Genomic DNA, 60,948 nt, shown 5'->3' with positions numbered 1-60,948 from the left:
TCTTGCAACACCACTGGCTTACTGGCTTACTGCCTTGGCCTGCAAATTCACAGGATCTCTCCCCGATAGAGCATGTTTGGGACGAGATGGATCGACGTCTACGCCGTCTTCCTCATCCGCCAGATAACGTCCTTGACCTTGCAACAGAACTTGAGAGAATCTGGCGTGACATCCCACAAGCCTTCCTTGCACGTTTGATAGGCTCTATGCGTCGTCGATGCACTGCTGTTCTCAATGCCGATGGAGGACATACCGTTATTGAGCTTGTGTCATGGTCGTTTGACCCGTCCCGCTTGTGGACTCGTGACGTCATTGTGATTGACTTTTCAACTGAAATTCTCCCGACTTGTTATTGTCTCATGATCCCTCCATTAAAGTTTATATGTACCTTTGACATTGTTATCGTACTTATCAACTGGGATAATATTTTGACAATGCACAGTTTCTTTATGTGGCTAGTATATAATGATACATACTTTACCAGTTGTCCGCTGGTTTCAATTCGGAAGCGACGTCACTTGAACCTCAGCATCTGTCACGTAACAAATGAGTTCTCCTGTTAACCTTGAATTTACTCAACAGGTGACTTTCCTATTTTCCATTTCCCTGTGTATTTGACTGATCATGGTTATATGTGAATCATATACTGGATATGATGCAAGTTCATGTTGATGATCAACAGGAAGTGGAACATTTTGAGAAGTGTGCGTGGTTCAGTACCGGAAAATACTGAATACACACGAGCGCGCTAAAGTGTACATAACCGGATGAAGAGAAAGACTTGAGGCAGTCGAGGTGATGTGTTCGTCAAATTACTGTGAAAGTAATGTAATATTGCTGTGGTGTTCGACTGCCGTTGAGACGTGATTTGTCCAGTGTTTTAATTTCGTACATGAAATGTTGGCCAGAAGGCAGAGAGCTAGTTGGGAATACAGTGTGATTTTACGCCGCTTATTCCAATTTCTAAGATGCCTTGCGGTTAGAACAATCGGAAAAAAATTGCATTATCAGACAATAAAGGTATAGTTTTTTGATGTCGTAACAATTGAATGACGTTTTCCCGTCACTGCGCCATTCTAGTGTGCCCCCTCGTAATCGAACTATTTTACATTACGTCACAATGTAAGCGACGTCACGATGCTTGTCAGTTGTCATCGCCTCGTTCGGCCTCCTACAGTAAACTACTCCGTTGCATTCCGTTTCTTGGTTTGCAGTTGCTTCACGCAGCTAACATCAAAGGTGGAAACATTACGTTTATGTTTTACGACGGGTAAAATGTGTCAATTCGATTCACAAGTTTTCAGCGACACGGTAACGTTCGCAATGTTTACATTCCCACAATGCAATCGTGGAATGTCGCCTGACTACTCACCTTTATTTGGATGTACTGATCTAAACTTACATTGGTAGTAGAAATGCGACGTTCATATTGCCCCATATGGTTTACGTTAATAACAGATGTAATTACAATAATTCAGAGACGATATTTAATCGGAACGTAAACCGTCATCAAACTGTTATCATTTGTTTTTTTCTGGTAACGTTCGTCTTAACGTAGGGGGGCAGACATATCAATAGAACAGCGCGCCAGTTAGCCCTGTGCGAGGATTCTTAATTTAGGTCACCGACACCGTCGTTTGTTTTCTGCCTTAAATTAATCGTAATTTTCCTTAGAAAGTATTAAATTTGGGAACTTAGAAAAGAACTACAGTTCGCTCTACCACCATGTAAAGTGTAATAAAGCACACTTTCGCCCTGAACAATTATACCGTTAAAGCACTCGGACGCAAGCGTCCTCGTAGTTTAACTATAATAGTTCAGGGCGAAAGTGTGTTTTATTACACTATACATGGTGGTAGAGCGAACTGTATTTCTTAATTCACAGCAGGGTCTCCAGAAAAATTCTTCACACATTGTATTCAAGATGGAAATCGAACCCCGGCATTCGACGTGATGACCGAATACTTTAACCACTAATCTAAACAGCCACCCATGGACGATAGGCATTGGCATGAGCCCCGACTGTGAAAATACTCCCACATTAATTATGACAGGGGTTCATGCTTGACTGAAGGGGAAAATCCAAAGCAACGTGTTTGTTAACGTTTACATCTTTTAAAACCACGAGTTTAAACATCCCTCCTAGTGGTAAAAGTGGTAAAAGCGTTCGCTCGTCACGCCGAAGGAAGGGGTTCAATTCCTCACATGGGTACTTTGTGAGAATTCCATTTCTGGTGTCCTCCGCTGTGATATTGCGGGTATTGAACAAAAACGGCGTAAAACTATACTCATTCATATCAAGCCGCTTTAGGCGAGTCCATGGTGCCCTTTATCCAAGTGTTTAGTTTTCATAAACCCATTGTTGTGATTCTATTCCGTTCTGTTGTGTTGTTTATATTTACATAATCTGATCGTGAATATAAACGTTCTACCCTTAACTTTGACATAAACTGTACAGTGACTGCCAGGTAAAATGTATGGACCTTTGTTGGTGGCTTAAACTATAAATGGTTTTTCGATGTTAAATCGAAAGGTGTATTTGATACGAATGTATCATTTTCATTATCTCGAAGCAAAAGACATTTCTAGTATTCTATTGTTGGACTCGAACCTCCCTCAATGCACGCATGCATACATACACTGACAAATTAAGGGGCGGTGGGGTAGCCTAGTGGTTAAAGCGTTTGGCTTGTTACGCCGAAGACCCAGGTTCAATTCCCACATGGGTACAATGTGTGAAGCCCATTTCTGGTGTCCCCCGTCGTGATATTGCTCGAATATTGCTAAAAGCGGAGTTAAACGATACTCACTCACTCACTGACGAATTAAGATCAAGACAGCGCGGCCTGACAACATTAGATATAAATATTTCCCTGTTTTGTATTAAATGGACATTAAAATATTCTCTGCAATTAACGGGAAATGCATTGCAGTGTATACTAACTTTCCGAAATTTTGAATAAGAAAAGAGTTACGTCATTTCATTGTCAAAGACCTAGTTTCAGTATCATAAAACAAAACCTACATTCGAATTACAACGAGGAAGGTTATAGGATGCAATTATATATACAATATAGGAATATGTGACGAATGTGATCATGCGTTATATCTATATGTCACCTGAGTTGGTGCGGTTTTCTTCATCATAACCTTGACATAATTACACATATTCATATAATTTGTTAGTAAACATTTTCATCGTCTAAAATAAACACAACAAACTCTTACATCCCAAACAAATATTCATAGAACGAAAAGAAGGAGCATAATTTGTTTCCGTTATATAGTACACCAAAAAGCTATAAAGTCTCATTTACGTGTAATCTTACCATTAAAACAGTTAGTATTTACAGGCCATCAAACAGTGTTGCTAAGGAACAGCTCATTGGTGTACATGTATTTATTTACACATCACAAAAAATTTTACGATTCAGTGCAGTTATTGTATTTACTAAACATATCCCGTCGGGACAGTCTTTTTACAAAAAATATATATAAAAAATGAGTAAAAATCAACATGCACACGAATATTCCTTTAATTTATAGCTTCTTCAAGGGGTATCGCAATAATCCGGGAATATAAAACGCTGAATCTGACTGGTCTATGCATTGCGTACTACTCTTAATGTTGGGTTAACATGGTGGTTCCACATTGGCCGGTGTAAATCGGACAACCTTGGAGACATCATGAATTTATAGCGATTTTATTGTCGCCTTGTCGTTGGAATAGAATTATTGGATTCGGGAAGACAGGCTCGCAGGCTTGTTTATACAGGCCAACGTATCCAGGTTTCGTAGACAAATGACTACTATATATTACCTTGTTGTGTGACCCGTTGTATAGCAGGAATAGCGTTGCATTAAAAACAAACAAACAACAACATGACGGCGGTCTACCGAGATCAGTTTAGCCTGGGTTGAGTGAAGTAAACATAGCGTTAGATTTAACACAGAGGTTTATAAATAACTAAGTTTAAACTAGACATATTGGCTGCTATAACTCGGCATCCGTGAGGCACCATTGTGACCATACAATCTCCATTACATTAATATAAGATATTATTTTGGTACCATAATTCCACTAAACCCAGCTTCCTGTGCGGCTACTACAGAACACGTCTTTGAAGTATTAGCAATAACACTCGTTAAGTGTAAGCAGAGGTATTATGGCTATTGCTGAGGTCAGAAGGACTTATGGCCAGACTTTCATGACGACTGACCACTATGAAAATAGCTCTACTTGTCTCTTCTTGACAGCCGTGTAAACTGATTTCGGGCTCGATATTGGGTGGCAATGAGAGCCTGTTGAATGATTTGGTTGGATATTTACAAGATGAAACGTTATCATGGTAATTAAATGTTTTTAATTCATACTTTATTATACAGTTGACCCTGCCCAGAAGTGAAATGAATTTTGTTTTTTATTTAAGTAATTGTTTATGGGGCCTTTTATATCTTTGATTATTGATCATCTCACCAAACAAACCCATGAAGATCAGGTTAGAATTGATCTTCAGCAAGTTTGTCATAAGATGCGACAAATGGGTTAGGATTGATCTAAGGGGCGGTAGGGTAGCCTAGTGGTTAAGGTGGCCACTTGTCACGCTGAAGACCCAGTGTAACAGGTCAAAATATCTCCCTGGCTAAACCTTCCCCGGGTAAACTTTGGCCTAGGACAAATTTTCCCAGGTAAGAATATCCTAGGACAAAACTTCCCCCGGGAAAGTTTGGCCTAGAAATGGCCTGCTACACCGGGTTTAAGATTTCCCACATGGGTACATTGTGTGAAGCTCATTTCTGGTGTCCCCTGCCATGATATTGCTGGAATATTGCTATAAGCTGTGTAAAACGAAATTTACTCACTCACTCACTCTTCATAAATCTGCTTGTCATAAGAAAAATGAACAACCAGGTTGTGAGACCGACTGACTTGGTTGGTGCATGCCATTGTATTAATGCTTGTGATGTCAATCACAGGATTGTCTCATTCAGATTCAGTCAAGTATTCAGTGGCAGTCACCATATAGCTAGAATATTGCTGAATGCAGCATTGAACAACAAACAAATGATACTGACTAACCATTTCATAGATGTTGAATGAATGTCTATTTTTGGTGGAAATTGGTTTTAATTAAAATCAAAATGATGATGCTAATTTATTATTGTGTTTAACAGATGAGCTTAACCCAATTTTCAAATAAGTAAAACTAAAAACTTCGGAAAACGCTGATTGAAAGAATCTAACAAGTATTTTAAACAAGATAGTTATTTGCTGAAAGAATTACACATGACAGTACTTTTGGCTTAACTAAAGAACAGAGAAACAAAACATGTGCCCCTATAATCACCGGGAAATCTGATGTTATCTATGGAACTGCCTGCAGTCATTCATGACGAGTTTTATGCCTGCAGTATGACCATGTGCCGATAATCTATACAGTTGGGAAAATAGATTGGCCTGTGCTAAACCCTAAATCACTAAGTTGAAAAAATACTGTAAAATGCTCACTCACTCACTCACTCACTCACTCACTCACTTACTTTAATTTTTAATCCAGCTTTACTGTTTCTTTGAAGGAACTTACCTCTCAGGCATGGAGATATATTGCATGTGTGATAAGGTTTGGCTGTTAACAAATTATTTAATTTGTCTCTCCAATGAATTGTATCCTGAAAAGGTAAGAGGTAATTGAGAAATATGTTCTGTTGTATTTTTTATCCTTTAAATTAGTTGATCGAAGTAACAGACATTGGAACTGAAGAACAAAGTTAGAAATAATATTTGTCCTTTAAACCTCACAAATATCACTGTTTGAACATTGTAGAGAACTGGCAAGACGCAAAACTGTTAATCCATTAAAAATTCAGTCAGGCATGAAGTGACCTTTCAGCATTGCCTGTCCGATTGTCCTGAATTGACAGGTCATCAATTAATTACCTGTATGTAACAGATTTAATGAGACTGAAGATGTTTATGGTTCCCGATGATAGACAGAAGCAGTGTTGCGCTGTGGCTGTCAACGGTGGAGTGTCTTTATCTAAGTGATGTGATTGGAATACTGGGACTGAAATGGCTGACAGATGGGGAAATAGCATTGTCAGCGTATTGATGGTGCTTGTTGTACAACTGATTGCAGTAGTGGAAAGTTTGATCTGCTTTGAAACAACAAGAAATGATTATTATTTCATGCAACCTGCTCTTCTGTACTTTAGATGCCTCATTTAGAGAAGTAGGATATCAGGTAGAATAATAGATACTTTAGAAAGTGTTTTTATGTTTTTTTAAGAACTGTGGGTTGGTGTACCATGGGAAACAAGGCAGTATAAAGTTCACAAATAATTATTGTTGTGTGGAACATTTCATACTAGAAACAGTTCCAACAGACAATACTGTTTCTCAGTCAGTTACTGCTTAAAAACCTGCAGGACTAAAGTGGTGCTAATGGGGGTTTGATTCCTAAATTGCTGGATGATTATAGTACTTGGTCTGTTGGCACCAGATTTAGACTTGCATCTCTTGGTGCTTCCAGTATTAAATTGAGATGCAGTCAGTCAACTCACTCACTCATTCAAGCACTCACTCATTCAAGTACTCACTCAAGCACTCGCTCACTCACTCAAGCACTCACTCAGGAAAGTAGACTATGTTTTGATAAGTGTAAAGATAGCAGCTCTGATTTAGGAATACCAGATTAAGGTTGCAGGTACGGCTTGATAGCAAGGGTGAATGTCAGCTGTTTGTGGCTATTGGTTAGAATGGAATGGGACAATTCATGAATTTTCAGATCTTCAGAGGTATGTCTTTGATGTTAAAGACAAGTGACAGTAGGAGTGTTTCAAATGTGAAAATCACCCACATCATTGATTATAACGAGAGCCAGGAAAGGTATCAGAAAATGTGCTTCCTCCAGTTTCCACATATAGGATTGGGATCCTCTCCTTCAACAGAGAGGAAGAGCTGCTTAGCACTCTTTGAACTGAAAATGAGGAAAACCCCGAAAGACACTGTCCCCAAAGAGAGACACATGTATCAAAGACACTCCTAGCTTATCTGTAGCATATCAAGTGATCATTTGAAAATACTAAGTGTTTGTTTAATGAGGTTCTTATACAAGAAGGTTATTCTTATTTCCGTACATTTCGGCTGATGACTTAAAACTGATTTAATCTGAGGCCATATAGTTTTTGTAACTAAACGATTGGCCTATGCCATGCCTGTTACCACTAATGAGGGTATTTTTGACGGGCTATCTTACTTGTTGATTAACATACTGTGCGTCTTTGGTTTGTTTTCCTTTTGATGTTGATGATGAAATGTACGATATGTTTTTATGGTCGGTTCCAGACTCCTCGTTTTTGTAATAGGCGGCATGGATTCACATGTGAAAATTTGTGGTTCAACTTTATCGCTCTTTTCGTAAGAATAGTTGATTGATGATACTGATACTCAAATGATGAATTCTGTATCAGATCCGTGAAAGTGATACCTTTTCATAATGTATTCAAACAGCAGTGTGAATGCTCTGATGTTATTGTGTATTTTGAAACGTTTTCTGTTCTCTGTGAAAGTGTACCTTACTACTATAGAAGTCTGTTCAAATACTCGGGTATTTCATACTTTTTACATTTGGATAATGCAAGTGTTTCAATGTCTCATGGAGTGAGAGATATATTCCTACCAAAAATAACTATCTTAAGGTTCAAAAGAGAAATCACGGAAATTAATCTGAACAGTGAGTGAGTGAGTTGGGTTTTACACAGTGAGTTGCTTTTCGCAATATTCCATCATTATTAACAGGGACACCGGGGAAAGAAACCTTTCAAATTTTCCCAAGAGACCACACTACCAGTGAGTGGACAATAATTAGTGGTCCTGTCTGTACTTCACTGGTCCAAAATAACAATCAATAAATAATCAATACAAAATTCACTGGCCACCAGGACCATTGCAAACTTATCATTTAGTGGTCCTGATGAATTTTTACTAGCCAGAGACCACAGGACCAGCGTACATTTTGCACACTGGACACCAGAAAAGGGCTTCACACATAATACACGTGGGGACTCGAACCTGAGTCTTCGCTTTGACTGCAATATTCCAGCAACATCATGGCGGGGGACACCAGAAATGTGCTACACACATTGTACCCATGTGGGGAATCGAACCCGGGCCTTCAGCGTGACAGGCAAACACTTTAACCACTAGGCTACCCCACCATCCCCTTTAACTGTCAGGCTTAGTAACCTACTGCCTCTAGTCCAGACATAAAAATGATACAATTTAGTAACTAGTTTCTACAGTGTTAAACAAGTGGTTAAAGTGTTGGCTTGTCACACCGAAGGTCCACGTTCACCATTTCTGATGATCCCATGCAATCCCTACATCCCCAACTGAGATTCCCCAGTTATTCACTGGTTAGCTTGTGTTTTGATGACCGATACCAGAGCTGGAGGATCGTCTTTCGCAGAGATTCGTTGGTGTTATGTTGTCAGACAATAGCATACATAAGTGATCCCAATTCAGTGGTATGTTATTGTACTCTGTGGGCGAGACGGGTGGATACCATCTCACCATGACTCACTCGGATTTCACCCATGAATGATTTCCTGGGGGTCATCTCAAAACGTGTTTGGATAGTTTATATACACCTACGTTTTCTAATCATGTATTTTACAAATATTGCCTGAAACAACCCCCATGACTTAACTTTTACTCCGCTGAGATATATATGACAGTGTATAAATTTGTATGCTTATTTATCCTCAAGAAGTCATGAAATGTTTGAGCTGGTTTGAATGATGACAAAATCCATTAACCAGTTAACCATCTGCAGGGTATACTTAGCAATCTATTTGTGATTTGTGTAGTGTACAGTTTCTTTTCAGTGTGTGAGAAACTAGTTTGTATTGGTGACATAGGCTACTTACGATACTGTCGTCCCAAATAGTTTCAAGAAAAATGAAACATAGAATGACTATCATCTCATAATAGCCTCTTTGACTATTTTGAATAGTTGCCAGGAAAGTAGTACACTCCTCTTTTCAAAAAATATCTTGACTTCCTGCTCCCTAACAGGAGTGTGAACATCTTTGTTTTAAATATCAGTAACGTGTGACTCTATTAATAGGTTAAGTACAATCTACGTATAAGGAAATATAATAATGAGTTGGAAAAAATGTTCGTATTTTGAGCAATGGTTAATCAACTACGCGTCAGCCACACAACCTCTTAATAAGTGTTCAAGGAGGAAAAAATTGACCTGACACTGTCCTTGTTGTAACTTTATAATTAAAAAGGGATTTAGGAATTTCTAACCCCAAAATCCCGATTACAGAACCCCCTATGGTGATTCAGGGTGAGCAGAGACTTCAGACACCTCATGCTTATTATCAGAGAGAGATGAAGATCTCCATGTGTGACTTATTGATTGTGTGTCATGTCGTGGTTGGAATGGTTGCCCATGTGCTTGTTGTTTGTTTAATTCCGCATTCAGCAATATCTCAGATAAATAATGACAGTCTGTAAATAATGGTGTCTGGACCACACAATGCAGTGATTTATATTATGAGGATCATTTGGATCATTTAGACAGTATGGCATGCAGAGAAGTAAGTCACCAAGCCTGACCACCTGATTGACTTTCTTGCCTTAAGGTTGCGTATTCATATTTAGATTGCCACAAGATTGTGTCATTGTTTTTCCTAAGTTTGTCTGCATCCTCAATTATTTACAAAATGAAGTGATATAAATGAGAATATTGCAAACAGTTCAAACACTCATTCATGCACTGAAACAACATCACTTTCTTACAAATTTAAACCCTTTCCCAAAACTCAAACAACCCAATCCCTCAATCTCTCAGTCTCTCACCACAAACCCTATTCTCCAACGTCCCTGTCTTAAACCCTCAATCATTACCCCCCAGTGCCCCAAACAGTCACCTACATTCCCCAACCCACATCCCCTAACAAACCCCCCAAACAACATCCCCGGCTCACATGTCCATCCCTCCACCCCCAACCCCCAACCCCAACCCACCTTCTCAAACACTCCTCTTCCCACCCACATCAACCAACCCACATTCCAACTCACATCCCCAAACCCATGTCTTCCCACCCACGTTTACCAACCCACATTCAAACCCAGATCCGATTAACCCTTGCCACCCACAAACCATCCCCTGCAACCTACATCCTAACTCTTGTCCAACAACCCACATTATCCCAAACCCTTGCCTCACCACCAACACACACACACCCCTAATACATGTCCCCAACCCAAGTTCCCCCAAACCCTTGCCTCACCACCACCCCCAGGGACACCCCTAAACTTGTCCCACAACCCACGTTCCCCCAAACCCTTGCCTCACCACCAACACACACACCCCTAACACTGTCCCCAACCCAAGTTCCCCCAAACCCTTGCCTCACCACCACCCCCAGGGAAACCCCTAACACTTGTCCCCAACCCAAGTTCCCCCAAACCCTTGCCTCACCACCACCCCCAGGGAAACCCAGTGTGATACATAAAGTTGACACAGTACACAATAGGTGCCTGGATTTGAGATGGTAAAGATTAAATCCTCCTAATCACTTTATAATGCCCTATTACATACATTTTGAACATGTCAGTGAGTAAGTTATGACTGATATTCTCGTGATGCCACCTCGTGACGTGCCATTGATTACAATAACCATAATCTCCATGATGGCGCAGCCTCATTATTTAGGTCAGGGGGACTATTATCTTCATATGATTTTCTTCTCATTATAAGTCTAAATGTCAAGTTCTGTGTGTCAAACAAACCCCATCAACATCCAGGTTTGGATCTGTATTCAGCAACCATGACTGACTGACTGAGTTTGGTTTTACGCCGCTTTTAGCAATATTCCAGCAATATCACGGCGGGGGACACCAGAAATGGGCTTCACTCATTGTACCCATGTGGAGATTCGAACCCAGGTCTTCGGCGTGACGAGCCAACGCTTTAACCACTAGACTACCCCACCGCCCCTCAGCAACCATGATTGTCCTAATGAATTGGGTGTTCCAGTGGCTCACTGACTTGGTTGATGCTCATGATGTCAATCACTGGATTGTTGGGTCCAAGCTCTATGTATGGTCTGCTGTCTTAGCTGACTACCACTGAGTGCGGCATTAACAAACAAAAAATGGATGAGGCATGTTTTAAAAAGTCTAAGCCTCTATCCCCCGGAGACCACCCTGCAGTTTTACATGTTGGTGGATATTTACAATTATGTATAAACTTTTCATCAGTTTGACACCATGCTGGGATGAAATGTTTGGGAGATTGTAGGATATTTTCCTGGAATTGCTAGCTTTTTCAGTGCAATCGTTTGTGCTTGAATAAATTCTAGGTCAGTATTTATGAATTGTTTTGGTAAACATATGTGATGTTCTGTATCATTATCATATCAGTAGGGTTTTTTTCAAAGGTATGCAACAATACAGAAAAAAATTATCTGTAAATGCCAACCCTGACAGTTCACAAACCCTGTAAACACAGACCCTGAGAGTTAACAAGCCATGGTAATTCATGACGTGAGGGTCCACATTCCCTATTAATACAGACTCTTGAAATCAACAAACCCATTTATTAAAGTCTGTGGGAGCCCAGAAACCTTGATAATACACACCTTAAGAGTCCAGAAACCTTGTAAATACAGACCCTGCTGGCCCAGAAACCAAGTTATTAGACTCCTAGTAACAACAAGCATTGTCAATAGATTGAGAGTCCATAAACCAAAACAAAGATTCTGAAAGTCTTCAGACCCCAACAGTCCACAAACTTTGTTAATACAAGTCTCAATAGTCCACAAACCTTGTTAATACAAGACTCTTAAAATTCAGAAACGCTACTTTCTTGAAACATACTCTTCAATACTTTCCCCCTGATAGTTTTATTTAAGTTTCAGTAATGTCAGTGTAAGCCTAGTACAGGTCCATACCGAAGTTTCCAATGGCTGGTTCCCAGTCAGCCAAGTATGAGTCTGAGTACACGGTATCCGCTTCAGAACCATGTGTAGTCCCAGAGTTGCTCCTCTCTCCTGGAACCTGTTGATTCTGACTCAGTCCACTGACTATTTCAAGCATGGGGAACAGTGGGTCTGGTTTACCCATTACCGGTCTTGGTGGCCATGACTGCTAAACACTCTGGTTCTCCATGTACTATACTCCAAGCGATCGTCTCCCAGAGAGCTGTACCATCAGCAGCAGAGCTCGTATTGCCGCCACCTAAAGACTTGATAAGCATTGGGACCGCTGAAGTTAGTAAAAGATTTGGTGGGTGACACTTTAAGATTTAAGCTTTGGAACTGCCGAAGTTAATAACAGATTTGGAGGGTGATACAGATTTTTTTAAATGTTATTAAAATCAGGGGGCATAATTGTAATGTAATTGTGTACTTTGGTGTATTTCAACAAAGTAACTGTGTACTTAGGATACCACTCAACTTGGATAGAGACACTCTAGAGGCATACTTTTGTATGCAGATATCCTTATCAAATGGTGTGTAGTATGAACTCAACACAACTCTCATAATTCATTACAACACATGTCATGTTCACCTTCAGCAACTTTGCTGCTACATTTACAGTTGATCAAACTTCTCTCTCCTACTTTCGATGTTATTTTTTTATGATCCTGACCATCGAAAGGGAAACAACTGGCTCAGGGATAAAGTTTGATTGTATTATCATCAGATGAACATCTATGAATGGAAACGATGACCAAAATGCTGAAAGGCTGATCTTATCGGTCAAGAGACCTAAAAACATAAAATGCAAATTGTTACAAATATTCCCAGTTGGGCTTGATGGCCTATGATATGATTCAGAATTGATAAGTCTGTGAGATGCTGTATTCTGAACCTAGTATGGCTTGGTGGCCTGGAGGCCGTTATATTGCAGTGTTTACGACCAAAGCATGGATTGCTAATCTTAAGCGCTCCGTATAGCTCAAATTATCCCACAAAAGCCATCACCCTTGAAGCTGGCGTCTAGTAGGGAATATAGAAGTTTGGTAATAACAGAACGTCTGGAATCAGTTCCACAGCCAATTGATACTCTCTTCGTGTTATTACTTTAATTATCATTCATGAATGGTATTTTGTGAGGAGTAATATACACTTGTGATAAATGTGAGAAATTGTCAGTATGTTTAAAGAAGCAGAACTGAACAGATGTGCAGAGTGAATTCCATATTTTGCAGTTGCGTGATTAATGAAGTGTTTCTGTACAAATGATGTCTAGAGGGGAGAGGATCAATAGCTTAGGTTTGGTTTTTTTGGTGTGTTTTTTTTATTCTAGCAATATAATAGAACACTAAAATTGTGCTGGAGATATTACATGTTACTGGTTGAGTGCAACGACCCTTAGTGTGGATGGACAACCATCATGGATGGATGGACAATCAGCTGTTGGCTGGGTATGGATAACAGATGGATAGGTGACCATTTGGAGTTCATCCTGATTTTGCAGTGGTCTGCAGACAGTACTTGGATGGGTGATCATCTTGGATACAACCTGATTTTGTCCGGGCAGTGTTGACAGTCTTGGAGTACAACCTGCTCTTGGCTGCAGGGTGGACCATCTTGGAGTATAAATCATCAAACACTCAAAACTGTTGAGCTGATAGGACTACAGGGAGTTATGTTTGCAATGTATCATGGTATTTTAGCAATGAATGGGAGTGTGAGGTTATCACCAGCACCTGGTATCACCACTGTTTGATACTGATTCATAAACATATGCTCACGATATTGAGTCCGAATCATAAGACTGCCTCAACTTTTATCAGTTTATTTTTTAATAAATAGGCTTTTTTAGGGCTTTTTCATAGTTATTATCACTATCACCATAGATACGACAAATTTTGATCAGAAAATGTTGATTTGATATGCATTTAGTTATTTGTTAATCTTTCAGAACAGTTGGATGTGCTTGCTGATTGAGTCATGTGACTAAGAAAGGCAGTGTTTACTCATGTACTATCTATGCACAACTTTGTTAAGGACTAAAACAAAATTGCCATGTTTGTAGGTATGTTTGTATATACCGGTAGTTGTGTGGAAAATGTATTTCGACACTGACATGATGTAATTTTGTGGCATAGATCTAAAATTAGATGCCAATGATATTGGTTCATTGAACTAACTAGTTTTTCATTTGCAGTCCAAATGTATTTGTCATATCTGTAAGTAGTTGTGTGGAAAATGTATTTCAACACTTATAATCAATTGGGAATTCAGGTAATTTTGTGACATGATTCTAAAGCAATAGATGCTACTGATATGATGTGAACAAAATGGCTTCTTGATAACTCAGAAAGTTGTAATCAGCGTGGGTGTTGTCAAGGACAGATGAAACTGAAACATGGGGCTGAAGATCGGTGCATGTTTATTCCATCCCGTTTTCTGCATATTAAATCTTTAAAAATTGTTGAATAATAAATCTGCAGTAGAAGAAACTCCTGCGATGACTTGCAGGCAATCATATACCTTTACAGATAAGCAGATTGAATACCACAGAAATGTTTTTGATGTAACAGTAGTAATAAAGATATGTTTAGCGACAGCTAACAGGTGTTCGAGAGTGAGAGTTTTCAAAGAAACCATGAAAATGCCTACGTGTCTGTTCATTGAATCAGAAGATACATCAACAGATTCATTTCTGAAAACTTGGCATCAAAAAGCAACTTCAGGGCCTCATTCAACTTGGAGATCTTAGCTCTACGATGACCGTAACACCCGTACTCTAACATAGACTTAAGATAGCGGTAGTGCTAAGACAGCATTGTGGAAGTGGGCCCACGTCTGTTGGTCAATACGTCAACAGTATAGTTTGTAAAAACGTGTCTGCCATCTCCACGGTCCCACTGCAGGCCAATACACTGTAGCATCATGGTCATATCACTTATGTTCTCCAGGCAGAAGTCTCCTGCCTTCGCTTAGCAGTGGGTGTATAATCACCTATGCAGCCAAATCTTGTGTACATTACTCTTTCGAAATGCCTTTGAAATCACTTTCAGAAATATTCACGCTTCATCATTCTTGGGTTAACTGACTCTGCGATGAAAAGAATGATTGTCTTCTTGCAGGTTGTATGTGGAGATACAATCTTTAACAGTAAATATGGCAACACAGTCTACAATCATTTGAAGACATCAATCTTCTGTGACATGAAGGAAGTCAGTGATGTCTAATGCCATATATTAGTACGCAGACATGATGTCATGTTGCTAAGGCCCATAGTGTCAGCAGTAAAGGGAATATACAAATTGTCAAGATGCGGCCATTAATCAAGAGCAAAAGCTTTGTTTCTCCATGAATAGTTTCCACTCAGGAGTCCCAGTGGGATATATATGGCTCGTAGATTCAGCTGCAGGAAATTAATATTCTTGATATGCTTAAAACATTGTCAGACTTTTAAAGGTCAAGTGGATACGTACTGTTCAAGAGAGCCCAAGAAGAATTTTATTGCCAATAGTCATTGATAATTCATACTTTTTCTGGTAACTTCTGCTCCATTATCGTGCCACTGAGGAGATGCATTTTTGCATCTGAAGCAGGAACTGGTCATGGTGTGTCAACCGGTAGGAAGCAACTATTGCGATAGCGATAGTCTATTGTGACCAACAATTGCAATACTATTGCAATAATTTATTTCTCCTTGAATTGTGTCATTTGAAGTCATTTCCCAAATGAATGTATAGTTTATATGAAATAAAAACAAGTTAAAGTAGCTTCAGTCTCTTTAATAACTGACAAGAAACTTGAAACCCAGATCAAGTAAACAGTTCAAACATAAACTCAATGAAGCTGCATGTCTGCAACCAAACATCCTGTATTTTGTGCTGGCACTTATCAACGGAAGTCAATTACTAAACTATTGATGCATTGATAGTTTTTCGTTTCTACTATCGATTAATTGTTATTGGAGACTCAACAACTGCAATCCATTGATAGTTCGTGCATCGTTTAAGCCCTATCAGCTGGTGTGTCAGCTGTAAAGCAAGACCCCAGTTTAGGTGAAGCTTCACCATTTGATCTGTCAGATTGTCAATCTCAATGTAGAGTCGTAAAGGGGTTGTTGCCATATATAGGTACTTAGCATATGCGCCCTAAGTCACTTCCATGTACCCTTGCACTGTATCCTTGGATGTGTTGATTCTTCATTGTGTGATTACGAAGTCTAAGAACTGCAAATCTGCAGAAGAAAATGTTTGCATTGTAGGAAAGACCCACCATGGCCCATTTGCCCTACACGGCTAAGGCGTGATCTAATATTCACATTTTGCGGAGTGTACATTTGTGTTGTACCTTGACCACTACAACCATAGGCTGATGTTCAGTCTCTGAAAATAAATATCTTTGACAGAAACAAGCAGCTATATATGTATTGAAAAGGTGCCTGGTGAGATGGGAGATTCTGAATTGGTGGAACATTTTAATTGCTGCATTTGAGTTATCACATTATAGTTAAGTGATAAGGGAATATAGTGTGGTTCAGGGACTGTGAGACACACTACTGCTTCTCCTTCAGCCATTGTACCAATGGTCATAGATCTACATCAAAGACAATGTTATTTCTTGGTTTCAATCCAGGATTTGTTCTGATTCACCCACTAACACCTTTGTCGCTCTTCATGAAAGATGACAAAATGGCTGCCGAGTGTGAATAATCCTTCGATCAGTGACCATAGCAATTACTTAGTTGATTGAATATCATTGTATACTGATGGTGAAATCATGCCCACTGTCACTGTCCATTGTGTTGACTGCTCTGAGGTGAAGTGACACATCATATTGCTGATTATTAGACACCAATGTAGTTCCGTAGGAACGTTGACAAGGCTTAGTTTCTCTGCCAAAGCAGACGCCAACAACCACTTACTTATCAATGGAAGCGTAAACCTTTGCCATTCTGCCAGCTAACACATATTCCTGGAATTGATCAATAGTACTGAGAGCATGTGTGACTTAAACACACTATCACGGCTTGTCATGCGTGAAAATATTGCAGTATCAGCCATTGTATACTTGTTGAATTATTTATGTAAAAAGTCCTATTGGAGAATGAAAAGCAATGTTGATATGTTTTGTCGATCATTTCAATGTAATGGTGATGCATAGTTTTGAACCTGCAGTTGTCATTGGAATAAATAATAAATTTCATCTGTTTTCTCTTACTGCATGATGGTGAATGTCAGAGGTCCGCTGCATCTGGTAATGGTAGTTTATGGCGAAGCAGTGCCTCATACCTCTGCTTCCCTGTACTTATTGATTCCATCAATGTTCTAGTTGTTGTGGGCTGGTACAGACATGTCTCTTTGATGTGGGCTCATCTGTTGTAAGGGGTGGTTGGGTAGGCAGTGGTTAAAGCATTGACTCTTCATGCAAAATTCAAGGTGTTTCTTTAACAGGGTCAGTGGTAGCAGAGTCGTCTTAGGTGCCACAGTTCATTGTGCAGAGATACCTTAGGAACACCGACCGCCTCCGTGGCATAGTGGTTAGAGCGTCCGCCCGGAGAGCGGAAGGTCGCAGGTTCGATCCCCGACCGCATCATACCAAAAGACGTTAAAATATGGTACTTGTTGGTCCCTGCCTGGCACTCGGCATTAATGGGTACATCAAGGACTGGTCGGCTCGGAGTCAGTATAATGTGTCTGAGTGGGGTATTCATACTTTACTTGGGATACGATGACATGTCAACCACATCCACAAACCTGACCACCTGTCAATTAGTCACCTTCTACGACAAGCATGACTTGCTGAAGACCAATTCTAACCTGGATCTTCACGGGTATTGTGGTTTGGATCCACACTGCACTGATTTGTTTATGGGTTTGGCACCACCATGCCACTGCTCATGGGTTTAATCAGCGGTAAATCTCTAAAACCTCAGCCTCACTTCAGGATTTCCTCCCATTAGAAGGTGAAACTGTGGTATAAGTGGACTACTGTTAAGAGCGGCATCAAACTCACTTGCTCAAAGAACCTGCAGTGTCAGCTGTTTTCCACTTTTCACACATTTTGTATGATAAATCCTTAAACATTATACAATGCAGAAATAGTTTCAGTTTGAAAGACATAATAAAATCTTTCATTTACCAATATTCTAGCGTAACTGTTTTGTAGGTGACATTTTGATGTACAAGTATTCTTGGTTTGGTTCATATCTCATTCTTGCAGGGGAGGGAGGGGGCAGTAGGGTAGCCTGATGGTTAAAGCGTTCGCACGTCACACTGAAGACCAGGGTTCAATTCCCCACATGGGTACAATGTGTGAAGCCCATTTCTGGTGTCACCCGCCGTCATATTGCTGGAATATTGCTAAAAGAGGCATTGAATCTCACTCACTCACTCATTCACTCACTCTTGCAGGGTGAAAAAGTGGTAATCCACAATTGTATTTGTACCCAAGACTGTATACAAGGGGTGTAATAAGTCCTTCATATTGCCTGTTTGTCATACCGGATTAAAAACCTGAGATTCAGGTGGCTACAACGTGTAAATAATTGACAGCATGACAATATATTATGATGCAGTGCTGTGACATTGTGGGTTAATGGCGACACCATCAACCACTGTTTAGTCTGGTGAGAATCTGACTGCTTACAATTCCAATCTCTTAACTGCTATGTATCTGACTATGGCCTAAAACTACATTCACACGGTGTGTGCCATCAGATAATAGCTTTAAAACCTTTTAGACTTCGTTTGCAGATATTTCCTGCTTTAGATTAACTCCTAAAAACCAAAATAGGGTTACAGATATGGAAACAAGATAAGAAAAATGGCAACTAAATGGAACTTATTGACAATGAATGCAATGCAAGCATTTAAAAATGCTACTCATTCTAAAATATACATGGCAATGTGAGTTATATTTGTTTTAGTTCATTATTAGGAATTTATTAATTTTTTGTGATTGAATAAATTTTTTAAATTAAAAGTATTAAGTTTTGACATTTCCGGCTATAAAATCTAATTAAAAAGCTTAGCCACGTAAATAGTGTTTGCGGGATCAGTGCAGTAAGTTTAAAAATGTGCTCAGGAGAGTAAGCTAATATCTATCTAAATGACGTCCCAGAGGACCCCACTGGTTGGAGAAGTAGAAGACGCTTCTATTTGCTGTGGTGTGATAGCTGTAATCTTACTGATATGTTCTTGAAACACAGTCACCTGTTGAGTTTGTTATTAAACCTGCCTGGAGACGTCTTGCTTGTCCAAGCCAGGGGGAACGAGTAGAAAGATGAATGAATGAACTACAGCTCCCAGTCATGAACGATCAGAGTGAACTTGACATTCACATTCAGACAGATATGTGGCAAAGCTAGTGGTAAAATGTATTTATATACTGTACGTAAGATTTAAGATCATGAAAGTGTTTGGTGATAGTTTTATGAAATTGTGCGCTCTCTTTACTATTAACAATATTACCAAAATAATAATGACTACTATCTTTTTTCGTTCAGTATATTTAGGAGATAAACCTACTGTGTGGGAAAATCAGAGGTATATAACGAAATTATAATAGCTCTAAATTTCATTTTAAAACCGAACGCGTAGCGTGAGGTTTTAAATGAACAATTTAGAGCTATTATAATTTCGTTATATACCTCTGATTTTCCAACACAGTAGGTTTATCTCCATTCTACCATGACAATTTTATGAACAATTTCAGGTGGAGCTCTTTCTTTGGTTACGAGTCAATACGTGAAGCGGCCTCGCATTCCAATCTCAAGTGGTATCGCCCGAAACAGGGTGTTTGGTGGCAAACCGTCAATGACTAACAAACTCCAGATTCAGTAATAACAAATCACGTTTTGTTTTTTCAATGCATCAATCACCAATCATTAACTGATAAGTTGGAAAACATATATCAAATAAGTTTCAAAAGCTTGGTTCACTTTTGAAAATTCCACCGTAGACCGTTTCCCCACCAGAATAGTGGCAGCAACCTCATGGCCTTGACCTTTTCTCGAAGTCATTGTTTACATTTGGAAAGATGCGACAGGAGAGCCACTGACAGTTTGCGCAAGGTTAACCTGATTGTATGACTGAGATAGTCTTTGATATCTAATTACTGGTACTGGTACAAAATTTAAGAGTAGGGGCGCTTTTGCTGTAACGAGAAGTCCGTGTTGTAGCGAATTTAGATACTGTTGAACTTTGCGCCCTGTCAACTTGACGATTTCACGCACCTCTACGTCTGCGTGCGACAGCTGTGGTGACTCTTACACACTCATGTGTGTACTTTGTGCTCAAATTCGATTCTACGGATATTATTTTCTACATTTTGGAAAGTGTTTTGTGACCTAGTGGCCTCAAAGTGTAGTGAATTCAAATTGAATCGGATTGGCTGGCATGTTCGCGAGTCTGTTGACAAAGAGCCAGATTTGTGGTGATATTTCCGAAAGGATGGATCAGGACACGAGGGTGCACCTCTGGCATAAACACGGTAAGGTAATTAATTATACTTTAATAGACTACTTTAGATCAAGCAGTGTAATGGCAAAGAGGGATCATGACTAAGCTAAATAACTTTTCAACGATATTATACATTTAGAAAAAAATATGTTGGGCTAAACAGAACGGTTTGCAGATTCTGTAGATCTAATTGTGTTTTACTACCGCTAAATTTGAAACAGTACAAATTTCAAAATATCATTTTGTTTGAATTGATAACCCAACTGTTTATTTATGTGGACGGAAGGCATTAGAATCTAAAATTTCTTGGGCGTTCGATGTTAATGCATCCTCCGTTACCGGATCAAGATCAGTGGCGATATCGTTGACGAAAGCTGATAATAAATTTAACACGGAAATTTTGTAGCAGTCTATTGCTGGATCTATTCTGACATAACATAGAATCAACGTAAACATATTTGTTTTGCTGAATTTTTATTCGGAAAGCAGACGATGTTTTGATCTTGTTCGACTGAATATTTGTTTCCATGCTTTCGAAGTACTTTTGTATGTATAAACACCTATTGCTGTGATTTACGCAAGTAGTGAGTCGTGCCCGTCATCGCTAAATCCATCTTTAAAGACATATGTGTAATTTCCGACGGTAAAATCGCCGTAATTTATCGATGCATCGGTAGGTTGTTCGGTGTCCGCCATGTTAGTGGGCAGACAAAAATAGTGCATTACCGTAAACCATGTATGATTGCGCACGGAAAACAGAGACCTGTATAACGTGATTATATACCTCTGAATGACTTTAATTAACCAATCACAATCCAGTGTTTACTGAAGTCATGGTAGAATGGTAATTATTCTACACATACACTATTTTCAAATGTTAGTTTGAGAACAATTTAGGTAAAAATGTAACAATCTTGTAGAACATAGACAGGCAGACAGATGGTATATTTAGTCTTACCTTATAAGATCAGATAGTACTTAATTGCCTGACCCATGAAGACCCGGGTGAGAATATTGATCATCAGTAACCCATGCTTGTCGTAAGAGGCGACTAACGGGATCGTGTGGTCAGGCTCGCTGGCTTGGTTGACACATGTTATCGGTTCCCAATTGTGCAGATCGATGTTCATGCTGATGATCACTGGATTGTCTGGTCCAGACTCGATTATTTACAGACCGCTGCCATTTCAGTGGAATATTGCCGAGTGTGCCGTAAAACTAAACTCGCTCACTGACTTGTTCATAGTTATATTGAACATAAATCCTCACGCAGGTTAACAGGAACTGTAACAAGATGTAAAAGAGTATACAACCTCGATAGCCTTGCGTATTAAAAATGTATAATTTAAGTTTGAAAAGTAACTTATGAATAAAAGTGCATGGTTTCTTTTGTTAGTGATAACATAATGTGAATAATGAACTTTGGACCTTTGTTGGTTTAGCCGAAGATGAAAACGGGTGAACGATTATCGAGCTGAGCAGAACAAGGGTGACTCGGTTATTCAAGGCACTTACTTGCTACCATGAAGTCTTTATACGGAAGTTATGTATAAGGAAGTATAATCACATTTATAGAGGCAATTGTCGATAATTTTATGAAAAACTGGCACACTGAATACAAGGAGAAAACGGTCGTGCACAACTTTAAGAAAAGGTGGGTAAAAGGTGGATAAAAGGGGGCAGAAGTGGGTAAAAGGGGGCAAAAGGTGGGAAACAATGTAGGTTGGTGATCCAAAGGTCAAATCATTTATGGCTTGGTAGCGTTTGTTTTAGGGTTTTTTCATCAAAAAATATCCATAAGTGTTATTTTCAATACATCTACATTTTCAGTTTGCTTTCAAAATGTAGGTCGCATCCCACAGTGAAAATGAGTGAAGGATTCTTAATGTGGCAGATATATTCCATAATTCCTGCAAATAACCAAGTCTTGGAGAACAAACACGAGGTTTATTGTATGGGAAACCATATGTAAAAAACATATCATCATCCCTAGAAGATACATTTAGGCAGTTCCACTCTGCGCACCCTCATCCCCAACTGTCTGAAAACTAACACAGGTTATGTTTGTACTGTTTGTGAGTGAGTGAGTGAGTGAGTGAGTTTAGCTTTACGCCACACTCCGCAATATCCCAGCTATATGGCGGGGGTCTGTAAATAATCAAGTCTGGACCAGACAATCCAGTGATCAACAGCATGAGCATCGATCTGCGCAATTGGGAACCGATGACATGTGTCAACGAAGTCACCACCCGATCCCGTTAGTCGCCTCTTACGACAAGCATAGTCGCCTTTTATGGCAAGCTCATGGGTTGCTGAAGACCTATTCTATCCCAGATCTTCACGGGTCTACTGTTTGTGATATTATCTTATTTCTCTCGAGCACCAAGGTCGATGACGTTGCGCTTAAAATAGGTTGAGAAATAGGTCGATCATTCGCAGTATGTGTGAACGCGAAATGCTGATATACAGTTTCTCTCTACTAGGAACAACCCCGACGATTTTTTCTGGATTACTTATCTTGGTACATGCAGTAGTAGTGGGAAGGGGGCGCCATTACAAGGAAACCTAGACAGAGGAAAGCATTTATGTAGCCTATACACGTTGTACCCGGAAGTGCGCCATGCTTTTATTCTGTTACACATTACAAGAAATCCTCAACAATTAAATCATCTATGTATCCTTCCGCGTTGTACCCGGAAGTGCCACCACATTGTTATATTTATTTGTAATGTTAACGTTGTTTTATTTGTCTATAGAAATTTAAAAGGTAGAGAATTGTTTAAAAATTGGTTTTAACTGCATGTAATTTTACATTGATATTTGTGTGAGGTGCTAAATGCAACTTCTTGGAGAACCGTCCACGGATTTGTGAAATTCTTATTTGCCCATCTCAAAGCTGTTATTGCGGTGGGGTAGCCTAGTGGTCAAAGTGTTCGCTCGTCCGCCGAAGACCCAGGTTCGATTCCTATGATTTCGTGATATGCTGGAATATTGGTAAAAGCGGCGTAAAACCATACTCACTCACTCTGTATTATTATGGTAAATGCTAATTTCGAGATAAAGAGATACAAGATACTATTAAAGTAAAGTTCGAAATAATTGGTCATATCTATTCTTCAGTGAGGCTGTTGGGACCGGAATATGTTCGAGATAACGTGTTACGGAGTTTGACTTTGAGTGGTTGTCTTCCGACTTTCGTAAGCGTGTTAGAGCTCGGACAGTATCGCAATCAGTGGAGTGGTATATAAATCTACCCATGTAATCATTAAAATGTGTCCGACATCATCAACTACACGCAATTATATCCGAAAGTGCATTTTATGAAAGGCGATATTAATGAGTAAGTGTATGTGGTTTTACGCCGCATTTAGCAATATTCCAGCAATATCACGGCAGGGGACACGAGAAATGGGCTTCACCCATTGTACCCATGTGGGGAATCGAACCAGGGTCTTCGGTTCGGCGAGCGAATGCTTTAACCACTAGGCTATCCCACCGCCCCAAATGCCACTGAATATGTAACAAGTAGTAAGTCTATGACGTCCAAATGAACAGGGTGTGGGGTGGGGTGTGTGTTTGTGTGTTATTTTTGGCATTTTTAACTTAACTATCAAGTATAAACTGATCGAATTACTTCTCGAGAAGGTATAAATATAATCAGGGTATTTTGGTTGCGTCATAGGTGGTCACGTGAATCGTTTCAATCAACGCTATTGGCTGTGTACACATAAGGCGGAACAAGTCTGTGGATGATCTGTCATTGATTGTCATGTCACCGGAGAGAGGGGACCCTCTAACTGTCGGCACGTAACAGGTAGTTATAGATCAGGGCCTCCTTTCACAAAGCACTAAGGTGATCGTAAGTCACTAAGGTGACCTTAGTGCAGTGTTAAAGAATGGGAGTTAAGGTTAACCTTAGTAAAGGTTGCTTCGTGAAAAGAGCCCCAGGAGAATAGAGTATGAAGGCTCCATAACCGTATGTACCATTTACCATGTTGAGTCCCTCGACGAGGATGATTATTAGAATAATGTCCGGTCTTTAACTGATGTTTCTATTTTTAGTATTTCTTTCAGTAAGTTTATAATCATATTCATTATTATTGTCTTACAAAGTAACATTATCATTATGATTGTACATTTTAATTGCTTCAGTAAATCGTGCCTGTCGAAGGCAACTGAAGGCATCGGGTGATGAGATTAGCTGTCATCGTATCTTAACTGCGTATCGCGATCGATGTTCATGATGTCACTCACTGGTTTGTCTGGTCCAGACTTGAATATGTCATATCGTCATATCAGTGGAATATATTGCAGAGTTTGGCGTTGAGCAGACTCTTTAGTGTATTGTTTCAGTTTGTGGTTGTTGTTATTTTTATTCATTAATAACGATTTCGTTACATTTTATATTTTAGGCGAGTTTGGATCCAAGAGAAGGTCACTAAGACACTCCGTTGATCTCATCCAGTCGTGACTCAATCAAGCTGTTAAAGTAGAATGGAGGAACATAATTTTTCTGAGGAGAGTTTCGAAAGAATTCGGAATAACCTTATCGCTCAAGTGTGCCAGAACAAGGAAATAGCATCCGAAATAGAACTCCATGTGGCCCAGATTGGTGTGAGAAAACGGTACTCGTCTGCGAAAAACGACGCGGAGGGTGTCGGACCGGGTTCGAACCCCGAGGCCAACCCTCACACCAAGACCGAGTTGCTGGAGCGGTTAGTCCGGGAGGTGAAAGACTCTTTGGACCAAATATTATTGGCTGTTACCAAAGCTGAGAATGTGACAGGTTCCAGAGACTCGGGTAGGTTTCACATCACCTTACTATAGATATTAGTGTGTGTGTGTGTGTGCGTGCGTGCGTGCGTGCGTGTGTGAGTGCGTGCGTGCGTGCGTGCGTGCGTGCGTGTGTATTGTTGAGTTTTGTTCCTACAGCCCATTATTTTTCACAAATGTGTGTTAACATTGATAGTAATACCCTTTAATTTTCATTATTTTCCTTGAGTTCAATACTTTTCAGCCCTTTCACTTTTTAAAAGTTTCTTGCTATTTCGATCACTCACCTTGTCCAAACGATGGTGTCCTAGAAAACGTTGACGCTACACTATATTATTGCCAGAAATGAGGTTTCAATACGATAAATGATACGTGCACTCGTGAAAACGTGATATCGGTCGAAACAAGCATAACATGTTTCCATTAAAGATGAAGTGACTTAAACGAAACACGTAATCTATCAATGTAAAATAGTTTTAAAAAATTGAATTTCACCCCAATACCATCTTAAATGTGCTTTTCATTCGTAATTTCCTATGTATGATGTGGTATTGTGATACATGACCATAAAATACGATGACTTAAACTTGTTTAATCATTACCGTTTTAAAATTTACTAAATTAAGGCTTTTTATTGCCATTGGACAAACGTTGTATTTCGTCTAAAACTAGGACATGTTAAATACATTTTTGCTGTAAAATTTGAAACACTTTTTGCAGAAAACAATGTCACAGCTACTGATAATAAATTTAACGAAATTCTTCAATGGTGTGAAGAAATTTCCGCTGAAATGGAGCATAGTTTGATCTTTTATGGCACTTCAAACACTAACACTGCTTGTTGAAGCTCACCCTGTGACGGAGAACCGAGTCAGAATTCGCATCCAATGTTTATTCTATGAAAGGCCGTAGGCCCATATACATTAAAGTAGATATGGTACACTATAGGATGATTTTAACAAAAGATTCACATTTAATTTCAATCCGTTTCTGGTCTTGAATACAGACTGGAAGTATAGAATAACAGCTTTTAAATATTAATAGTTTGTAGTTTGTGGTTGCCATCGGCGAATGAATGGTTGTATCGAATTGAATATTTATTTGGTATGTACTGTTTTCGAATGTTCTTTAAGGATGGACATATAATGGTGAAATGGTACAGATTTTCGATATTGTTTAAATTTGACGTAAAGGTCACATGCAACCCCCCAAAAACATAATTAAGATATAATTATCACTTATTCATGACATATAATATACATTGCTGATTATGAAAAAACAAATAAACAAAATTATAAGCGTACAATCGCAAATCAAAAGTGCAATATTTTGTACTTGGTTTCTTCCCTCGAAACGAAGCAGCCGGGATACCGAACCCAGTCAGAGCGGGTGGTCGCGCACTTAAGTGTAACGAAGGCTTTCATTGGCTGGTTCGTTTACCGATACACTCAGAACTCTTTGTGTGTATATAGAGATGTTGGGTTTTGTAAATACATGTTCATTTTTGTGTATAACATTTTGCAATTAACAGACACCAACATGTCATGTGTACAAGTATCAAACCTGCCTGTCTGCGTAAGTACATTATGTGACAGAGACAGAACTCGGGTGCGCGAGCCATTAATCAATGCGTTTTGTTTATGGTGTATAGCCTGATAGGTGTTAAGTTCAAATTGCATGTGGTCAGTGATCGAAGTTGTGTATTGCATATTGTCTATAGGTGTCCATAAAACAGACATTGAGTTTTGTCTGTGACAGAAGCATATCTATATCACAGTTAGAAATTCTGACAATGTTAAAATATGGTGTGGCTTTTAAGTATCGACTGAGAAAGTGACTCCTTAAGAAGAACGTGTGGTGAAATATACAAATGAAATGATATAAACAGTTAAACTGATAATCTACTGTCATAACATATAAAAGCTCACGCCTGTAAAATATCAACAAAATCAAAATATTAGAAAAAATAGCTCACATCAAAGCCTACTCCGAGTACTCACCGCCAGCGAAAGCTTTCCGTCTTGAAATGTCGAACGCTTCACTGGTTGACACATAGCTGAGTAGATTTAGATCCTTAACAGGTTCTTTTATGTAACCAGAGAACATGTAATATATTATATGATGTAACGAGTAGATTATTTACTATTTGTTATTTGTGTACACAACCAAGATTAGACTACTCCTGCTCACGACCTTATAATCCGGGAATCCCCGCTTCAAGCTGCGCGAACCTATTCACTGCACATGCGCCATAAGCACATGTGCGCAGAGCAGCGCAGCACAGCTGTTGAAACCACTTTTCACCCAGCTGGGGTGAATGTAGTAAATCGTTTGAGCTCCGATTTCGCGGGGCTTTTTTCATCGCGTTATTTTTCAACTTTATAAGTTTAATTTGCATTTTTGATAATTTGTTACTGTAAGTCCATTCCGAAAGGTATCAGAATCTGCAAGGTTGTGTTTTAAGTTCATGTGATCTTTAAATCAATGTTTAGCCTTGAACATCCAACTCGAACACGAGCGAAGTTGGTTGCAAATGTACACAAAGAGAAATCTTTCTCTGCTTCAAAGCTAATCTTAAAACTTGCATACCATTCATATCTAATGCTAGATTCTAATATATTTGTTCATTCTTGGGTGTACATATCTTTTAATTTGGTTTGAAAATGTTAAGAAAGCTAGCTATACATCCAACACCTTGGTAGACCCAAACATAACCAAGACCTGAACTAAATAAAATATGTCTACCATTACTTGTCCAATTCTACCTACCTACTGAATCAATATTAACTAACATTTCGCAAGTCATACTCGGGAGTCGTGGGGTGACATGTCAGGTAGTGCCTTTAATGCACTTCGCCAGACTATATATAAACAATTAATGGGTATCGTCCATTATTCTTCTCCGAGAGCCACTGCATTAGGATTGTGAATGCCTATAGCAAGATAATGTTTTCATACATATATACTCATATGTTTCAGCAATATCCTCCAATAGTTATCGATCCAGCGCCAGTGGAGGTAAGTCTTAAACTACGTCTGTCGTATACCACGTATACCAGGCAACTCTCACGTAGATTCTCATTCTGTCCCATAAATTCTCTTTACACTGCAGTAAGTATACATAAGGAATAAGACCCGTGAAGATCCGGATTAGAATTGGCCTGAAGCAAGCCATGCTTGTCATGCTTGACTTACTGACTTGGTTGATGCATGTCATCGTATCCGATTTGTGTAAATCGATACTAATTTTTACTATCACAGGGTTGTCTGGTCCAGACTCGATTATTTACAGACCGCCGCAATACAGCCTGAAAATTTCAACAAACAAACAAACAAACAAACAAACAGACAAACCATAAGAAATAGCATAAATTAATTTAGACAATCTACTTTGATGCTGGACGTCTCATTGTGAAACTTAAGCAACGAAGATAAGCCTGGGTTGTGCCATTACTGCCTGCATTCGAGAATGACTGCATCCTTTTTGTGTTAAACTTTGATTTTGTTATTCTCTTCTGATCAAACGAATTCTCTCACACATATCTTTTTCCTTGATACAAATTGTCAACAATATTTTTGTTTGTGGTGATAAGAAATAATATTATGGTCCTGAAAAAATCACGTTTGAGTAAGTGTTTTTTTAGGTATTGTTGATACTGTATTACAGCTTTAAAGTAATATTTCCTTGTTTTGTAGGCGCACTGCACTTAGCGGAAGTGCTGCCTGAACAAGACCACGAGCCCCACGATCCGCCGGTAAGGGATTTGATCTACAGATCTCCAGGCTCTGTTTAGCCTCTGTTTAGACTGGGCTCCCGTAGTAGTTTGTCGACGACACTAAACATTCATTGGTTATCGGTATCGAATGGCAACCCATATTGGACAAAATTAAGTAGAAATGTTTCTGTCATACACTGAAAGAGAGTTTCTTGGAATTAACTTCTTTCGAAGCCTGCTTTCGTAATCAATAATCCGCTGCATGTTACGCATACGCACCAATAACTGGATATGGTACTGATTTGAACCATGTTTTGGGCCGCAGCCCTTTGTTTCAACGCTTTCTGTTTGCGTCGCGTACTATTGGAAGCAGTTTAGTGCCCATTCATGTGATTTGATACAAGGCCAGAGAGAAGATGCATCGAGATAGATCCAGGAGATGCATCCGGAATGAGTAGCCTCGACTCAAGCCTGGTCCTTGTTCTAACATGTGCCCCTCACACTGACAGTCAAGTCTGGTCCTTGTTCTAACATGTGCCCCTCACACTGACAGTCAAGTCTGGTCCTTGTTCTAACATGTGCCCCTCACACTGACAGTCAAGTCTGGTCCTAGTTCTAACATGTGCCCCTCACACTGACAGTCAAGTCTGGTCCTTGTTCTAACATGTGCCCCTCACACTGACAGTCAAGTCTGGTCCTTGTTCTAACATGTGCCCCTCACACTGACAGTCAAGCCTGGTCCTTGTTCTAACATGTGCCCTCACACTGACAGTCAAGTATGGTCCTTGTTCTAACATGTGCCCCTCACACTGACAGTCAAGTCTGGTCCTTGTTCTATCATGTGCCCCTCTCACTGACAGTCAAGTCTGGTCCTTGTTCTAACATGTGCCCCTCACACTGACAGTCAAGTCTGGTCCTTGTTCTAACATGTGCCCCTCTCACACTGACAGTCAAGTCTGGTCCTTGTTCTAACATGTGCCCTCACACTGACAGTCAAGTCTGGTCCTTGTTCTAACATGTGCCCCTCTCACTGACAGTCAAGTCTGGTCCTTGTTCTAACATGTGCCCCTCACACTGGCAGCCAAGTCTGGTCCTTGATCTAACATGTGCCCCTCACACTGACAGTCAAGTCTGGTCCTTGTTCTAACATGTGCCCCTCACACTGACAGTCAAGTCTGGTCCTTGTTCTAACATGTGCCCCTCACACTGACAGTCAAGTCTGGTCCTTGTTCTAATATGTGCCCCTCACACTGACAGTTAAGTCTGGTCCTTGTTCTATCATGTGTCCCTCTCACTGACAGTCAAGTCTGGTCCTTGTTCTAACATGTGTACATCACAATGACAGTCAAGTCTGGTCCTTGTTCTAACATGTGCCCCCTCACACTGACAGTCAAGTCTGGTCCTTGTTCTAACATGTGCCCCTCACACTGACAGTCAAGTCTGGTCCTTGTTCTAACATGTGCCCCTCACACTGACAGTCAAGTCTGGTCCTTGTTCTAACATGTGCCCCTCACACTGACAGTCAAGTCTGGTCCTTGTTCTAACATGTGCCCCTCTCACTGACAGTGACAAGTCTGGTCCTTGTTCTAACATGTGCCCCTCACACTGACAGTCAAGTCTGGTCCTTGTTCTAACATGTGCCCCTCTCACTGACAGTCAAGTCTGGTCCTTGTTCTAACATGTGCCCCTCACACTGACAGTCAAGTATGGTCCTTGTTCTAACATGTGCCCCTCACACTGACAGTCAAGTCTGGTCCTTGTTCTATCATGTGCCCTCACACTGACAGTCAAGTCTGGTCCTTGTTCTAACATGTGCCCCTCACACTGACAGTCAAGTCTGGTCCTTGTTCTAACATGTGCCCCTCACACTGACAGTCAAGTCTGGTCCTTGTTCTAACATGTGCCCCTCACACTGACAGTCAAGTCTGGTCCTTGTTCTAACATGTGCTCCTCACACTGAGAGTCAAGTCTGGTCCTTGTTCTATCATGTGCCCCTCACACTGACAGTCAAGTATGGTCCTTGTTCTAACATGTGCCCCTCACACTGACAGTCAAGTCTGGTCCTTGTTCTATCATGTGCCCCTCACACTGACAGTCAAGTCTGGTCCTTGTTCTAACATGTGCTCCTCACACTGACAGTCAAGTCTGGTCCTTGTTCTATCATGTGCCCTCACACTGACAGTCAAGTATGGTCCTTGTTCTAACATGTGCCCCTCACACTGACAGTCAAGTCTGGTCCTTGTTCTATCATGTGCCCCTCACATTGACAGTCAAGTATGGTCCTTGTTCTATCATGTGCCCCTCACACTGACAGTCAAGTATGGTCCTTGTTCTAACATGTGCCCCTCACACTGACAGTCAAGTATGGTCCTTGTTCTAACATGTGCCCCTCACACTGACAGTCAAGTCTGGTCCTTGTTCTAACATGTGCCCCTCTCACTGACAGTCAAGTCTGGTCCTTGTTCTAACATGTGCCCCTCTCACTGACAGTCAAATCTGGTCCAAGACAAGGAGCTGTTGGAGAGAGTGGATGCGGCAGTTCAGAGAAACAGGAGGGCGCTACGAGAAACACAGCACCAGAGACTGCATGTACCGGCCGAACATGATGATGAAGAACAGACCGAGGTAAAAGAGAATCTGGACTGCGATCGGCCATGATATGACAGTACTGTTTTCAACTTGATGAGTGCTTATCGTACATCACTTGTGCCCCAATCACAGTATCAGTTAAACATGACCTTGTACATACTTATTTCCATGTGGTCACTTTCAACACTGTGCTCGTTGAAAATAACGTCATACTGTATTCACGTTTGAAATTCAACTTGATAAGGGGTGGTGGGGTAGCCCAGAGGTTAAAGCTTACGCTAGTCCTGGGTTCGATTCACCAAATGGGCACAATGTGGGAAGCCCACTTCTGATAACCCCCGCCATAATATTGCTGGAATATTGCTAAAGCGGCGTAAAACAAAACTCACTCACACAACTTCAGAAAGTCATGAAGGTAGGGAAAATGCTTCAAGATGTTTATAAAGAGTTACTTTAGGTCCTCAGCCTCTCAATACGATTTGCATTATTGCAAAGATAATACTCTTAAGTTTAGACAATAACCTTCCAATCATGACTCTGCGTCATATCGTTAAGCCGCAAGTGTTCATAAGATGCTTTCACGCCAAGGACCCGGGTTCGAATCCCCACAAGGGTACAATGTGTAAAAGCCCATTTCTGGTGTTCCCCGCCGTGATGTTGCTGGAATATTGCTAAAAGCGGCGTAAAACCAAAACTCAGTCAGTCAGTCATAAGATGCCTAACACTTGTCAACCTTATGATTGTTTTTGTAGTGACGTCACCGTGCTCTTTAAGGTTATGTCATTTTGTTGTAAAATCTGTTTGTAAGAACGCTTTTAGTGGCTCATTCTACACAGAAACATCATCATTGACCATGTATTAAAGCCCCAACATCTGTGTTTATATACATTTATCATTCCTGTAAATATCCCATTCTTTGAAAAGAGAAATATGATTGAAGTTATCATGAGATTGTATATATCTTATATTGTATATAGTGCCTCACAGCACTCTTGGTCAAAACTTGACCGATCTCGGTTAAAACATGTGTGGCCTTTTGTACAGTTTTCAAACGGTTTGATGGTAGACCTATGAAGACATTTGTAAATTTGACATGAAAGCATGAAACTTGACTTGACTTTGCATGTGTTTGTGATGGGTGTCATCATGATATTCTCACCTTATCGTGACTGATCACCTGACTCATCACTCCTCGATACTTAGTCATAGCATATGCTTTTCATGCAGTCGAAATCGTATATATAACTGACTCGGCTTCTTCTCAAATATATCCTTGTGTTATGAAAATCATACCATGCACTCTGTTTTCCGTATAGATTCCATAGGATTAAGGAAATGATTTTGTGTCTCTTATTTCAATTTGCAAGCCAGGTGAAACTATCCTCCTAGGCCAGTTACTCCCCTTGCTGTGACAAACTCGATCTGTCGTAAACAGCTATGGGGGTACTATACCAACAGATTCTTGTAGCAATATATTTTACCTTTTGTGACTTAAATCTCTTGACCAATTTTAGAATATGTCCCAGCTGCGTCCCAGTTAGACAATGGATTTCAGTTTCACATATTAGACATATAAATATTATATTTTTTTTCTTGGCGTTTCTCCACATTCCCGATAGTTAATTCTGACCAATACAATCGCCGACTAACAAGTTCGACTCCATGTCTCTTTTGAAACACTGAAAGGAGTACCCATCCGATCGTTCATATCTGTATCTTTATACATATATGACATTTTATATATGTTGGTTATCCTGTCGAGAGGCATATCTAAACATATGCTTTTCACCCAGTATTATCATCCCTCTGTGGGACTGACCTAACCAGAAACCCGGTATTTTGTACAAACCTATTTTAAAATGTTTATGCAATGAATATGAGTTTGGTGCTGTCTATTGGATGTAGGGTTGATGTTTTGATGCCACTCAATAGAGGTCACATAAAACATTCCATTTTATTTTTATCTTGCATCAGTTAATCTATCATGCCCAACATGTGTTCTAACGCCATGACGGGGTTTCGAGCTGGACCAGTCAATGCAGTGCTTGACATTATGAGCACCTGTCTACAAAGTAGAATACGATAAAATATATGTCAGCTATTCCGACCATCCAATCCAGTAAGGTTTACGACAAACATGGGTCGCAGGAGATCATTCTTGCACAAATATTAGAGTATATATTTTGAGTATATATTTACGTTGTTTGCGATTGTATGATTTTGTGATTATTGTTGGTGATAGGTAAGGAAAGTACCATGAGCTTTCACCGATTTTTTCTTTTGCTGTTTACCAAAAAGAATATTAAGGTGATGATGATATACCTCTGTTTCTATATTATTCTATGTTATTGTTTAATAAAAAAAGTCTGTCTGAAGCAAATATATCCTCTCGTGTTGTTGTTTCTATGGCGACGTTCCGGAAGTGTCGACTATGGGTCCAAGTAAATACCTGGCTGTGTTAAGACATACAGCTAGGTTATATATGTTACAGGGAATGTGTGAAACCAGGGATTTCACGTAATTCCTAACAGAGTCAGTGATTTCGTGAAATCATTGAGACCCCCAGGGATTTCATGTATTCCCTAAAATTTTAAGGGATTTCAGGAAATTAATGAAATATTGGCTCAGGGATTTCATGAAACCCCTGCCAGCCTTTATTGGAATAGAGAACACTACATTTATAATGCGAGTACTGATTATATGCTGCTAAGATTTGTTTATTTTACAAGATGATATTTTTACTGTTATGACACTGGCTATTACACTTCAGTCCCGTTTTAAAACATTTACAACATCTCGATTTACATTGGTAAGGACCACAGTTACATTTCTAACTACTCTCGTTCCTCGTTCCTTTGACGAATAACATTGTTTGTCTGGCATGATATTCCAGGTACATGAAGAAAGCATTATCAAGAACAAATCAGACAGGCATTGGAAAAGGGAAACGTGATAAGATTACACAAGATAACCTCCTTAGTTGACATTACAGATTGCGCTGCTTGGTGCTGGAACTACCGCTTGCTGACTTCAAATCTTCCACGATGTTGTAGTACACGTCTCTGGGAATGAAATACTTCTTACTGATATAGTATTTATCAAACAGAAGTCTCTTGAGCTGTTGTTCTACGCTCTTAGTTTAAAGAACCACTAAACTTTGTTTTTGTTACTCTTTAACCATTACATATGAAAGATTTGTGGTTAGTCTTATGCGGAACACCAAATTTATTCTTTAAAAACTTGTGGTTAATTAATACCGAGCGATTAAAAGTGGCCAAAAAGTCGCCTGTCTCCCTCTCGCCCGCCAACGAAACCACAGACAGGTTACGTAACTCTGTCGCCAGAGCACTGCAGTGACGTCATATGAGGAACGATTTTCAGTTAGTTGTATAGAAAATGTGTAGCACGCTCATCATTTTGATGATTTTCGACATCAACGACGACATGCCGAATCGTTGCTTTCTCGTGAATTGCTCCTAGGGTCGGGCGATGGTGTCCCCATGCACAGATTTCCACAGGACCCCACAGTTCGTGCTAAATGGGTTATGTTTGTGAGTGCGAAGCGAGCGTTGTGGAAGCCTGAAACGATATCTTACTTGTGTTCAGATCGCTTCACGGAAGTTAAAGAATCAAAACTACTTACTAATTCTAGTAAAATATGCATATGATTGATGACCATAAAGATTTTCTATGACACAACTTGTAACATAACGATTTCTTCCTCGGAAGTGAGTTTGTGGTCGAAGTAACAATAATATTGTAAGTAGTATTATATTCACACCCACCTCGCTGCCACGAGAGAAATTGTTATGTTATACGTTATGTCATGCAAAACCTATTGGCTATCAATAAAATACATATTTTATTAATAGTAGAAAGTAGTTTTGATTTTAGAACTCGGTGAAAACAAACCTAAATACCATTTATCCCTCAGACTGGCGGATGTTCCCGACAGGGCGCCGCCATTTTAAAAAATAAAAAATCTGTTAGAATTAATGAGATTATAGTTTGTTTTCATCAAGTTAGAAAATCAAAACTACTTTCTACTCGTAGTTAAATATGTATTGAATCATAACCAAACGGATTTTGCATGACACAACTTATAACATAACGATTTCTTCCACGGAAGCGAGGTGGGGGTCGAAGTCACAATACTGCGCGACAAATTCCTTCTACATTCCCATGGTTAATGTCCATCACCAGTATGTAGATACTAGTTAATGTGCGTCTGTATATTTGGTCTTATAATCCTAATTAGTTTATTATCATACTTGTATGCATTTTGAAACTAAATAAAAAGCAGACGATCTGCTGATACTTATAGTGAATTTATAACGGAACTGTAATATCTAGACATTTGATAGTTTGCCAATGTGAATCATAATTCGCACACACACCCTAGTGCATGTTATCTGTCTCATTACACTTCACGGCGAAAACAATGATTCTGTTGAATGCTACGACAAATGAATAAAAACAAAATGCAAATATTAAAATTAAAACAGATTAAAGTTATAGGAACAATATCAGGCCATTACCTTGTTCGAGGAATGTATCCATCAATATCCACAAAACTGTTCCAAATGATGTGTCTTTTAACAGTTTAATATACGAAAAAGTGATAAATCTTTTCAGGTATTGGTGTATAGTCTCATTGGTCACCCAAGATAGCACACCTGGCAACTAATTGCATAATGTCCGCCTTTCTTTAAAAACAGTAATTTAGTTAGCCAATAATTGGCAATCAATCAATGTATTGCCGGTTAATCCTTTGAAAGAAGGACGTTGTTTTTACGCAGACACCGACACGACAGAGTGTATTCAGTATAGATTAGTAAATCTACATACATAAACACTACCTTTGACAATTCCGCTGTGTAAGATAAAAGTAATTAATCAATCAGCATGTTATCGGTTAATCCTTTGATCGATGTTTATAATGTTGAATATTTACTCCAGACACAAGAAATGCCAAATGGGAACCTTTGTCGGGTAATCTAAGTGTGTTACCAATAATTATACCTGTTATAAATTCATTAACTGACCATCAAGTGAATGATGACAAATAACATGTGTAGGTTTATACCACCTAACACAGGTAACAACAAGGGAGTATTAATTGCTGTATTGCATGTGAAAACTTATGGGCCGACACTGTTTTGAGAATACAAACAGATTTTTACATGACATGATTAATTATCGAGGTAAAATGGGATCAATTTGGATCAGTCATTATACAAATAGGGCCTAACGACACCAATCGATTTTGACAGAATCGTCTATGAAAACAAGTTGTAACTCGGAAACTAGGCAAAGCAGGAGACAAAATTAAATGACAGTAGATTGTGAGAACATATAGCTTTAATTTTCCACAACAATTGTCACGATTTCAGGTTTATACAAGCCTGTAAACAAGATAATTTAACCCCTAAAATGTAGATGAATTCTGCATCGGCCCCCAAAGCTATTCCTCATATGACGTCACAGATGCGCGCCGCTCTGATTGGTTGAAATTTCGTTCGCGGGTTAGAATTGTGCACTGTTGTCAAAAAGGTCGATTTAAGTCAATTAAAGGTCGAAATGAGTAGTTTTAATGACGGGGTTTCATTTATAACGATGCCAGTTAGTGATTTATGTATTTGTACCCCCTAGGGTTTATGTGACCTTTAACATGTTTTGATATGTACGGTTTAATGAGATGAGATTACGATATTATTGCCTATCCTGGGTGTCATCGTGAACATTTTAACGACATCAACAACATCGTGCCCAACATCAGATGTCTTTGTCGCTGTTGAAGTTTTCATTTGATCGCACAAATAAAATGAATATGTCATCACGTATCTTTCAAGGTCTAACCAAAGAACAACACGGTGGTGAGAGGTGAGTGAATGCTGTTTTGTGCCGTAGTCTGCACCACCCCAGCTCTTTTAAAGCACGCGGGGGAATGGGGTGTCGTTGTTGTTGTTGGTGATGGTGGTGGTGCGTGCGTGTGTGTGCGCGTGCGTGCGTGCGTGCGTTTGTTCGTAGGGGGTGTGAGGAATCAAAGCCGTACAAACCACAACGAAGCTATCTCACTGCCTCGTGGTATGTAAACACAGTGCCTCTGGGCCAGGCAAACCGGAGGGGCGGTAGTTATAGCACGACCACCAGTCCATGCTGACGGGTGGTTGGGTAGGGGGTGGATCGGTTGTTTGCGCACTGGTTGAGTACAGATTGACAGGTTCTGACTAAGATGATGACCGTGAACATCACACTACCCCCCCCCCCCCTTCTCTCTCTCTCTCCCCTCTCTCACACACACTACACACACACGCATACACACGACTGCGACGTACATATGCACTTCAGAAAACAATAAGGGAAACCTGTAGTCTACGACATGTTACAGAATTGTTTGGGGATTGAAGGAGGGTAGTGTACTGCTCATGCTCATCTCTATAGTCCGTGTTCGAGTCCCAGCATCAAAAGCCCCTCACTCATTCATTCCCTTTAAGCATCTTTTCCACATTTTCACGATATCCAGGAGGTCTCATTTGTAACATGTGACATTTTGGATTACACTTTCTCAGTAAAGTACAGATTCTAGTACTTTTTGTTGGGTTGTGTCCCATCAGAGTCAGTGGTCACACGAAGTCAGCCGCTTAACCCGCTCAGCCACCGCGGCCTCCACAAAATAGAAGTCGGACAACTGGTAGTCTAGACCACGGACTCTGATGGGACTCAACACAACAAAAGTACTAGAATCTGTACTTTACTGAGAAAGTGTAATACCAAAGATAACCTATGTTACATCTGACCACTTTCTAAATGGCATTGTGTATTCAGGTCTCTTTTGCTTTCATATCTTTAATCACGTGGGATGATACTGATACTCCCAGGTATTCAAAGTATCTGCAAGGCATCATTTCACTGAACTAATTCTTGGTTTTCATACTAATTTCCTCTACGAACATATTCCAGCAAACATCCTTTCGCTATGTCCCATTCGCTTAATTACGCGACTCTTAAGACTCTTTCACAGCTAATTCAAAGACCACGAGGCAACAAACCGACACATTCTTGGAATATCAAATACTGCTTAGCGTCGCCAAAGTTCATAATACTTGAGAAATTGTGAACCTGATTTCTTTCAAGTTGACGACTACAGGACATAACATACACCACCCCCTCTCCTCTTACCCCTCCCCCTCAAAGCCTGTGAGTAATAACTGCGTCTCAGGATGCACCGTTTGCCCGACTGAAGCTAACTGGCGGAGGTTTACAAACAAACACAATCTCGGCCTCTATAACAGCCTTCGGGCGCACCGAAACACCCTTCAACCGTTTCCTTTACCTTTGTAATAAGCCTGTTAATAGCCAAGACACTGGGAGTCTTGTGCGACAGCTAAATATTTACTATGACTTGACACAATTTTGCCTCAACGTATTACGCACCGTCACAAGCAGTTTTTGAAGCGGTGTGTGCATCTGGGCAGATGGTTCGCCAAGACCGCGGGGAACGGCGCGTGTTTGACATTTAGGTGTCGTGTATGAAGTCATCTAGTGTGTTACTGTCTCGTGTTCAGTTTTATTGTTGGTGTATAGATAACATCACTACATTCACAGGTGTTCCTGCTTTGCCAGGGGCGGTGGGGTAGCCTAATGGTTAAAGCGTTGGCTCGGGTCGAATCCCCACATGGGTACAATGTGTGAAGCCCATTTCTGGTGTACCCCGCCGTGATGTTGCCGGAATATTGCTAAAAGCCGCGTAAAACCAAACTCAGTCAGTCAGTCCTGCTTTGCCACAAGGGTTTGTGGTTCTCATGGGGTGTTACTTTATTTTACTTTGTGTAAGTGAGGTGAGTGAGTGAGTGAGTTGGGTTTAATGTTTATTTGAACCGTGATCCAGTTATATCACGACGTGTCAGTTTATCGTGGCTTGATTGGTTGGTTCATTAACGCCGCACTCAGCAATATTCCAGCTATATATGGCGGCGGTCTGTAAATAATCGAGTCTGGACCAGACAATCAAGTGATCACCAGCAAAAGCATCGGTCTACGCAATTGAGATACGAAGACAAGTCCAGCGCTGTGGTGATTGAGTTGGTTGGAGTGTACGCCCCATGTGAGGAATCGAACCTGGACCGGTCCTCCGGGGAACGTTTACACCCCCACCCCCACACCCCCACCCACACCCCACCCCACCCCACCCCCCAAAAAAAAAAATAAAAAAAACAAAAACATCTTATAGTACGTATACATTATTTACATGTGTGTATGAAATGCCACATGTACATTTTAGTGCCACCCTTCGTAGGTTGATCCAGCAAAGGTATATTCTAAATCAAGTTTGTGTTGACGGTGACTCAGAAACAATTACATTGACGGTGAAAACTGAGAGTCAGAGGTCAAGGCCTTGTACACGCTGTGTATGATCACATCACGCTTGTGAAGGTAAACCCAATATATGGGGATACTATTTCTAGACCATGTTTATGAAAACATCATTCTGAGGTCAAAACAGGCACTAGAAGCTCACAGTACCCCGTTATTTCATAGGACATTAGGAGCGGAGTCAAGGATATCCTGACTGTTTTTACCACGCAAATCGTGTTCAGCGCAGGGGGCCTGTGAAGTGGTGCGATTTGTCAAGGACAACACAAGTTATTTTGAAATAATATTTCTGGAATGCGCGTTGCACTATCAATGAAGACTGATATGGTTATGGTTTGGGTATAATATTTGAGCAGCGATTCCGTCTTCTTGAAACACATAAATCTAAAGAGAATTTGCATTTTGTCTGACCAAACATTACATGGATGCATCTTACCTGGAAAGCAATCGCTGTCCACCTACATTCACCTCATGAAGATACAATTTTCTTAATAATGTACATATTATATAATTTAACTTATGAGTACTTCTGTGAGCCAGGGCGGTAGGGTAGCCTAATGGTTAAAGCGTTGGCTCGTCACGCCGAAGACCCGGGTTCGAATCCCCACATGGGTACAATGTGTGAAGTCCAATGTGTGAAGTTGCTGGAATATTGCTAAAAGCGGCGTAAAACCAAACTCAGTCAGTCAGTCAGTTGTGTGAGTCAGTAGTTTGAAAAGATAACAGACACGTCCCTTTGATCTTAATGTGTGATTTGTGTGATAAAGAATGGTTTGTCTGGTCCAGACTTGAACATATACAATGTATTGTCAAAAGGCTGAGGCGTGAGTCGTGTGGCGGTAAAAAGAGAAACAGTTTACATTTTCAGACGACCACCCTGAGCAAGCCGACAGAATAACCTTGTGTAAGGCCCGGATCATCAACAGCATTTCTGTCGTTTAGTTAAAGGGTAAAACGAATTATCTCCTAAAGATATTCTATATCTGTCCAAACGGTAATGCCGTCGGAAGCGGCTAATGTGTTTAGGTGCTAAAACACGCTGACATTCGCTCAGACTTTTGTCTCGCAACAAATTGAAATTTAATCAAACCATGGAATCTCCCGTCACCCTTGGCAACGACTGAGAGGTATTGCGAAATCTAATACAGAAAGGATACTAACGCAACACAAGGAACAAATGGAATTATAACTGTACATTCTGATCCTGGTTGTCATATAAGACGAACCCAGGGTTGGCGTTACAGCTTTACAGATTTACAGATTTACAGCGTGACAGCGCTACAGCTTTATAGATTTACCGCTTTACAGCGCTACAGCTCTACAGCTTTATAGATTTACAGCTTAACAGCGTTACAGCTTTACAGCGTCACAGCTTTACAGCGCTACAGCTTTACAGCGCTACAGCTCTACAGCTTTATAGATTTAAAGCTTTACAGCGTCACAGCTTTACAGCGCTACAGCTTTACAGCGCTACAGCTTTACAGCGCTACAGCTCTACAGCTTTATAGATTTAAAGCTTTACAGCGCTACAGCTTTACAGCGCTACAGCTCTACAGCTTTATAGATTTAAAGCTTTACAGCGTCACAGCTTTACAGCGCTACACAGCGCTACAGCTCCACAGCTTTCAAGATTTACAACTTTACAGCTTTACACTGAGGCAACACGTGAAAATCTTGGTTCACACTTGATTTGTTCGCAAACAACATCACACAGCTGTAATGCTGCTGAAACGTATATGCTCATGATATAGCCACAAACGAATTTCTTATTAACATGGAAACGGTTTATAGCTTCTATTTAAATTATTTCTTTAGCAACCAATGCTTGTCATCCGTGAAGATCATGGTGGAATTGGTCTTCTACAATCCATGCTTGACACTGTGAAGATCAGGGTGGAATTGGTCTTTAACAATCCATGTTTGTTCCCTGTGACGATCAGGGGAAACTGGTCTTCTACAATCCATGCTTGACACTGTGAAGATCAAGATGGAATTGGTCTCAACAATCCATGCTTGACCCTGTGTTGTATTCAGGAATCTCTTTGTTGATGCATGCCATCGTATTCCTATTGTTCATGATGTTAGTCACTGGATTGCCTGGGTGCCGTTGTACAAAGCGATCCTAGCGCTACGGTGACCGTAACTCCCATACCTTAACATACACTTAATGTTGACTTAGCGCTAAGGTGACCGTAACTCCCACACCTTAACATACACTTAATGTTGACTTAGCGCTAAGGTTGTGTTGTACAGCAGCACCCAGGTCCAGACTCGACAATATACGATAATTGTGTATTACATGTCGGCATAAGACCGCCTCCGTGGTGTAGTGGTTAGAGCGTCCGCCCGGAGAGCGGAGGGCGCGGGTTCGATCCCCGACCGCGTCATACCAAAAGACGTTAAAATATGGTACTTGTTGGTCCCTGCCTGGCGCTCGGCATTACTGGGTACCCTGCCTGGCGCTCGAGCAGTATAATTACTGGGTACTTACTGCGGCATGGTACAGTGGGTTAGGTCAGCTTAAGTCTGGGCTAGTACAAAGCGGCACGTACACAGACTGGTCGGCTCGAAATCAGTATAATCTTCAAGAAGACAGTCCCGGCAATGCATCATTACCAACCAATGACTGTCGGAAGATAGTTGTTCACACCTTTTACTGGCTCCTCGACCCGTGAAGATCCGAGTTAGAATGGTCTTCAGCAACTCATACTTATCGCAAGCGGCGACTGATGGGATCGGAGGTGAGGTGAGGTGAAATTGGGTTTAACGTCGTGCTGGAGAATATTTCGCTCATATGACGACGTGCATGCGTGTGTATGTGTATGTGCAGCTGCTTGTACTAGCCCAGACTTAAGCTGGTTTTATAGTGCTAGCCCACTGAGATATCATGCGGCAGTGAAGCATGAATACTCCACTCAGACACATTATACTGACTCCGAGCCGACCAGTCCTTGTTGTACCCATTAATGCCGAGCGCCAGGCAGGGACCAACAAGTACCATATTTTAACGTCTTTTGGTATGACGCGGGCGGACGGACGCTCTAACCGTTACACCACGGAGGCGACTGATGGGATCGGATGGTCAGGCTTGATGACTTGGTTACTGCATGTCATCGTATCCCAATTGTATAGATGAATGCTCACGTTGTCGATCACTTAATTGTCAGGAAAAGTCTCGATTATTTACCGCAGTCATATATCTAAAAATAATGCTGAAACTTGCTAAACAAGAAACAAACAATGTCTCGTCGGGTCAAGACTAGATTATAACCGGAATATAAGGAGACAAAACCCAGGCACAATTTTACGAAACTGACTCAACCTGTACATTGCTACACAAAGGGTACACTTGATAATAATCCCTGTAATAAACAAAGATCAAAACAAAGGGAGCAGCACATGCATCACATACTTGAGTCGAAATCAAGGAATACTTCCGTCCCACTAGACTAATGCTTAGTCTCTGAATATATATAATTTTGATAGTATCAAACAAGGCCATTTAAATTGAAAAGGAGCCCTAGGGAGACCAGAGATTCTGAGTAAATCTAGACTTGCTTTATTTAGGGCTTTAGCACTGCAGAGGGGGCTTGGCAGTAGGGAAAATAATGTGATTCAGGGACTGTGAGACATACTACCGTCCCGCCTACTCCTTGTCAACAATGTCCGAGTACATGTTGTGTATAAACGTTTATAAACGGTGCACACAAATTTCCGCGAAATATGACACGTTCCGCTCGTGACTTCAGTGCCAATCCCAGAAGCCTCTGCATCCTGACCACTTCCTGTGCGCGGTTGTCCCCCCCACTCGTAACGGAACACTTGGGGTTTGTTTACATACAGGACAAGGAGAGACAGACAAGGCATTATTAGGACCGGAGTGTTTGACATGACAGAGGAAATAATTTAGTTATAAATTCATATACTCACAAACAATCAGGAAGATTGATCATTAAAGCTCTGATTCATATTAACTTTGAGTTCGAGCGAGTGTATTGTTGCAATTTCGTGGGTGAAGGGGATTGGTTTAGGCCGCTTTCTGCGGTATTTCAGTTTGTTTTTTGTTTGGGAATATTCTGGAATATTGCAGCTAAATGGCGGCAGTTGTGTAGATACATCATGGCATGGTGGCATTGGTCGTATGCACCCTAATCTATAATGATATAAACATGCTCCTATACCGCCCATGCTCAGCAAATCCGTTAAGATTCGTGTTACAATTAGTGATTGAGTGAGTGCATGGTTTTGCGCCGCTTTTAGCAATATTCCAGCAATATCATGGCGGGAGACAACAGAAATTTGCTCCACACATTGTACCCATGTGGGGAATCGAACACGGGCCTTCGGCATGACGACCAAACCCACTGCCCCCTCACACTTTGTGTACCGCAACCCATGGTGGTTCGGTAAGTGGCGACGACCAGGAGGGTCGCTGACTTAACTGTTGTTTCATCGTTTTCCAAGGGCTTGTTCTTTCATCGTTTTCCAAGGGCCGATGTTCAGGTTGTCAATCATGAGATTGTCCAGACTTGATTATGTCCAAACAATTATATATGTTCTTATATGGTTCTGTGCTGTTTCATAATAATTTGTCATTTTATAATTTATAATCACATGCTGGAACTAAATAATAAATTTGCTTTTGATCTTCATTACTTCGTCGTCTTCACGATTTCTGCTAAGATGTTAGATGTAAACAGGAGAGATCTGCACCACCAAATCTAGATCCAGACCACCGATCGCGAGTTTGTTCCAAGCTTGGATATTGACCACTGTGCTCTCTCCAAGTTTTGTTCTGGACTGCAGAGATCGTTCCGTGTTTGATCCAAACCACCATGCTTGTTTCAAAATTATTTCGAGACAGCTATGTTTGTTCCAATCTCAGATCCAGACTACTGTGCCCTCTCCAAGTTTTGACCTGGACTGCAGTCATTTAGAACGCCGTGCTCAAACGTTTAGATTAAAAAGGACACGTTTTTTCTAATAAAGCTATTGACCGCCACCGTGTTTGTTCCAAGCTTAGGTCCAGGCTATATATGTTATCTAGAGTAAATGAACGATTTACATTTATTTAGGGTTGTAAAGACATATGGTTGTTAAGTATCAGTTTATATCTGTAATGACCCGTGAAGATCACTGTAAGAATTGGTCTCCAGCAACCCATGCATGTCGTAAGAGGCGACTAACGGGATAGGGTGGTCAGGCTCGCTGACTTCACCATATGTCATCGGTTCCCAATTGCACAGATCGATGCTCATGCTGTCGATCAGTGGATTGTCTGGTCCAGGCTCGATTATTTACAGACCGCCGCTATATAGCTGGAATGTTGCTGAGTGCGGCGTTAAACACCAGCCAACTAATTATATCGGTAATGCCATTGACGTGTAATAGAATGCGCCCGAGTAAACTCAACTTAACTCTCCCACACCCGTAATCCATTAGAAGTGGCATCTTCATCACTTAGAAGAAAAAACGTGATAATACATAACAGTTCAGGGTCGTACTATACCAATTGGTCACAGGTTGTGTAACTACTCGACCACCTTAAGAATGTACTTGACAAATATACACAGTAACTCGTTAACCTTCTGTGACAGGAACCTTTGGAGAAACGACAGGTATTGCGTCTGCGCGTTCCTGCCATCGACACCTAGATCTAATTTAGCTGTTTGAGTTCTCTTGAGAAAGCCTGACTATTGTATAAGGACAAGCTAATTGGTCTGTAGCCGCGACCAGTTGGCCGGTAATGCGATAACATGGAGCGTTATATAAATCGTGGGTGCTAACGCGTTGGTATTCTCAAGGTTTACACGGATAAAAGTTACCATTCCTTTCTGGTAGAGCATAGAAACCTACCGTTCGCGTTGTTGTATGTTGTTGGTATCCTATTGGACAATTTTTGGCAGAAATGGTCTTCACACATTGCACCCATGTGGGGAATCGAAACCGGGTCTTTAGCGCGACGAGCAAATGGTTGAACCACTAGGCCACCACACCGCCCCCAATATGTGATGAATGTCTTGTTTATGCAATGATAGTATCTACTTGAATTCTCTTAGTTACAAACAAACCTTCAGCTACCCGGTGGGATAAGGCGAGCGCGAGGCAGGGCAGCAACTGACCATTTGTCATAACGACAGACACACGGTTGAAACGACACCAGTTACGGGCCAAGATTATAACGACGAATGCACGGTACAGACGGGTATACATGTAGTTTAACGAGTCTAGTTTTCCACCTCTGTAATACTATTTGTTCATAGAATTTGTAGGTGTTATTCCACGATTGTGAATGTTGTTTTACTCCAAATGTAGCTTTATTGGAGTTTAATGTCGAACAATGTCAACAATGAGGCCAAAACCCTTCCACATTGGAATATACATTGCTATAACACAGCGTTCAAATTATCGCCAGCCCGGAGGCCCAGCGCCGGTTGCTATTGTATCAGGCCGGCAGTTTCAAATATTTGCAGGCCCTTGTAGCCTTCAGTAAATTATCTGTATTTTTCCAAAAGGAATCGCATATTTTTATTATTAAGGTTCGGGAATCACCCATGACCCATCATGTTACGATAACTTACAGTTTCACTTCCTGGTATTTCAGCGCTTTGCGCATAGGAATGTCAATGCCAGTCTTTAACAAATACAAACGTCGTTCTGCGCCATAGGCTTCGCTAATTAATTTTGTAGAAACAGTGTGAAACTGTGTACAGTGTAGTCTATTTTGTTTTCATTGGTTTGACTTTAACAAAATGGGCCTGCTGATTTCATTCAGGGCCTGTAGATATTAAAGCATGCAGGCCCTGATGGCCAACTGGCAAATTAAAGTATTGCAAACACTGCTACAACAGTTAGTCTGTGGACCTGCAACGATAGTCCTTCAAAGTCAGAATTGTACAAGAATTATGTAAATGTCCCTGTGTTGCGAGCTACGAGCGAATAGTACTTGCTTGTTGAATAACATGCAGAGGTCTGTTATTGTACTGAATCAGTATCGCCATTCATGACTCGGAGCTCTTATTGTTGCCAAACATTCATTTGTCGTGAAGAGAAAGTGAGCTCTTTGTATCAGCTGCAACACCCATAACACAGTGTAATCCAGATCCAACAGGAAGTCGCACCACGAGCCCGACGCGTGCCACAGAAACACATGCCTCCAAACCACAGATTTGACCATGCCGTGCGACAACACATTCCCTGAATAAATGTCCACGCTGGGTCAGCTCCAACCCAGCAGTGAATGATTTAACGTAAGTCGTTAAGACTACCAGTAGTCAGAATACCATACCGACTGAACCTAGCACTGGAATGTATACCTGTGGAGCACTGACACAATCTCAACCATTTTACCTGGTTATCTTGGACCTACAACCCTGATAAATAAAGTCGTTTACGTCATTCTACGTACAGTCCGGCTTTGACCTTGAAACGGATTCTGGTAGCCATTAAGGAGTTGGTATGGAAGAGCTTTCACATTTGGGAATCTGTCTGACGTTCGTTTGCATTATTGATGCAAATCTTTCCTTTATGTCTGTAATTGTGATTTCGCATTTTTGGAGATGGTCGGATAATTCCGCCATCAGCAGAGACTGAGAGTGCATTCTTGAAATGTGAGATATTTTAAATGTCACTTGATGAAATGATAACCGCAGCTTCTGGTCCTATGTATCGGCGCTGCGCACGCGATTCGTGGAACCAGTTTTATTAATCGACGAATTATGCGTGGAAGGTGAAATACCGTGTATCTATCGTACTCATCAACCTCGGGGAAGTCGTTCACGGCTGGATGTCGTCAGTAGTATCACTATACTGGTGGCCTTCTCTCATAACCACAAGTATGTCAGATGTATTAGATATCACGGCCAAATAGTTATTGCAGATGAGTCACAAGGGGTCGTCTCAAAACTCGTTATTAGTACAAAATCGATGCAGCACTTTCGGTCTGTGCCGTACATATATAAAATATTTTTGGCCGGTCACAAGACAGTATACATGTTTAATGAGGCGGTGGGGTAGCCTAGTGGTTAAAGCGTTGGCTTGTCACGACGAAGACCCGGGTTCGATTCCCCACATGGGTACAGTGTGTGAAGCCCATTTCTCGTGTCCCCCGCCCTGATATTTCTGGAATATTGCTAAAAGCGGCTAAAAACTCACCCGCTCATTAAAGTGAAATGGTTATTTGATGGTGATGAATTTGATATTCGATAGCACAGTTTTGTTTTAGTCCTTATCTTTGCATCGTTCCGGCTACCAAGTAGCTATCTGTAACTGATTTATATTTTTTATGTATATTTTTCGTTTTCCCGGCAGTTTAATATGTACGTACATTATGTATCTCAATAATAAAAAGTTAAATACACCCCACGATAACCACTTCTGAAAGGGATGTAAATAATTCGAATCTAGTTTCGAAGAACAGAAATGTGAGCCATCATTAGCTGGACTTATTGCTATCTCGTTACTCCAAACACATTATCGTAGGATAATCAATTACCGTGAAGATCCGGGTTAGAATTGGTCTTCAGTAGTCAGTTACTGCAGTAAGAGGAGACAAACGGGATCGGGTGGTCAGGCTTGTTGACTTGGTTGATGCTCATGATGACACGGGGTCATCTGGTCCATTTACAGATTATTCACAGACCGCTGTCATATAGCTGGAAATGAAATGTAAAGAAAACAAACAATTCTAATAAAGCATTGATTTATGTTTGTTTGTGGTTTGTGTTTGTGGCCACCAATATCAAGGCAGTCTGTAAATAATCAAGTCTGGACCAGATCATCCAGTGATGCGCATATATCCACGCATTTGAGATTCTTCATCCGAAGCAGCACCCTACCAGTCGTCTTTACGACAATCATGGGCTGATGGAGACCACTTTTTGGCCACATCTCCATTGTTAATCAAAGCTACGGGATTAACGGGTGAGTGAGTCAGTGAGTGAGTAAGTGTCGGTGAGTGAGCTTCGGTGAGTGATTTAGTGAGACTGACTGTTAGTGAGTGTGTTAGTGAGTGAGTGACTTTAGTTTTACGCCGCACTCAGCAATATTCCAGCTATATGGCGGCGGTCTGTAAATAATCGAGTCTGGACCAGACAATCGTCTGATCAACAGCATGAGCATCGATCTGCGCAATTGGGAACCGATGACATGTGTCAACCAAGTCAGCGAGCCTGACCACCCCATCCCGTTAGTCGCCTCTTACGACAAGCATAGTCGCCTTTTGTGGCAAGCATGGGTTGCTGAAGACCTATTCTACCCCGGATCTTCACGGGTCGTGTTAGTGAGTGAGTGTCAGATTGTCTGTGAGTGAGTGTGTTAGTTTGTAGGTGAGCGAGTAGGTGTGGGGACGAAAACATTAAACCAAACACAGCATTTTGACCCAAAGCATAAGTACAGATTTCTTTTAAATGAATAAACCAATTTTGTTTTAAATCTACCTCAGAAATGTCTAACTTCCTATCAATGACGGCACAGTTCGTGATGCTCGTAACGCAGCTCACATGATTCACAGTCACCAGAAGTTGAAACAATATGTATTTTTCCTGTTGTCCCTACAATGACGTTTTGTCATACGCCAGACAGACTGGTCACGAGTCGGGACATTAATAGATAGCTTGTTTATTACAGCTAAGATCTAAAGTCCAGGTCCAGTCTGGCCACAATACCAGTGTCCGAGGCCGGACGTTCCCAGCCCACTCAAGCCATAGGTCATCTGGTGCACACGTCAAAGTGCAAAGTTCAAGGATATTAGTTGGAGTACCTAATAGTTTTCTCATTTTACATAATTTAATATAATATTACTTTTTACCTATATTTTTATATTTTTACAGACGTAAGAGATTACAACTTTCGTTACGTGTTTAAACAATCGATTCTGGTCCAGGCCATCCAGTGATCAGCATGAACATAGATCTACACAACTGGGACACAATTACATGTGTCAACCAAGTCAGCGAACCTGACCACCCGATCCCGTTAGTCGTCTCTTACCACAAGCATAGGCAGCTGAAGACCAGTTCTTACCCGTATCTTCACAGGTATTCGAGAATGTGGTTTGGGTAAAACGAATAACTAAAACTGAAACTGGTAGTGCTTTGTTAATATAATCATTCTCCTTTCAAGCATGCATTAACTGTTAAGAAATTTATTTACTATATGTACGCGGGATCATGCTTAAATCTACGTCTTTTTTTCATTTATTCTATATTTAGAAGTGAAAATGTGAGTTGTGATATCTTTGAATTGTATCATGTATTGCCTTGCTATTGAGATATATCTCGTACTGCGATTTTCCATTCGATAAATATGCATGATATCGTTATCCTTTTATCGAGTCGCGACTGTTTTATGGAGAGATGTATGGACACAATATGTAACGATGTGACGACGTACATAAATATATTCTCCACACCACCATGCCTGTAGCACGGAGTTATTCATGACCCAAAGTCTATATACAGAGTTACGTCCCCTTTGGCGTACCAGAGTCCAATGGTTCCTGATGATTTGTCTTGATCTGTTAACAAAATCCAAAAGCAAATGGTTCAGCCACGAGGTTCTCAAACTGTTACCGATTCACTAAAAATATACGTGGTCAGTCAAACAGCTTTATCCAACTGAACTTTGACGCGGATTCATCCTACATCTACATACAAGGAGGCAACACACGGACACACGAGGCTTTCCAGGATGTATGCTGGACATCAGAAAATGGGTCGCGCCTTCAACACACCCAGTGGGAATGTTCTTATTTCAATTAAGTGGAAACAACTGGGACGGGCAATAGATCTCCATGTGTGAGATTCCTATTTCAGCACACGTACTTCAGACTGTTCCCCAATATTTGCCAATATCCCACAAACTGCTGTACATGATTTGATGATCATTCCTTGTCAACATCCCTTCATTTATTGCAGCCTTCCGAACAATTCATCACTGTTGCACATTCACATGTCAGCAGCATAAAGCGGGGCGTTTAAGTCCTTTTATCATCTTTTCAACCACACTTTTCTATTTTCCTTTATCCACTTATGTTCTACGTAAACTGGATTTGTCGGTCCGGACAGTGAGAAGCAGATAGACTGACCTTCGCCACACAGAGAGAAGCCAGTCTTTCAGCCAGCTTCAGATTCTTTGTTCAACCAATGTTTGTCGGACAGATAGATGTAATCATATCAAACAGTAGTACACAGGGACGTATCGATTATTTAATCTGCTTCAAAATTGTGGCCAAGGTGAGATAATCATCGTCCTGATTCCTTGACCGGAACCCCGTTCGTATAAGTTGTCGTCGTACTGTCCGGTTGGGCTTTTTCGTTTGGTGCCTCCTTCGAGTACCCGCATGGGTGGTTCACGCCTTATCTGATGTATTTTGGTTTTACTGGATTTAAATTGACTGACTGACTGGGTTTGGTTTTACGCCGCTTTTAGCAATATTCCAGGTACATCACGGCGGGGAACACCAGAAATGGGCTTCACACATTGTACCCATGTGGGGATTCGAACCCGGGTCTTCGGCGTGACGAGCCAACGCTTTAACCACTAGGCTACCCCACCGCCCCGGATTTAAACTGAGGCTGGATCAGACAGGGTGATAGTATCCCCATCGAAACACGTATATGTTTTGGGTGCTCTGATGCCATGCGCTATGCTACAAATAGTCTCAGCCGACTAGCCATCCAAGTGGTAGTTTTAGACCCATTGTGACGGTCTCTCCCAACGAGTGAGTGAGTTAGGTTTTACGCCACTTTTAGCAATATTCCAGCAATATCACGGCGGGGACACCATAAATTGGCTTCACAAATTGTACCCATGTGGGGAATTGAACCCGGGCCTTAGGGGTAGCCTAGAGGTTAAAGAAATCGCTAGGACGAAGTTCATAGCCCGGGTTCGATTCCCCAAATGGGTACAATTGGATGGTTGCGCCGTATCCAAGAGGTATGAGGTGCCAATCACTGGGTTGTGCGGTCCCACGGGTCGCAGTCATGGAACTAAAATATTGCGGGGTTGATTGGACAATTCATATAACAAAGGTGTGGTCCACTTGGGAAGCTTTCGCTCTTCATGTTTAAATCCATAGTTCGATTCCAACATCGAAACAGTCTGAATTGTCGATTCTTGCGCCGTCTAAATGCTTAGATTATGTACAGAGGGTAGCGAAACATCACCCAGTCTCTGCTTTGGGTCGCAGGGAAATACATCCGTACATGTGTTGTACACAGAACCGTTGTAATTTACAATGTCGCGTGTGATACTTATCTTGATGACGTTTTTGTATATCCCTTCCGCAATCCAGACTACGATTATCACGAATCACGCAACGTTGTCTTCCTCTGTTTTTTCCTCATTGTGAAGTGTTCGCGTTGCACTAAGTATCGGCCGACTTGGATCACCTCTCCATGGTGTCATGTCGGTGGAGACACGGTCGTCCACGGTAGTAGGCGCTAATGTGTCTGATGTTGCTGAAACAGAGACGCTCTAACAACATTGTTTCACATGATACACAAACAAATTATATCACTTTACTCTGAAAAACAAGCTACAAATGTCCTTGATCCAGTTCCTATAGCTGCTGCTGTTAGTACAGCGGTTAATGCGTCTGATCCGCAATATAGTCCGAGTTTGATTCTCCATGATTTGCATGCTACCTTGAATCTAAAAACTAGTCGTGATAGCTTAATTTTTTAATCCACCTAAACATAAAAACCTCTCAGGACACGGTAGCTCATACATCTATGGCCTGAGTCAAATGTGGTTTTCAAGCATGTCTTGCTGGTGCACAGTGACTGCAACTTTAAACCCAAATCGCCAACCGAACCGTTCTTTACTGATCTACACGATCATCGAGTTTACGGGTGACATCGTCGAAACCAGTTGACATCTGAAGCTCCGCTCACCAGAGCACCAGTTTAACTGATCGAAAATGTCCCTAGAGGAAGCGCCACACTGCACAAGAAGGAAGTCCCACACTGCGTAAAGCTTGTATCTACTTAACCCGCTTGCTATTCTTATATTGTTTAGACTTATTGATTCCAAGCGACGGAATTTTAGACGGACAATAAGAAGGAAATTGGATATAGTGGATTGCTATTTCTCCCGGCAGCGTTAACGTGCTACTCACGCAGTCAATCACATTTGCCGGTCCTCGTTGCTTTAATTAATGTTAAAGACCTGTTTTTGCAACTCTGCAAACCATGGGGTCTTAAACTATACATGCAGCATCACACAATCTTGCCTTACCGTCATTATAGTGATAATCTTGAAATACGCTTTTCGGTAATTGCTGGTTCTGATAAACTGATACATCTCTCTCTCTCTCTAGGGTGGACGTGTGTACTTCTGTACCAACAATTACTCCATCTGGGGTGGACGTGTACGGGGGACTTCTGTACCACGGAGGCCTTGACATAGGCCGGATGTGTGTGGGAAATTGTAAAACCACAGGTAGGGTGGACTTACTTACCAATAACAGTATACCCAGAGGCAAAGGTCACTGTAGCATTGAATGTTTCATTGGTAATCTTATAAGCGACTTTTGGGATTTGAACAAGAGAAAGAGTGCGTTATAATTGTCAAAGAAACGCAACCAAACAGTTGTTCGAATTGCAATAAGCATGAAACATGGCCAGCAACGTTCATATAGAAAGGCCAGACAACCAGACGCATGTAATTTCCACTCAGTGCTGTCTTAAGAAGTGGAGGTGACACAAAACACCTTGATTCCTCGTTGGACATGCCATACGCCGGGGTAAAGGACAGTTGGAGAGTTATAGGTATGCTTCAGTCTGGTGCCTTGCAGCGTGAAGCTGTCTATAGAAAGACCATTGAGCACTTATAGATGGTATAGACCGTCCTGCAGTGACCGCCCACTCGTACACCACGCCAAGACCGAAGGGTCGAACCACGCATCTACGACACAGGTTCCAGCCAGCAACCCTCACATATCGTTCCGTACCTGACAACAGCTTGACGACGTCAATGTGTCTACAACACCCAGGTAAGAGACCCAGCTCAACGGCTAATTCTGACACCAGAGCATCGACGTCAACGGCGTCGTCTACAGTGGAGCAGACAACAACTGCGACGGGCAGCTCGTGAGTGGACAATCATGGACTCGACGAGGCATACTCCTAATCAAACGTCCAATGGCAGCTTGGTTCAATCCAACCAATTCCTCCTGCAAGGCAGCTCTAAGGTCGTTGAGAGTGGTCGGTGGTTTTGACGGTGACGTACGCGTCGTTTTAGGATAATCCAGACATGTTCGATGAATGGCAGGTCTGGCCGAGTGCCGGCCATGGTAAGGTCATGATGTTCTCATGTTGGAGGTGCTCAGTAACAATGTATGACCCGTGTGTGCCGGGCCATGGCCAAAGGTGGTCATGTTGTCCTGTTGGAGGCACTCGGTAACAATATGACCCCGTGTGCTGGCGGCAAGGTGGTCATGTTGTCCTGTTGGAGAATTATAGTAACAATATGACCCGTGTGCTGGCCATGGCAAGGTGGTCATGTCCTGTTGAATTGCTCGAGTAACAATATGGACGTGTGCTGGCCATTGTAGGGTAGGTCATGTTGTCTGATTGGAGGTACTCGGTAACAATATGACCCGTGTGCTGGCCATGTAGGTGGTCATGTTGTCCTGTTGGAGGTACTCAGTAACAATATGAACCCGTGTGCCGGCCATGGCAGGGTGGTCATGTTTGTCCTGTTGGAGCTAAATTAGCAACAATATATGACCCCGTGTGCGGGCCATGGCAAGGTGGTCATGTTGTCCTGTTGGAGGTGCTCAGTAACAATATGACCCCCGTGTGCTGGCCATAGTAGGGTGGTCATGTTGTCCTGTTGGAGGTGCTCAGTAACAATATGACCCCGTGTGCTGGCCATGGCAGGAGGTGGTCATGTTGTCCTGTTGAGGTACTCAGGTAACAATATGACCCCTCGTGCTGGGCCATGACAAGATGGTCGCGTTGTCCTGTTGGAGGCAACTCAGGTAACAATATGAGCCCCGTGTGCTGGCCATGAGCAAGGTGGTCATGTTGTCCTGTTGGAAGTATTAAAGTAACAATACGACCCCCGTGTGCTGGGCTGGCCATGGCAAGGTAGTCATGTTGTCACGCTGAGGTACCAGTAACAATATGATCCCCGTGTAGTTGGCCGCTGGCAAGAAATGGTCATGTTGTCCTGTTGGAGGTACTCAAGTAAACAATATGACCCCCGTGTGCTGGCCATGGCAAGGTGGTCATGTTGTCCTGTTGGAGGTACTCAGTAACAATATGACCCCCGTGTGCTGGCCATGGCAAGGTGGTCATGTTGTCCTGTTGGAGGTACTCAGTAACAATATGACCCCCGTGCTGGCCATGGCAAGGTGGTCATGTTGTCCTGTTGGAGGTACTCAGTAACAATATGACCCCCGTGTGCTGGCCATGGCAAGGTGGTCATGTTGTCCTGTTGGAGGTACTCAGTAACAATATGACCCCCGTGTGCTGGGCCATGGCAAGGTGGTCATGTTGTCCTGTTGGAGCTGCTACTCAGTAACAATACGACCCCGTGTGCTGGCCATGACAAGGTGGTCATGTTGTCCTGTTGGAGCCACTCGGTAACAATACGACCCCGTGTGCTGGCCATGACAAGATTGGTAAATGTTGTCCTGTTGGAGCTACTCAGTAACAATACGACCCCCGTGTGCTGGCCGCTGACAAGGTGGTCATGTTGTCCTGTTGGAGTTACTATTCAGTAACAATACGACCCCGTGTGTGGGCTGGCCATGACAAGGTGGTCATGTTGTCCTGTTGGAGGTACTCAGTAACAATATGACCCCCGTGTGCTGGCCATGACAAGGTGGTCATGTTGTCCTGTTGGAGCTACTCAGTAACAATACGACCCCCGTGTGCTGGCCATGACAAGGTGGTCATGTTGTCCTGTTGGAGCTACTCAGTAACAATACGACCCCCGTGTGCTGGCCATGGCAAGATGGTCATGTTGTCCTGTTGGAGGTACTCAGTAACAAGCCATGACCCCCGTGTGCTGGCCATGGCAAGGTGGTCATGTTGTCCTGTTGGAGGTACTCAGTAATGCGGTGACCCCGTGTGCTGGCCATGACAAGGTGGTCATGTTGTCCTGTTGGAGGTACTCAGTAACAATACGACCCCGTGTGCTGGCCATGGCAAGGTGGTCATGTTGTCCTGTTGGAGGTACTCAGTAACAATATGACCCCCCGTGTGCCGGCCATGGCAAGGTGGTCATGTTGTCCTGTTGAGGTACTCAGTAACAATATGACCCCGTGTGCTGGCCGTGGCAAGGTGGTCATGTTGTCCTGTTGGAGTTACTCAGTAACAATATGAACCCGTGTTGCTGGCCATGGCAAGGTGGTCATGTTGTCCTGTTGGAGGTACTCAGTAACAATATGACCCCCGTGTGCTGGCCATGGCAAGGTGGTCATGTTGTCCTGTTGAGCTACTCAGTAACAATACGACCCTGTATGTGCTGGCCATGGCAAGGTGGTCATGTTGTCCTGTTGGAGGTACTCAGTAACAATACGACCCCGTGTGCTGGCCATGGCAAGGTGGTCATGTTGTCCTGTTGGGTACTCAGTAACAATATGACCCCGTGTGCCGGGCCATGGCAAGGTGGTCATGTTGTCCTGTTGGAGGTACTCAGTAACAATATGACCCCGTGTGTGCTGGCCATGACAAGGTGGTCATGTTGTCCTGTTGGAGGTACTCAGTAACAATACGACCCCGTGTGCTGGCCATGACAAGGTGGTCATGTTGTCCCTGTTGAGGTACTCAGTAACAATACGACCCCCGTGTGCTGGCCATGGCAAGGTGGTCATGTTGTCCTGTTGGAGGTGCTCAGTAACAATACGACCCCGTGTGCTGGCCATGGCAAGGTGGTCATGTTGTCCTGTTGGAGGTGCTCAGTAACAATATGACCCCCGTGTGCACAGCCATGGCAAGGTGGTCATGTTGTCCTGTTGGAGGTACTCAGTAACAATACGACCCCCGTGTGCTGGCCATGGCAAGATGGTCATGTTGTCCTGTTGAGGTGTGCTCAGTGGTAACAATATGACCCCGTGTGCTGGCCATGGCAAGGTGGTCATGTTGTCCTGTTGGAGGTGCTCGGTAACAATATGACCCCGTGTGCTGGCCATGGCAAGATGGTCATGTTGTCCTGTTGGAGGTACTCGGTAACAATATGACCCCCGTGTGCTGGCCATGGCAAGGTGGTCATGTTGTGTCTGTTGGAGCTACTCGGTAACAATACGACCCCCGTGTGCTGGCCATGGCAAGGTGGTCATGTTGTCCTGTTGGAATTATTGCTCAGTAACAATACGACCCCGTGTGCTGGCCATGACAAGGTGGTCATGTTGTCCTGTTGGAGGTACTCAGTAACAATACCGACCCCGTGTGCTGGCCATGACAAGGTGGTCATGTTGTCCTGTTGGAAGTACTCAGTAACAATACGACCCCCGTGCTGCTGGCCATGGCAAGGTGGTCATGTTGTCCTGTTGGAGGTACTCAGTAACAATATGAACCCCGTGTGCTTGGCCATGGCAAAGAATGGTCATGTTGTCCTGTTGAGCTACTCAGTAACAATACGACCCCGTGTGCTGCGTGCACCGAGTGGTCATGTTGTCCTGTTGGAGCTACCTCGGTAACAATATGACCCCGTGTGCTGGCCATGGCAAGGTGGTCATGTTGTCCTGTTGGAGGTACTCCAGTAACAATATGACCCCGTGTGCTGGCCATGGCAAGGTGGTCATGTTGTCCTGTTGGAGGTACTCAGTAACAATATGACCCCGTGTGCTGGCCATGGCAAGGTGGTCATGTTGTCCTGTTGGAGGTACTCAGTAACAATATGACCCCGTGTGCTTTGGCCATGGCAAGGTGGTCATGTTGTCCTGTTGGAGGTACTCAGTAACAATATGACCCCGTGTGCTGGCCATGGCAAAGATGGTCATGTTGTCCTGTTGGAGGTACTCAGTAACAATATGACCCCCGTGTGCTGGCCATGGCAAAGGTGGTCATGTTGTCCTGTTGGAGGTACTCAGTAACAATATGACCCCGTGTGCTGGCCATGGCAAGGTGGTCTCATGTTGTCCTGTTGGAGGTTACTCAGTAACAATATGACCCCCGTGTGCTGGCCATGGCAAAGGTGGTCATGTTGTCCTGTTGGAGGTACTCGGTAACAATATGACCCCGTGTGCTGGCCATGGCAAAGTGGTCATGTTGTCCTGTTGGAGCTACTCGGTAACAATATGACCCCCGTGTGCTGGCCATGGCAAGGTGGTCATGTTGTCCTGTTGGAGGCTACTCAGTAACAATACGACCCCGTGTGCTGGCCATGGCAAGATGGTCATGTTGTCCTGTTGGAGGTGCTCAGTAACAATATGACCCCGATGTGCTGGCCATGGCAAGGTGGTCATGTTGTCCTGTTGGAGGTACTCAGTAACAATATGACCCCGTGTGCTGGCCATGACAAGGTGGTCATGTTGTCCTGTTGGAGGTACTCAGTAACAATACGACCCCCGTGTGCTGGCCATGGCAAGGTGGTCATGTTGTCCTGTTGGAGGTACTCAGTAACAATATGACCCCGTGTGCTGGCCATGGCAAGGTGGTCATGTTGTCCTGTTGGAGGTACTCAGTAAACAATACGACCCCCGATGGTAATGGCCATGGCAAGGTGGTCATGTTGTCCTGTTGGAGGTACTCAGTAACAATATGACCCCGTGTGCTGGCCATGGCAAAGTGGTCATGTTGTCCTGTTGGAGTACTCAGTAACAATACGACCCCGATGTGCAGGCCATGGCAAGGTGGTCATGTTGTCCTGTTGGAGGTACTCAGTAACAATATGACCCCCGTGTGCTGGCCATGGCAAGGTGGTCATGTTGTCCTGTTGGAGGTACTCAGTAACAATATGACCCCCGTGTGCTGGCCATGGCAAGGTGGTCATGTTGTCCTGTTGGAGCTACTCAGTAACAATATGACCCCCGTGTGCTGGCCATGGCAAGGTGGTCATGTTGTCCTGTTGGAGTACTCAGTAACAATATGACCCCGTGTGCTGGCCATGGCAAGGTGGTCATGTTGTCCTGTTGGAGGTACTCAGTAACAATACGACCCCGTGTGCTGGCCATGGCAAGGTGGTCATGTTGTCCTGTTGGAGGTAATTCAGTAACAATACGACCCCCGTGTGCTGGCCATGGCAAGGTGGTCATGTTGTCCTGTTGGGGTACTCAGTAACAATACGACCCCGTGTGCTGGGCCATGGCAAGGTGGTCATGTTGTCCTGTTGGAGGTACTTCAGTAACAATATGACCCCCGTGTGCTGGCCATGCCAAGGTGGTCATGTTGTCCTGTTGGAGGTGCTCAGTAACAACACGACCCCGTGTGCTGGCCATGACAAGGTGGTCATGTTGTCCTGTTGGAGCTACTCGGTAACAATACGACCCCGTGTGCTTTAGCCATGACAAGGTGGTCATGTTGTCCTGTTGGAGGTACTCAGTAACAATATGACCCCCGTGTGCTGGCCATGACAAGGTGGTCATGTTGTCCTGTTGGAGGTACTCAGTAACAATATGACCCCCGTGTGCTGGCCATGACAAGGTGGTCATGTTGTCCTGTTGGAGGTACTCAGTAACAATATGACCCCCGTGTGCTGGCCATGGCAAGGTGGTCATGTTGTCCTGTTGGAGGTACTCAGTAACAATACGACCCCCGTGTTGCCAGCCATGGCAAGGTGGTCATGTTGTCCTGTTGGAGGTGCTCGAGTAACAATATGACCCCGTGTGCCCAGCCGTGGCAAGGTGGTCATGTTGTCCTGTTGAGGTACTCAGTAACAATACGACCCGTGTGCTGGCCATGGCAAGGTGGTCATGTTGTCCTGTTGGAGGTACTCAGTAACAATGACCCCGTGTGCTGTGCCATGGCAAGGTGGTCATGTTGTCCTGTTGGAGGTACTCTGGTAACAATATGACCCCGTGTGCTGGCCATGGCAAGGTGGTCATGTTGTCCTGTTGGAGGTACTCAGTAACAATATGACCCCCGTGTGCTGGCCATGGCAAGGTGGTCATGTTGTCCTGTTGGAGGTACTCAGTAACAATACGACCCCCGTGTGCTGGCCATGGCAAGGTGGTCATGTTGTCCTGTTGGAGGTACTCAGTAACAATACGACCCCCGTGTGCTGGCCATGGCAAGGTGGTCATGTTGTCCTGTTGGAGGTACTCAGTAACAATACGACCCCGTGTGCTGGCCATGGCAAGGTGGTCATGTTGTCCTGTTGGAGGTACTCAGTAACAATACGACCCCGTGTGCTGGCCATGGCAAGGTGGTCATGTTGTCCTGTTGGAGGTACTCAGTAACAATATGACCCCGTGTGCTGGCCATGGCAAGGTGGTCATGTTGTCCTGTTGGAGGTACTCAGTAACAATATGACCCCGTGTGCTGGCCATGGCAAGGTGGTCATGTTGTCCTGTTGGAGGTACTCAGTAACAATACGACCCCCGTGTGCTGGCCATGGCAAGGTGGTCATGTTGTCCTGTTGGAGGTACTCAGTAACAATACGACCCCCGTGTGCTGGCCATGGCAAGGTGGTCATGTTGTCCTGTTGGAGGTACTCAGTAACAATACGACCCCCGATGTGCTGGCCATGGCAAGGTGGTCATGTTGTCCTGTTGGAGGTACTCAGTAACAATATGACCCCGTGTGCTGGCCATGGCAAGGTGGTCATGTTGTCCTGTTGAGGTACTCAGTAACAATATGACCCCGTGTGCTGGCCATGGCAAGGTGGTCATGTTGTCCTGTTGGAGGTACTCAGTAACAATATGACCCCCGTGCTGGCCATGGCAAGGTGGTCATGTTGTCCTGTTGGAGGTACTCAGTAACAATATGACCCCGTGTGCTGGCCATGGCAAGGTGGTCATGTTGTCCTGTTGGAGGTACTCAGTAACAATACGACCCCGTGTGCTGGCCATGGCAAGGTGGTCATGTTGTCCTGTTGGAGGTACTCAGTAACAATACGACCCCGTGTGCTGGCCATGGCAAGGTGGT

General features: G+C 42.2%; 1 protein-coding gene across 1 annotated transcript; it reads left to right on the top strand.

The window, feature by feature from the left end:
• The first annotated feature begins 24,216 nt into the window (after positions 1–24,216).
• LOC124270594 lies at positions 24,217–33,004 on the top strand. The gene is made up of 6 exons (XM_046705608.1): positions 24,217–24,267; positions 24,866–24,887; positions 24,934–25,254; positions 28,206–28,244; positions 28,923–28,981; positions 31,433–33,004. Exons 3-6 carry the CDS (start codon positions 24,948–24,950, stop codon positions 31,598–31,600), a joined length of 573 nt encoding a protein of 190 aa, XP_046561564.1. The 5' UTR covers positions 24,217–24,267; positions 24,866–24,887; positions 24,934–24,947; the 3' UTR covers positions 31,601–33,004.
• The last annotated feature ends 27,944 nt before the right edge of the window (positions 33,005–60,948 follow it).

This window comes from Haliotis rubra, unplaced genomic scaffold (genome assembly GCF_003918875.1).
Source record: "Haliotis rubra isolate DU_JTF1 unplaced genomic scaffold, ASM391887v1 Scf153, whole genome shotgun sequence".
Classification (NCBI taxonomy): domain Eukaryota; kingdom Metazoa; phylum Mollusca; class Gastropoda; order Lepetellida; family Haliotidae; genus Haliotis; species Haliotis rubra.
This window is presented reverse-complemented; position numbering and strand designations above follow the sequence as displayed.

What these genes read in the sequence shown, in the direction of transcription:
- LOC124270594 (XM_046705608.1), top strand. Translation starts at nt 24,948, where the DNA reads ATGGAGGAACATAATTTTTCTGAGGAGAGTTTCGAAAGAATTCGGAAT. An exon ending in TCGATCCAGCGCCAGTGGAG is followed by an intron (nt 28,245 to 28,922) that starts GTAAGTCTTAAA and finishes CTTGTTTTGTAG; the next exon opens with GCGCACTGCACTTAGCGGAA. An exon ending in ACGAGCCCCACGATCCGCCG is followed by an intron (nt 28,982 to 31,432) that starts GTAAGGGATTTG and finishes TCTCACTGACAG; the next exon opens with TCAAATCTGGTCCAAGACAA.